This window comes from Ailuropoda melanoleuca, chromosome 10, assembly GCF_002007445.2.
Source record: "Ailuropoda melanoleuca isolate Jingjing chromosome 10, ASM200744v2, whole genome shotgun sequence".
Lineage (NCBI taxonomy): Eukaryota > Metazoa > Chordata > Mammalia > Carnivora > Ursidae > Ailuropoda > Ailuropoda melanoleuca.
In genome coordinates, this window is record NC_048227.1 from 67,633,958 (window position 1) to 67,706,046 (window position 72,089).

Sequence of the window (72,089 nt, forward strand, 5' to 3'; positions counted from 1 at the left end):
TTTGAACTGATGAAAATTAAAATATCAAACAAAAAATTGTGGAATGTAGCTACTCTAGTAATTAGAGGGAAATTTCTAGCATAAAACATCTATATTAGACAAAAGAAAGATCTTGAATCAAAGGCCTCAGCTAATAGTAAATGAAATACAAAGTAGAAGAAAGAAAATAATAAAGATTAGAGAGGCAATCAATGAATTAGAAAATAGAGAATCAGTAGAGAAAAGTCAATGGTATTACAAGCTAATTTGTGAGATCAATAAAATTGATAAAACTCCAGCTAGACTGGTCAAGGTAATGATAGAAGATATAAACTCCAGGAATGTGAGAATTGATATCACGATAGATTCTACAGATAGAACTTTATAACAATACAGTTGACCGTTTATATGAAATGTTTAAATTCCCTGAAAAACACAAACTACCAAAGTTCACTCAAGAAAAAATAGATAACCTCAGTACTACTAAATTTGTTTTAAAAATGAATTTGTAGTTTAAAACTTCCCACAAGAAAAATTCCTGGCCCAGTTGTCTTTACTGATGAATTATACATTTAAGGAAGGCATAATATAAATTCTACACAAATTGTTTTAGAAAATTGGAGGGGAAGGAATGGTTCCTAACTCATTCTATGAGGCTAATATTATTCTGAAACCAAAAGCATATAAAGATGTTAAAAGACAAAACTATAGACTAATATCCATCATGATCATAGATGGAATTACTCTTAGGAAAATTTTAGCCAACTGATCATACAACATATAAAAATGATAATACATCATGGCCAAGTGGTGTTTATCCCAGAGTGGAAGGTTTAAACCAACCTTAACATTTAAAAATTAATGAAGGCTATTCAACCTATCAACAGACCGTTTTAGTCAGCTTGTACTTCTATAACAAAATACCATAGATTGGGTGGCTTACACAGCAGAAATTTGTTTCTCACAGCTCTGGATGCTAGGAAGTTCAAGATCTAGGTGCTAGCCAATTCCGTTTCTTGTAAGGAAATTCCTCTTCCTGGCTTGAAGATGGTTGCCTTCTCTCTGTGTCCTTATGTGGCAAAAACAGAAAGGTCTGGTATCTCTTCCTCTTCTTAAAAGGGCACCAGTCCTATCAGATTAGGGCCCTACTCTTATGACCTCTTTTAACTTGTATCACCTCCTTACAGGCTCTAACTCCAACTACAGTCATGTTGGCGGAGGTAGGGCTTCAACATATAAATTTTAAGGGGACACAAACATTCAGTCCATAACACAGACTAAAAAGAAAAAAAAACTATATGGTCATCCTAATTGATGCAGAAAAGCAATTCACAAAATTCAACATCTGTTCCTGATAAAAAGATCTCAGCAAATTGAGAAAGGAAAGGTCCTCAAAGTGATAAAGGACATTCATGAACACTTAACTAACATCATACATAATGATGAAAGACTGCTTGCATTCCCCCAACAACTCAAGGAATTTTGCTTACCATTCATTTGTATTCAACATTCTAGTAGAGGTTCTAATCAGACAATAAGGCAAGAGACACAAGAGTTATCTGGATTGGAAAGGAAGAAGAAGAACTGTCTTTACTCATGAACAACATGATCATCATGTAAAAAAATCCTATAAAATCTACAAAAAATATACTGAGAGTAATAACTGAGCTTAGCAAGATTGTAGAATACAAAATTGATATAACGTATTTCTATATATCAGGAATGAACAATCAGAAATTGATATTAAATAATGCCATTGATAATAGCATCAAAAATATGAATAACTTAGGGATAAATCTAGCAAGATGAAGGAATTATAAAAGGGATGAAGAAACTTTTGAGAGAAATGGTTATGTTCATTATCTTTATTGTGATGGTGTTTTGAGTGCATGTTAAAACTTATCAAACTTCACTTTGATTAGTGAAATTTACAGTATGCTAATTGTACTTCAATACAGTGATTAAAAATATAGTTCAATAAAGCTCTGATATATGTACTTTTGTTTTTTGGGGGTAAAGTAAGTCGTTCTATCTGAATATTAAATATTAAATAGCAGTTATATATTTAATAATTTTTATACTGAAGGGCTAGAACATGATATATTATTTCATTTTACATCTATCCACTGAGTATTTTATTGTATGTGCTTCTCCTATTTGGAGAGATTATTTCACTTTTCAATTTTGGTTTGAAATAAACTAATAGATTACTTGAATAAATTATGATGCTTTTATATAATATCAACAATTCTTAAAAAGAATTAATTAGGACTATATAATTACAGGCCTGGAAGAATTTCGATACTGCAATGTTGCAAAAAAAATTTGAGGGTAGTAAAATAGAATCCCATTTTCTGTAAAAACAAACAAACCCTTATGTATAATAAATTAGTATATATATTTATGAGATCATGGAGAAGGGTGTGGAAAGATTCACACCAGCTGTCAGCATAAATTGCTGTTGATGGGAATAAAAAAGTCTTTTTTTTTCATCATTTCATTGGTTATAATGAGTGACTATTCTGTAAGAACAATAAATTACAAAACTAAAAGAAAAAAATTTGATAATTTTTCTGTCATGGTACCTATTGATTTTTAGGTAAATCTGCATGAATTATTACTTAAAAATACTTTAATTATGAATACCATAATTTAATTCAGTGCCTTAAAACATAAAATTTTTAATATTTATCATAGTAATATATTCTTCTTGCCATACCCATACATGTAAACTAAAGGCATGATTTTAGACAATCTTGAATTTCCTCCTAAGCTTATTTCTGAGAATTAAGTGAAATAATCCAAGTCCATACTAATCCATATTTAAGCAGTGACTGACACCTAATTAATATTTAATAAATGCTAGTTATTAGTACTAAATGATGCAACTGTTCTTTGTTTTACATCACTTAGAAAGCAAGTTGTGACAGATTATGTTTTCCAAAGATGGCTTAAATAATATCTTTTTTTAAAAAATATTCTATTTATTCATTTATTTTAGAAAGAGAACGTGAGTGGGGGAGGAGCAGAGGAGGAGGGAGAAGGAGGAGGGGAAAGAATCTCAAGCAGACACTGTGCTGTTGTGGGGCTTGATCTCACATCCTTGATATCATAACCTGAGCCAAAACCAAGGAAACCAAGAGTTGGATGTTCAACCAACTGAGCCACCCATGCTCCCCAAATAATATTTCTTAATTCAAATGCTCTTCTCTATTGCTACATCAAGAGGTACAGTCTATTTCTCTGTCCCCTTGAATCAGATTTGACCCTGTAACTGCTTGACCAACAGGTTAAAGTGCACCTGTTCTGGGCAGAACACTTAATTAATCTGGCAACTTTCATTTTTTGTCTTTTGGAATGCTTGCTCATGGGATACTTTCTTGGAAATTAGCTGCCATTCTGTGAGAAGCTGAAGCCACAGGGAAGACCACATGAAGACACTCCAATTGACAGCTGCAGCTGAGCTCCCAGTTGACATCCACCCATCATGGCTGTCTAACTGGGCCGAACCTTCAGTTGCCTCTAGACCCAGCTACAAACTGAGGGCAATTTCATAAGATACTCCAAGTGAGAATCACTCACTTGAGCCCAGGTAACCTGTAGAAGTATGAAAGATAATGATAAATTATTGTTTTAAACCATTTAACATGAATTATAGTAAAATTTTCTTATCAAATATTATACTTTAATAAATATACCTTTGCATTTCTAATATAGTACACTATTTTAAAATTCTTAAAATTATGACTGTGAAGCCTGTGATGTATTTATTTCAAAATTAATTTATAGAGATCTTTAAAGGTGCTGTCTCATGGACCAGGTTTGAAACGATTTAACTTGTCCTAGACTGGTGTTATTTTAAATTAGCATAATGTCTTTAGTAGAACAGTTAACATTTTCCTTTTATACATGCTCATTTCTTAGTTCACAAATATGTACAACTTTTATCTTTTCCTTTTCTTTCTTTCTTTCTTTCTTTCTTTCTTTCTTTCTTTCTTTCTTTCTTTCTTTCTTTCTTTTAGAGAGAGAGAAAGAGAGAGAGGAAAGTGTATGGGCAGAAAGAGAGGGAGACAGAGAATCTTAAGCAGGTTCCACACCCAGCATGGAGCCCTACTTGAGGCTCAATCTCACAACCCTGAGATCATGACCTAATATGAAATCAAGAGTCAGATTTAACCAACTGAACCACCCAGATGCCCCTAACATTTATCTTATTATTTTTTTAATCTTATATATTTATTTGAGAGAAAACCGAGGGAGTATGAAGGGGGGAGGGGCAGAGGGAGAGGGAGAGGGACACTCTGACTGCTCCCTGCTTAGCATGGAGCCAGACATGGCACCCAAATCCCAGGACCTTAAGATCATGACCTGAGCCTAAGTATGGTGCTTAACCAACTGAACCACTCAGGTAACCTAACTTTTATCATTTTTAATACAACTTTTGGATCCACTAGGAATTATATTACCTTCAAATACATTCTGAAAGTCACCAACTACTAGAATGGTTAATAAAAGTAATTTGAGACTGAGTGGGTTTAAGTCATTCTTCAGTTTCTCTTTAATGTAGTTGGTTTGTGCATTTATAATTCTTACTCCATCCCAGATCAGGGGACAGATTTCATTTTATAAATGTCTGCATGTCATAGATCTTGTAGCTCAAAGAAGGCTGAAGAAGGTAGCATGGTATGTGGAGCCGGTCCCTGGACTAGCACTCAGAAAAACCGGCTTCTACTCCAGTTGTGTGACTAGGTTTAGTCATTTCACCTCATTTTCTTCCTTCGTATTCAGATATTAATTCTTCTTTAAGGTTCTTTCCACTCAAATTGGGGGGCAAAGCAAGGCATTTTGATTCCCAGACATGTCCTATTTGCCTACAATGGTCCCTTCTGGCTCTAGTTTTTGAGAGGAGGCCAACTTCTGTTTTCTGGAGTGAACTGATCTTCAGCTTGGCTCCCAAAGTGAGCCAGGCACTGTCAGATGCTAATCCTATGTGACTGCAACTTTAAGAGGCTGGTTGTAACATTAGAAATGCACAGATTTAGGAAGACAGGTACTGATTAATTCTAATAGTTTTATTTATATACATACACAACAACTCATAAAATATAATCCAGGATTCTTCCAATATTATAATTTTCTTGATTAATATAGATATGAACAGAAGAATTGACACGAGATAATAATAGGATGTCTAAAAATAGAGATGTTTGCACATTCAAATCCTTTGTTTTTTAATTGTTGTATGCATAGCCTTCAGTTTTAGCCGACCATGAAAAACAAGGTGATAATTTCACCCATCCATTCATAGAGCTGTGACAAATACTTCAGGACAATGCTGCCACCCACACTGCATTGTGCTTAGGAGTAAAGAGAGGTAAGATGGATATAGAAATTGAACTTTAAGAAACAGCTTCACACAAATCATTTTAATTCAGCTTGCTCTTATTCAATCTTTTTACAAGAAACAATAATGTTGAAAAGGAGTTCTTACCCACACCTTAAAAAAAAAAAGAGAGACATTAATAGATAAATCTGTAAAGAAAAAAAAAAGAAATGAAACTTGGAAAAATTCACTTTTTTGAATAATCCAAAAAAAAGCCAATGCATCAAGTAATATGTATCAAAAGTCTTTAAAATGTTCATATCTTTTTATCCTGTTTGTTGCTTCTGCTTTATAAGAGATTTCCCTTTTTGCATTAGTGGTGAAAAATAGAAACCAATGCCCAATAGTAGAATGATATATAAACTATAGTACATTTGTTCTGTTTAACATAAATTCCTTAAAAATGATATTTACAAAGACTGTGAAATAACATGGAACAATGTTCTTCAATTCATATTATGTGAGTAAATGAAAACTTAGTACTCAATAACTTGACTGACATTCCAAAAAATACTGGAGTACCTATATATTTTTAAATCTTTATAGAATATCCATGAGCTAGAAAGTAAGGAAAATAAGACCAGAAACCCAGGAAAGTAAGCAAAGAATTGAAGCTGGGGTGTTTATATAACCAGGTGAACTTGGATTTTAATCTGCATTTTGGAGTGGTGATCTTGGACTGGCTCTAGGACCAGGATAAAAAGCTCAAGGACCTATCCATGATGTGGGTTTAAATAGAAAAGCATCTCCTGTTAATCAGGAACAAAGAAGGGTTGCCTCTATGTGGGGGTCCAGTAAGGACATTTTAGACAGCACAAACTGAAAAAGTTTGAGTCCACCAGGGCTTAACTAAAGGAAATCTGAAATATTTTATTTTAGGCAGAAAACAAATAGAAGATTTAAGATGCAAGAAAAAAAATAAAGGCACAGAGAAAGTGGTGAATATGAGAGTCAATCTAATAAGCCTCTAAAACCACATTTGATTGTACCGTGGAGTAAAAATTAAAAGAAGATAGAAATAAACTGCTTGATAATAATAGCATATAAATTAGGAGGGGATTAAATGGAACTGAAGTGCTCTAAGACCCTGTATTGTTCAGACGGAAAGAAAAGATTGATTAAATATTTCTAAGTTAACTATGCACATTAAAATTTCTAATCATCAGAAGAGACATAGAATGTATATGTAATTTTCAAATTCGTAGTATGATAAAACATTCTGTAATCTAACATAAGACAAAAAAAAAAAGAAAACAGGAAAGACAGGATCAATTTTAAAATTTGGGGGTAGAAAGAAATTCAAGTATCAGTAGATAAATGCTCCCATGAAAAAAATCAAAGATTATTAAGGCTGCATTATAAACGAGACAAAGTAAAATTGAGATACAAGCTGCTTACAAGAGACACACTATAAGCAAAATAATAATATAAAAAGGTCAAAAGTAAAAGAAGAGAAACACATTTTGGGCAAAACCTAATCAAAAGAAACCTGGTATAGCTTTATTATTTCTATTAGACAAAATAATTTTAAGTCAAAAAGCATAAAAATAAATAAAAAGTGTCAATCATTTTCAGAGATTTTAGTATATCTGTTTCAGTAACTGACAAATATTGAAAAAAAAGTAAGATATAGAAGAGTTGAATAATGGATATACAATAAAGTGATCAAGGTGTTTCACAGCTAAATCATCAATGTTCTTTTTTTAAAAACACACATGAAACAATTAAAAAATTGACTACATCCTGGGCCCTAAAGTAAGTGTCAAAAACTTGCTAACAATTGGCATTTTGCAGACCATATTATTTGACCACAATAAAATTAATCTAGAAAATTCTAATAAAAAGATTATCCGACAAGTAAAAATATCCTGTAGATAGGAAACTAAGAAACTTCTTTTTAAATAAGTCATATACCAAAGAAGAAATCATAAAGAAAATTAGAGAATATGTAAAACTGAATGATAACAAAAGCACTGTCTATAAAAACTTATGGGAAGTAGCTAACGCATTATTAGAGGAAAAGACATAGCCTTTGGGGGTTTTATTAGAAAGGCTGTAAGCTGCTGAGTTATGCCTTTCTATCAAGATGAAGTTAGGGAAGGAAAAACTACGTAAACCCCAAGAAAGAAGGAAATGTATAATGAGAATAATAGTAGAAATGAGTGAAGCACCAAACAAACATTACTTAGAAAGGATCAACAGACAAAAATTGGATCTTTGTTAGACTAATAAAATTGATAAGCTTATGGCAAGTATGATCAGAAAAAAATGAAGAAAAAGGCAAATAAATAATATTAGAAATAAAAAGGGGGACATAGCATCAGTGCTGCAGGAATTAAAATGTAAGAGGACATTATGAACAGTTTTATTCTAATATATCAAAAATTAAAACAGATGAATACATTTCTAGAAAAATGTCACCTATCAAACTGACTCAAGAGGATATAGAAAACCTGGATACTCATGTCCAGTACAGCTGGGGCTGGTAAACTATGGTACATGGGCTAAGTCTAGCCTGAGGTCAGTTTTGTATAGTCTGCAAGCTGAGAATTGTTTTTACATTAAAAAAAAAAAGGGGGGGTGCCTGGGTGGCATAGTGGTTAAAGCGTCTGCCTTCGGCTCAGGGCGTGATCCCGGCGGCGTTATGGGATCCAGCCCCACATCAGGCTCCCCGCTGTGAGCCTGCTTCTTCCTCTCCCGCTCCCCCTGCTTGTGCTTCCTCTCTCGCTGGCTGTCTCTATCTCTGTCAAATAAATAAATAATATCTTTAAAAAAAAAAAAAGGAAAGGAAAAGAAAAGAAAAAATAAAGAAGAATATGTGACAGAAGAGGACATGTACAAGGATAGCCATAGCAGCATTGTTCATAATAGCAGAAAACAGAAGCCTGACTCAATTCCATCAACAGTAGAATGGATAATAAAGACTGTGGATTACTTGTATGATAGAATACTATACAACAGTGAGAATAAATTAGAGTAACATGTACCAACATGGGTGAATCTCAAAAAGAAAGGTTGAGGGAAAATAAGCCACAAATGAATACATGAAATAGGAGTTCATTAAACAGAGTTCAAAATTGAGGCCAAATTGAGCTATATTTACTGATACATTACCATATGGCCAAACTATCAAGAATAGTAAGGAACAAGGAAGACCATAGTTGAGGAGAATAGTGGAGGGCTGTAATTGAAGACAATTACCTAGGGACTTCTAAAAAAATGGTAAGAGTGCAAGATTGTTTGCATGGTGTATTGCCACTTTGATTTTAAAAACACACACAGAGAAGGCTAGAAAGAATTATACCAAAATGTTACCAGTTGTATTTGAAGGGTGACTTTCCATCTGATTTCTGTCAATTTGAATGTGAAGTGAAGGAAGCAAGAGCAGACTCAGTGACTTTATTTCTTGTTTTTGTCAACTAACTTAATTTTGATCACAAACATTTCCTCATGCTTTATCATTTTTGTTAATAATACTGATTTTTTTTCTGCCTCCTTTTTTGGGTACATTTTAACTTAAAAAAACAGAGTTTGTTGGAGGCGCCTGGGTGCCTCAGTTGGTGAAACTCTGCCTGGGCTCAGGTCATGATCCCAGGGTTGAGCCCCGTGTCCTTCTCCCTGCTCAGCGGGGAGTCTGCTTTATCCCTTTCTCTCTCTCCTTCTGCCTCTCCCCCTGCTCATGCTCTGTCTCTCTCAAATAAATAAATAAAATCTTTTAAAAGAAAAGTATGTTGTACTTATAATGATAAACTTTAAAAATGAACTATAATTTTTCCCCCTTTTTAAAAAGGCAAAATAAGCTATCAAAAAGACTTTTGGGACGTCCTGATCCGTTATTAGAAGCTAGAAAAAAATAACTTTCTCTGTTGCAAGCATGACTTCAATATCATCCTTCAAATCGCACAGCCTAGCAAGGAGATCTGACCTGCTGCGTGCCAGGGTCAGAGGGCAGTGTAGCGCGTGGACATGGGGCCCAGCGCTGGGGCAGCTGTCGTCACCTGCACCAGTGGGGAAGTCTTGGCTGTGATGTGCATTTTAATACCTATGTTGCTAGGGCTCCCTATCAACCTTGGCTTCTGCCAGTAGTGCTTTGGTGATAGGGAGCTACTGTCTGGGAGTCCAGGAAGCCTAGAAGAACTGCTGTGTCTTCAGTACTCAGAAACAGTACTCAGGACAGGACGAGCATGGAATGGTTCCTGCTATCCTGTCTCGTGGGAATCTGCAAATCTCATGAGTTCTGAAAACAAAATATAGTATGATGAACTGGAAGAGGAGAGGGCCCTGCACACATGCCTGTAGTGGCTTCCTTCTTGTCCTGTCTAAAGAGAAGAATGGATGTGGAAAATGATGTGGATTTTTCACTGTCTACCTTTACAATGTTAATTTTATTCTACATTCTTATTTCTCTTGTAATAATGGATTTGTTTTTCATCGGTAGTAAACTTGGTTCACAAGATAGAGGAAAAATTTTGGAATTTCCTATTTTATAGGGAAAAAAATGAAGATGCTGGGTTGATGAATTTAAGTTTAGTGAATTTAAGTTTAAAGTTTTAGGCATAGATTTAAATTTTCCAATAAAAAAATAACGCAAAATGTTTTTTATTATCTTTTATGGCATATTTAGTAAACCTGACTATTTGCTTTGCTTTATCTAGTTTGTCTCCCCTGAAAATTGGGTAAAATTTTTAGTTGAGCCAGCTGGTTGTTTGGTAAGCTTGCTAAAGACTTGACTAGCAGTTACATTTTCCTGACTTATTTGTTTGTGTGTAAGACACCAAAGAGACAAGGCCTGCTACTTTTCCTCTGTAGAGAGGACAGATGTACTAGAAAGACAGTTTCTCAAATAAACTACTTCCATAATAAGATTTCTCAAACACATAAACAAAATACAAACCCTGAGCCATCATTTTTGTTGGGATGTATAAATTTGAAGCTGGGATGGAAATAAAGCTTCCTGCTTCCCAAACCAGGTTTGGAAAAAGATTATTCTTTTAAGCTAATGGGCTAGTGGTGACCTTTGTTCCCTGAGTCTGTACCACTTAAAAGGATAGAACAAAAGTTTTTTCCACGCTCTAAGCCTTCTACAGTTGTAAGGTCAGGGATTAGAAATGAAAAATTATGATGACTATGTTAGAGACTATAACTGATATCTGAATACCCTCTAATTCCTCCCCTTCCTTTCTGCCATGTGGCCTTGGCTAGGTCATCCTGGGGCCTTTGTGCAGAATTGGGACAACAGGTAATTGTCCTAGGTCACAGACAGAAGTGACCTCTATTTGCTTGATTTAAAATGGATAGAGCAGAAAATTTCTTCAGGATTAAAAAAAGACTGGATCCAAGAAAGAAAGGAGAAAGAACAAATCAACAAGGACTAGTTTTGAGGGGAATTATTTTGGGGAATTTGGGCTTAGGGGTGAAGAGAAGTGCTCTTCATGCTATGTGACTCATCGGGAGAAGGATGGAGTGAGTGATCATTTGAAGTTTTGCCGGATATTAGAAGTGTAATGACTCTTAAGCATCTTTGAAAGATTACAGTAAGGGTTTTACTTTTCATTTACTTTTGGAGGTCAGATAGGGGAATCTTTTGAATGGGACACTGTATAGAGACTATCATTAAAGGAAGGGGGATGTAAATACCCCAGTTTTATTGCAGCTGTAATCCCTATGTCTGCCCTGAATGTGTTGGCGTATCCACCTTCAAGGGAGTTGATAAATGCACCTGTTTGCTTTGCTAATCCCTAAATTTAAGGGAACTGAGGTGGGAGTAGGAGGGTAAGAAGGATGGAAGGTAGGAGAGAGAAATAGCCTTTTGTTTTTGATCTCTCTGCACCGTTAGCCATGTCTTTATCATGTCCTTGATTCCTGAGCATAGCAAAGGGCAAGAAGCTATTATGTTTTCCTCTAATTAACACACGACTGATGAGATATTTCTAATGTCAGAGAAATAGATTCAGCTGAGAAGAGCAACAGCATTTTAAGTGGCAGGAAGTGACTAGCACGAGGGAATGAGAAGCCGACTGAGACTCTTGCCTTCTGTCTTTACCTCCATTTGACGCTGAGGTTGGTTGGGAAAGATGAAAAAGGAGTGATTGGGATGTTGGGATGTTGAAGTCAAGTATTCTTATTTCACATCCCTTCCCCTAGGACCATTCTCCTCCTCTCCGCTTATCCCTGGGTCTATCCCTTCATTTCTTTGCTCGCATTTTCTGCCAGTATTTTTATTCTTTGACTTCCTTATCCCTGCACGCACATACTTTCTCTTTTCTCCTTCTTCATCACTCTCTCTTGTTACCATTCCCCTGTTCCTTGAAGCCCACCCACACCACTGTTTTTTGCCATCTGATATTCATCAAAATTGATATTTATCAAGACCTGGTATGGGCTATTTGAAAATGGAGACAACGGAGAGTCTGATTCCATCACTACTCCTTCACTTTATACTTTTGGCACAGCTAAAAATCCACACTCGTTACTCCTTACTGAGTTAAGAGTTAACCCATTCTGAGGGACAGGAATGGATGCTCTGAGTGCCTGCCTGTTGATTGCTCATTCTGAGGAATGTTATGACAGGCGATTTCTCATGATTTGCCCAACAGCTGACTGGACAAAGGACTGATCTAACGGCACCATCCATGCGCAAGTCAGTGACCCTGAGTGAGCCTGGAAAGAGAACTCCGTCCAGCAAGAATGCTCTTTCTGGATGGTGTCTGACTAACCCATGCAATCTCTCTCTCTCTCTGTAGAGAGTCTGAATGGAGTTTACCAGTGTAGGTGGAACTAGTTTAGAATGCATGTATACCTAGAAAACAGAAAGCAAGAGCCATGAGGCAGTACAGGCTAACAGGAAAAGACAAAGTCATAGATCAGAGGGAAAAATGCTGCCGAGACAGAGACAGAGAAGCTGGTAGAGGTTATAACTAGAGGTGCTAGAGGAGGGAGCAGGGGCTCTGGCTTTTGAGGGGGTCAGCTGCTTCTCTCTCCAGGAGGCCTAGCACTATAGCTGTTGAGAGTGAAGCAACCAGAATATGCATCATTTTCCCCTGCAATTTGAAAGAACTTAATGCACATATTACTTAATTTAATCTTAACAATTTCAAAAAGTTATTCCCATTTTATTGGTGAGACAAACTCAGAAAAATTATGTGGCTTGATTATGATCCTGTGAAAACCCCCAAATACCTCCTTCTAATGAAATGCTTGCTTCTAATGAAATGCTTCCTTCTACTGAATAGTAGTAACATGGAGTTTTTGAAGCCTACGTTCAAGTAGAAAAACACGAGATTTTTTTCTATTGCAATTCTTTTTCTGTCCACATTCTAATGTAACTCTAATGCTTTATTTTCTCCTTTCTCCCATCTGCCACTCCCTCTCTTTTTGTCTAATTAACTTGTATCACATATAGGCTATTTCAAACATGTACTATTTGATGTCCATATTTTAAAGACTTGCTTTAATAAAACCAACTTAGAGTGTTTTATTTTGACACAATTTATAGAACAAAATAATCTGGAAATGCTCAATCAGGACCACACCTGGTTTGAGTTAATTAACAGTGTAGCAGGGATTATGTATAATTTGTGACCTGGAAAATTTAATTCTGCAATTAGGAACCAAGAGCATGATATAGTCTGTGGGGTCCATTTTGGTTTAATATATTCATTTATAATGCTTGAGGTTTTCTTTCTTTTAAACTCAGGACATTAAAAAACAAATTATTTGAGAACTCAGTACAATATGTATAGCAAAGAACGCCTTATTTAATTAGTATTCCTCAAGATAAGGCAGATTTTTTTCTATCAATCAATCTACTGATCTATCTATCCATCTATTCATCTCCCTCCCTCCATTCCCCTCCACCTTCCTTATCCTAAGAGTAAAGGCCAATTCTAAGTACTAGGCAGGCCCTCTGTTTCCCTTTGGTCTTCACCTGCTTTTCGCCGTTGACATAGAATTTCAGTTTTCTGATGGGCCCTTTTCCTTCCTGATTGGCTTAGTAAGATGACTTGCTACTATGCCTCAAATATTGTCTGCTGTCACTGCTGCTACTTTCTGTTCTGAGCTCCTGTGGTCTGTGTTGCAAGCCCTGTCCTGGGCTTCGTCTCCCTCAGGCTTGTTTTGTGCTGAGCTATGTAATCTAAGTATGCACGTTCTCTTCAGCCTCTTGAGCCCAGAAAGCAACTCTGAGGCCTCCTGGATTTCTTTGCCAGCCATTTTAGCTCAGACTCTTCTGTGGTGTTTTACTGTGACCTGTGTCCAGGGATTCACATGTACTCTCCTCTTACCATAAAGGGAGGAGTCATTATCTTGTGCCTGGCATTTGGGTGCGGAGGAAATGCCTCCAGGCAGAATGCCTCTGGACAGACAGTTCTTCAGGAAACATGGGCATCCTGGTCCATAGTAATTTTCTACTCTCTCCCCCTTTCCACATGTGGCTCTGAGGATTTAAACCATGCTGAGGCTCATGGCCAGGGCTGTGTACAGCTGGAGAAAAGCTTCACACAAATCCTGTCCCTGTTTATACTGTGTAATGATCTCACCGATGAGATAGAATTATAGAAGAGCTATTTTTTTAAAAGATTTTATTTAATTATTTCAGAGAGAGAGAGAGAGAGAGAATGAGCACAAGCAAGGGGAGAAGCAGGCAGAGGGAGGAGCAGGCTCCCTGTTCAGCAAGGAGCCCGATGCGGAACTCGATTCCAGGACCCTGACATCATGATCGGAGCCGAAGGCAGATGCTTAACTGACTGAGTCCCTATAGAACAGCTATTATAGAGAATAATGAAAATAAACAGATTTGGTCCCAAACTGGGCTATGACATTTGACTCTTTCTTGAATTTTCCCCAAAACTAGATTTGAAAAGGTATCCTTCCATTCTAGAAGGTTCTAAGTTATCATTCCTCAAGGATTTCTGAGAGAAGAAAAGCCGTTTGGGGCTGTCTCTTCTGACTAAGGCCTGGTTTTGGTGCAGTGGGGGTAGTTTCTGTTTCAGTTTCTAAGGGCTTTGGAGACATTAGATCTGGTTTAAACTTCACCTGGGGCAGTGTTTGTAATCTCTCCAGCAGGGCCAGCATCATGGGCATGCAGCCCACGTAGTTACATGGGCCCTTCTACATACTTACAAGGCCCTCGCTCTTGGTTTAACACGCTGCTATTGCCATCTTGAAATTTCCAATTATTTTTGAACAAGGGGCTCACATTTTCATTTTGCCCTGGGCTCCACAAATTATGTAGCTGGATCTCCTCCCTAGACCATTTGCCTCAGAATTACCTGGTATACGCATATAAATCAGATTCCTACTGTTGAGGCCCACTAGGGCTAAGACCTCTGAATCAGCATTTTTAAAAATGTCCAATTAATTCTTTCACAAAGTTTGCAAAGCCGGAGAACCACTGGGAGAGAGTCAAGATATCAGGTTCTTGGGCAGCTTTGCTTGTTGAAAGATTTAAAACAGAATTCTTGGCTTTTATTTCAATGGGGGGAAAAAAGAAGCATTCATAATTAAAAATGTTTTATATAAAATATATTAGGTGATTTTGTCTTATTGCCAAGTTAATTATTTGGAAATATGCCCAAATTGTGGATTTAAGAATTCTTACGTTCTTCGTTCATTCTAGCATTATTTATTTACGTTTATTTTTATTCATCTCCCATTAAGTCAGGGCAATGCATCCCCTATCTGTTAACTAATTAGACCCTCTAAAGGGAGTAATATTGCCCTGATAATAGTTTCAAACAATTTCCTCCAATCCCCTCAACACCCTGACAAATCAGAAAAGATAGAGTCCTCATCCATGCCTGGTAGGTTTTTGAGAAGCGCTAGTTGACATTCTTGCAGGCCTATATATTTAGTTTTTATTCCAAACTAATTTCAAGACAGGAAACAGCTTCAGCCTCCCAGACAACTTTACCAACACATGATAACCTGGCTCTGGAAGGCCAGGCTCTGGATTGAGGGTGACAGGACTTGTCTTCTTGTGGATCTTTTTGGGACTGCAAACATGCAGATAATTAGTGTTTGTTGTGCTACAATTGTAGCATTAAATATTTAATTTAGGCTAACTCACCATAGAGCCGTTAGAAAGAAACAGCTTTTCATTACAGTGCCCAGAACACAATTTCAGCCAGTGCTCTGGTGACGAAAGTCTACCTGACACCAGAAAGCCCCTGACTCATCTGATTGCAGTGCTGTTTGAGGTCTAGGCTTGCAAATTCACTCTTTCTGGCCAAAGCAAGCTCAAACTATGACTGTGAAGTATTTTGCTAATCCATACTCTTAGACACTTGCTGAGTCAATAGACTGTTTTCACTGACTCCCTGTGTATTTTAAAAGTAATATTTATTACATTTTTTCCTTCTTATGAAAATAAGAGAATTTCATGGCAGAAAACTTAGAGGAAATAAAACCTATATATTTTTGGACAAATTCTTTGATGCCTTTTGAAATTTCATTTTACTGAATCCATTTTACTTAATATTTAGAACTATTTATAGTATATAGCTTTCATATTTGATTCAAACATATGAATAAGAAGTTTTGGTAGTTAATTACCAAGACTATTAATTTAGACATTTTACCATTATTGATGTCCTCTCATGGTACGAGTTTAGACTTCAAATTAAAATCTTTTAGGATAGAGTTCATGCTTTTTAAGAATAAATTCTTTTAAACCTGAACTTTTTACTATCTTTTGATAAGTAAATTCTTTAAAGAGGAATGAGAAAATAAGTCATAGCCCCATAAATCAGACCCCAAAGACAAACGTTATGAATGACTTTTTGGGAGCCTTGCATGTTTCTGTTGTTTCCTTCCTGATTCACTGCCTCCAAGCTCAGGGTGGTGGGCAGCCTCTCAGCCCTGCTGCTCATAACCAGCCTCATCGTTAATGCAAGCCTCATTCGAACCTCTCCCAGAATGGCATTCAGGCAGCTGCTCTGTCAGGACATAGGCCAGAGAAACAAATTGAACTGTACTAATTGTCTTGATTGCTAAAGTGCATCAAACAACTGGACACGAGCCTAAAAGGTACAAACAAAACAAACTTCACAAATATCTGAGATGCACTTTTTGTTTTTGATGTTATTGCCCAGTTAAATAGCGAAAATGGTTTATGTATGTGGTTGTTTATAATTTGTTTGGGCTCTTTCTCTATAAGATCTGTCTGATTATTAAAGAATAAATACAAGGTTCTATTAAACAGATTTTATGCAGTTTGTAATTATTTGGTTAAAAAAAGGTAAACACTAGCACGATCTGGGAGAGAGATTTGTGTACTCAGGTACACTGTGGTATTATTGACAGTAGCCAAGAGGTGGAAGTAACCCAAATGTCCATCAGGGGATGGAAGATAAAGGAAATGTGATATAGGCATTAAATTGAGTATTATTGTGTCTTAAAAAAGAAGGAAGTCATGTCACATGATATACAATGGGTGAACATTAAGGACATTGTACTAAGTGAAATAAGCCAGTCACAAAAAGACAGATGATGTATGATTCCTATTTAGATATCTAGTCAAACTCATAGAAAGGGACTACAGTGGTGGTTGCTGGGGGCTGGGGTGGGGGACGGGTACATGAAAGAGGTGTTCCATGGGTAGAGTTTCCCTCTGCAAGAAGAAAAAGTTCTAGAGATCTGTTGCACAACTGTGTGAATACACTTAACACTGCTGAACTGTACACTCTAAAATGATCAAAATGGTAAATTTTTAATGTTGGTTTTTTTTTTTACCACAAATAATTTAAAAATTTTAAAAAGTAAAAACTATATGACGGCTGATTAGCTTAATTACCTACAGCAGGCAATAAAGTTTAACTCTGGTCTTAAATAATTTTAATCCAAAACTTAAACAGTAACTGTCTTTCTCTGAGCCATTTGGCTTTCCCTCCATTGTATGTCTTGATACTACATGACTTAGTCTGGTCACCTATTTCCAATGTTTCAAGGCACTGCTACTAGGGTGAATGTTTAAATGGTGTACCTTTACGACAGCTTTATAAACCTGAAGGATAGCCCATTTGCTATAGACTTCACAATTAGGGTTATATAACCCGCCAAAAGCACAACTAACTACTTAATTTTCTTAAGTGTAAAGGTTGAGAAGAGAAAACACACAACGAAAACTCCCCATTCTCCTTTCATTTCTGCTTTCATTTTTTTCTAATCATTGTTTCAACATTTACAAAAGTATCTTACATTTATGAATAATAAAAACTAGGGAAATGAAAGGGAATTTTAGTTGAAATTAACTCTTTTGCTTAAACTGTGCATTAGTATTTAATAGGTAAAATTCACCAACGGATTGGCCATTTTACGACTACAAATTCATTTTCTATTCCCAGGCACTGCACTATAATTAGGGGGCTGTTTGTGTAGGCTTTCTGTTCACCAACCTAGTACAATTCTAATAAACACTAGAAAGAGGCATTGGGTTAAATGTTTAAAGATCTTTGCCAATGACTAATCCTTGACTGTTGTCAGATGAAAATGGTTTGAATTCAAGTTGATATAGTCCAATTACAGAAGTGCTTTGGAGGGGTAACACCAAATTCAATCTATCTAACAGCAAGCTTACTTGGCACAGCTGTATTATTTTGTACCAGTATGACTGTGATTGACTGATCTTTTGTCTTTCTCGGCAGCCGTTTGTCTTTTATAGGAATGAAACAGATTTTTTAAAAATGTATTGAACCAATTTATTACTTTGAGAAATGTCCAGCTCAATCTTTGTAGGCGATATTAATTTACAGTTCATTGCATTTACATCCCCAATGAATTATTGGGAGACTTCCACCAAAAGTTTTTGCTCAGATTTAGATCATTACTTTTGGCTTAGGAATATGACTCCATAGAAATTCAACTATTAACCCCATATGAAATACAAGTGTTTTTTTTTCCCTTAAAATCTCACTCATGTAGCATATTTCAATGACCTCAGTTATATATCATTGATCTGCAATCCAAGATAAGCTACTGCAGTGTCTAAATCACTGTGTCATTTATTTTATTTTATTCTTCCCTTTCAGACCATCAAAATGCAATTAAAGTAGAATTAAAACAAAACGACAGGATAAGAGAAAAAAATTACAAGTGGAAGTGTATTATAATACAGCTCTTTGTTAAGGATTTAGGTATACTGCAATTACACTCTAGTCCCTTCCTGCAAAAACTGAATTTACAGTTTTCCTATTACCATAGACTTAGGCCCGTCTCCCACCACCCACTAGTATTAGAAAGGAATTCCACTGTTCTGGAAAAGAATGGAATTTACAGCAAATGTAAATATAAGGTAAATACATCAGGACAATATATTTTTTGTTTGTTTTTTTGCTCCAATAGTGTTGCAATTTGCCTAATAGAAAGCACATTGCTGATTGTGTAGAGTATCTTCATAGTGCTGGTGCCATTTACTGGAGGGAATAAGGCCTCAGATGAAATTTAGAAACAAGAGCTAGGGAGTGAAAATATTCAGAAGAATAGTTTTTAACTCTTTCCTTTTGGCAAATGTTTTTATCTGTGAAATTATTGGTTGTGTTTTTGTTTTTGTTTTGTTGTGTTGTTTTTTTTTTTTTTCCAGTAAGCTATTTATAATAAGCAGGCAAGCACATCCATAGTATGTTAACATTCTTCCCTGGGCCACATCCCATGGCTTCCCCAATGCTCCCAGCAAGTGCTTTTCTTACCTCCTGAGTCACAGAGAGTCTATCTGGAGGCAACTTCCTCAACTTCTAATTTCTTTCTTCACCCACTCCTACTAAGATAGTTCTGTCTGGACCAGGACATAACTTACTCCCTCCATTTTAGAGGAATTGCTTTTAAAAAATTTTCCAGAAATTTAATCTCCATTTGTTCCCTCGGTCCCATTCCTCTTTGTGTCCTTAAGTATCTTGTACCACAGTTTCTCCCTTCTCTCCTCAGCCTGCAAAGACACTGAAGTCTGGGTATCAAAAGAAACAAAGGAAAAACATTCACCCCATTCTCGCCCCCAAATCCCCCATTGCCTCTATAGCGCCCTCTATCTACTAGCTTATTTTTCTAATTCATTTATAGCTGAAAATTTCCCAAGCAGATAACACTTATCTCCATTTCTCTGTTTTGCACCTGAATTTGTTGCAGTTCACTCCCATCATTTCACTGAAATTTCTCTTTCCAAGTCGTCAGGGTCCTCACCATTAAATATGAGACATTTCTTTTTCTTACTGCATTGCTCCTTAATGTTAAGCATTATTATCCACTCTGTCTATGAAACATTCTCATCTTGTTTTCCATTACACTAAGCTTTCATCGTTTTCAGGATACCTTTTTGGCATCCTTCTTTGTTTATCTTTCCCCTAAACACTTGTGTTCCCTAGTAGTCTATGCACAAACCTCTTTGCTTCTTAATCTACACACGTTCTATGAAAAGCCTTCTCTACTTTGCTGGCTTCAGCTGTGACCTGCATGCTGATGAATCTCAAACCTGCATCACATCCTAGAATTCTCTTCTGGAGTTTGTCCTTGACTTTGTCATAGGTACCTCAAAACTAACTTGGTCAAAAGTGGAGTCTCCACTGAATCTGGTTCCCTCCTGCGTGTTCTATTAATGGACCAGCGGATATCTAGTTACCCAAGACAAACTGGGACACAGTTTAGGTTTCTCCTTTCATGTCATGGCTAAGTAGTGGCAGAGTCTTGCCAATTATATGCTTTTAGTATCTTCTAAATTCATCTCCTTCTCTGCTCACTGGTTGAAGTTTGACCATTATTCTCCCTACGCAGAGACAGTCACCCTACTACTCTTTCTGAATCCAGTCCTGATGCCATAAAATTCATTCTTTATCTTAAAAGATAGTCACTTTTCTAACATGCAAATCAGATCATGTCATTCTCACTTTAACATCTTTAATAGTTCTTTAATGTCTTTAGAAAAAAAAAATCCTGACTTATTAGCACAGTAAAGAAGTTCCCTTTTTGGCTCCAAATGACTCTCCAAGTTCACCTCTTAACACACTCTGCCATTTATTTCTTGCAGCCTCACTCAAATCATGTTAAACCTCCTGTTTGTGGAAGGGCCAAGTGTTCTCCTGCCTCTGTATCTTGGTGACTCCCTCTGCTGCTGTTTAGTACATCCTTCCTCTTCCTTTTACCCCCATGTGTCTTTCAAAACCCAGACTGGACATTGGCTCCTCAGAGAAATTTTCCAGCAGTTTTGTTGCCTCTCTTGTGAGCTCATTTTAAATCCTGTGCTTAGCTCATAGCACTTTTTCATTTATATTGAAATTATTTTCCTCTTCAAACTCCTGGAGGTCAGGGACCTTTATCTCTGATATCTCAGTGGCTGGAAACAAGTAAGTGATAGAGTTGGTGCTCAATAAATGGAAAAAGAATGAATGAAGATGGAAAGAAAATTAGCTGTTTTGTTAGAGCCAAATAAAGAACTCAGATCCTGTTCTAGCTTATATTGAGATTTGAGAGAGCCACTCAATTTTATTATATAGGAGATAGAATCTATTGTGATGATGATTTCCAGTTTTCCTTCTGAAAGGTTTTGACAATAGAATCTCCTAAGAATAGAATTTTAGAACCAGAATGTGCTTTAAAAATTTAGGCTGGGTCTACTAGCCACACATATTTCAGATTTTATAATGCCCAAGAAATATACAAGTATATAAACATTATTAAAAAACAAGATACAAGATCCTCTGATAATTACTCTTGAAACCATTTTTGCTTATTAAAGCATTTTCAGGGATATAAGGTATGTAAAAGTGAGCAAAATAATCTTTGTAACTATATAGTTTCAAAATCCAAAGGAAGGAAGTTCCCTCTTTTTATTTTCAGTTTTCTGAAATTCCTTAGCAAGTTTCCATTGACATTTTAATATTGTCTCTACCTTGTCAAATGGTAATGGTTAAAAAGGAAACCAACTCAGTTACTGAGTAGCCTCACCCTCACTCTTTCACCTCAGCTGCACTCCCAAGATTTGCCTTCTTTAAGCCAGTTTGGGGAGACATCTTTTCTTTATTTTGATGTAAGACTCTGTTGGAAAGTTGCCGAATTACCACTGCCTGTGTCCCAATGTTCAATGAGGCTTTTAGGGCAACCAGCTTTTAGGCCATGGGAGACAGGGTTAGAAAAAATTTCATGTGGTCTGTAGTACTTGTTATATGGGTTATCACTCAAAATGTAAACCTCTCCACATCCCAATAAACTCTTGAACAGAGGACTCACATCTTACTTGGGAGTTGGGTTATACAGGTTGTGTTTAAGGCAAAATCAGAATTACTCTTGAAAATCCTTTAAATTATCCACTCAGGATAGTGTATGTGGTTTTGAGGATACAGTTCTATACAGCAATTCTTTGAGGTCCACTGAGGTAGACTAAAGGAAGGAACAAAGGGCAAAGATAAAGGCCGGTGTATCTGACTTGTCTCCTTCAAGGTAGTCATTATATGCCTGGTGGTAAACAGGTGGAGGTTTCTGAAGTGCTCCAGTTTATGACCAATCCACTGTTTCAATATTAAGCCTTTACAATCTCAATACACATACAGTTTGATTTGTGGTGGTAAGGATTAAAGGAGATAATACACATGCGTGTACTTAGTTCAGGCTCTGGCATATAGTAAATGCTCAAAAAAAATATTTGTTAGATTCAAGACTAAATCTTGCTTGGTCAGATTAATGTATACACTGTTCTTTGGAAACAGGCCACCTGTTTCCTGTTTTTCCCAGTTGCTTTTCCTCTCCGAACAGCTGTCACTTTCATGGGCGTTGGTCTTATGACCCCTACATGGAGTCCCAGCTTCCTCAAGGGTTAAGATCTGAAGTCAGCCTGAGATAAGCATGTGTGTGCCTAACCCCCATTGGACTATTAGCCCCACCACCCTCTGTACGTTTCTCTTCCAGCTCAGCTCAACACTTCCCATTACCCTCACTCTTGTTCCATGATTTAAAGTCCTCTTTCTTGAATAGCAAACTCTTCAATATTTGTAGCTTTTTCTCTCTTTTCTCCTGTTCCTTTCCTTGCTTGGCTCCCAGCTGGCACTCTGAGTCACGACTTTTACTATATTGTCTTGTGTTTTTTAAATTGGAGTCTACCTAATACAATGTTATATTAGTTTCAGGTGTACAACATATTGATTGAACAATTCTGTACATTACTGTACATTACTCACAGAGAATTTCCGAACTTTGATGCAGTATTTTGTTTTTGTTTGTTTGCTTCATGTTCCATATTCTTCAAGGCCGGAAGTTGGGTCATTATCCTCTTTGCTTCTCAATTTTGCTTCCAGACCATTACTCCTTATCAAAACCTTACTCTTTTGAAGCTAAACTTTTCCCTCTCATCTAACGCTCTCAGGTTAACACTTATTGAACACTTCCATTGAGCCAGGGAGTGTGCTAATTATTTGCCTAGATTATTTCACTGAAAATCCACAATAATCCCATTTGGGTAGAAACTATTATTAGCATACCATTGGAGGTTTATAGAGGCCAAGAAACTTGTTCTCATCTGCATAATGCACATGTAAGAGTGCCTAACTCATTGGGTTACTGTGAGATAGCAGTATTTGTAAGGTGCATAGTAAATACGTCCAAGTGTTTTCTGTTATTTTGTTGCCCAAGGGGGCTCTGTGAGAAAGTGGGGGACCTGGGATTCAGACCCTGGCAGTCTGACTCCACAACACACATCCATAATCATTATGCTTGGCCAGGTGACCTTCTACTGACCTTTCCCATTCTGTGATGATATCCTAGGGTCACAGCCTTTGAAGCTAGTTCTACTCCAGTTCCCCTAGGGTTTTTCATAGTTCAAGGGCTGGCTCATTCTCCACCCCTGCTCCCTTTCCCTTTGTCTCCTCTGCTGCAGCTCCTAGCAGGGAGTCAGATCCAGAGCACATTTAGAGGCTGGTCTTTAACAAGAAGAAGGACATGTCCTCTATAGCAATAGGGAGGAAAAAAAGGAACTGATGCAGGGATGGTTTTGTGGCTCTGACAATGGGAAGCTGAAGGAGTTTCCATCCTGTTATCTGTATTTTCTTAATAATGAAAGGAGGTCATCAGTGAGAGTGAGTGTGGAAATTTGCACTGGTGACACTTTGCTCTGTTAGACTGGCCAAACCCACCCTAGAAAAACATGTAGGTTGGGCTTGTCACAGGGACACTCCTAGTTTTCACTATCAATATGCGTCACTAGCAGGTGACCACAGTAGCTTAGTGGCTAGATGACAAAAGTCAAGTCTGCAAATAATTATGACCCAAATACTGAGGATTTCAGAAGACTAGAGACCAGATCTCTAGCATCTCATTCTTCACATTACTTCAGCCATCCACTGCCACAACACATCCTGCGTCTCACTTCCTCTGAAATCACTACTAGTATATTTCACTATCTCACCACACCCTGGGGCCCCTTTGGTACATTCTCATTGGGACACCTACTCCATAAATGCCACCACAGTTTTATCATTCATCAGGGATCCTTCACTTCTTTTTTTGCCCATTTTAGTTTTCATGGTTCAAATCATAACCATGTCCTCGTAGAGGCTCTCAACCCCTTAGTTACCTCTCTGCCCCTCAGACCCACCTGGTAGAACTTCGGCACTGGTTGAGTAAAGCTATCTTCCCTCTTTGTGCCTACATCTGAACAATTGTGGATGGCTGGAAAAAAATCAATAGCCAGGCTGCTTGATTTTTATAATAAAGGAATTCATCATCATATCTAAGTGCCTACGGCACTTGGCACTGCACGACTGTATAGTATTTCCCTAGTAAATTGAGCCACTGTCGAGGTAATTATTTTATACTCTCCCCCCTTACTTCACATCTTGCACAGCTTTTCTTTACCCTCACTCTCACAGAGGACCTCATTTCTTACTTCATTAAGAAAATAGAGATAACAAGATGGGAACTCCTCTGACTTCCCATTGTCAGACTCGTAAAACCTCCCTGGCATTAGTTTCTTCCTTTCCTCCCTTCTTATTAATACAGAGAAAATGTCCCTTTTATTGTTAAAGACCAGTTGGATCCGATTCCCTCCCCCTCCTGCTCTTTTCTGCATGTCTAACTCCCTCTCAGCAATGTTTCATGATGGAACCCTCCCACAGCTGCACATACCCTTCCAATTTCTAGAAAGCTTTGATCTGAAGTGGACTGCTATCTGCAATCCTTATCTCTGCTTCCTCATCCCATATTCACTGTATCCCCACCCATCAGGCTGCTCCCACTCACCATCTACACCACTTCTCCACTGAAACTGCTTTTTCTAAGGTTGCCAATGAGTTCCATGCTGTCAATCCAATGAATGCTATTCATTCTTCAGTTGACTCATTCACGTGATGGCTCTGCTTTTTTCATTCAGATTGAATCTTTTTAGAGAGACCTGCTCTGATGACTCCCTTCCCTCATAATAGTGCCATCACATCACTCTGCTTTATTGTCTTCATAGCATGTATTATCTGAATTTATCATGTTCATTTATTTGTTCATCTGTTGACTGTGCATCTCACGTCCTCACCTAGAACAGTGCCTGGTACATCACAGATGCTCAATGAGGATTTGTTGAGTGATAGACACAATGCTGTATTTAGAATTTTCTCTTGCCTCCAACAACTAACCTTTTGTTAACTGGATGAAGTTTGTCTGCCCACTCTCTCTTTTATTGGTCTAGCTGTCTAGTCCCTTAAAGGAGCGTTCTGGTGGGCCTTCTCATTCTTGGACAGGTCTGAATCCATGTAGGACCAGTTTTATTTTGGGTCTGGACTTCCCATCTTTCTCCTCCTCCTTTTCTTCCCACACATCCATACCATTCCATTGCATTTCTAGTCTCTCATTTTTCTTTTTCAATATGATCCTCAGTTTTAAAGCCTCCTTCCTAAACTCTAATTACAGGTTGCCCTGTTGGTGGTGATTGGTGGGCATCTCTGAGCCAGTTTGGGAAGGCTGCAGTCCTACACTTGTTCTATATGTCTGGAAAACTTCCCTGTTTGGGGCCAGCTAGATAAGTTTCAGAACTTGTCTCTAGTCTTCCGAAATCCTAAGTGTCTGGGTCAAAGTTATTTGCAAACTTGACTTTTTTCATGTAGTTACTAAGCGATTGTGGTTACCAGGTGAAGCATACTGAGAGTGAAAACTAATAGGAATGTCCAACCTATATGTTTTCAAGGGTGGGTTTGGCCAGTGTGACAGGGCAAAGCATCACCAGTGCAAAAAAAGAATATGCAATTAAAAAAATTCACCAACTTCCGGCCAGACAATGTTATTCTCCATTCTCTTATTGTTAAACAAACATCTAAACAAAACAAAGCTCACAAAGGTATTATTGAGAAACATTTTGAAATCTAATTTTATTATATGTTTTCTTCAAGTGGTCATAAATTCCGTTGAATCAAGACTTAATGATAATAAAAATATAGCCATATACACACAGGAATAATCATCTCCTTGAAACCTGGACTCAGCCTGGACGTATGCTAGAAACCTAAAGCCTAGAAGGGGCAATCAATGCCATTGGCTATTCAATTTCAGCCCCTACTTTGACCATACCCAATAAAGGAGCCATATCCAGGGTGATATTTTAATTTACCACCCAAACTGGAGTAGTATTAATGATTATGCTGGGATAACATGAAACCAGGGCCATCCTTAGAAAATGGGAACATGTGATCATTCCAACCATAAGCTCCTATGAGGACTGTGGACGGGTCCAGTCCCTGTAAGCCAAATGCTGCTCTTGGTCCACATGCTTAAGTTTGTACGGACACTGTTAGTCACGAATTTGGGACTTACTTGTTATAAGTGCATTTAAATAATCTCATAAATTTGTGATAACATTGATCATATCCTTTCTGTGTTTTCTACCCTACCTCTCGCAAAATAAAGTAGGCCCTTGACACATGTCTTTGAGAAAGAAGGAACTGCGAGAGATGCTTCTATGAACTAATTTCCCTTTCCCCAGCCCAACCACTGTTCAATTCAACACATAGTCTGCTATGGCAAGTAAAATCGAGTCCTTTCCAGAGAGCATCTTACTTGCAATGCACTTGGAATTTCGAGCAGAAGCAAAATGTGTGAGATATATATATATATATATAGAGAGAGAGAGAGAGAGAGAGAGAGAGAGAGAACACATGAAAAAATACATTTCTTAGAGAAAGGTTATTATATACACACCAAAAGCAAACCAATCACTAATTTGTTAATGCTTATATTCCAATAAAATTTTTAAAAGGCAGGGACACTAGAAGGCTCTCCCTTCTTTATGGTAACTCATGTGAGCTGATGCTGGTTATTCTCCTTTACTTGAGGCCCTGAGGCTGGCCCTGAGAAAGGGAACCAGCACTGGTCTCTGTATTGGCTTTAAGTTGTGAGCAGTAAACCGTGAGAAAAAAGCTATGAATACTGATACTATGACACATGTTTGGAATTAAAGAAACTCTTTTCCTTGGCGGCTCACAGAATTTATCTAATTTCACATGTGCCTTCTACATGTATGAAGTCCAGACTCCATAGGTTGGCTTGCCTTTGAGAGTGCTAAATTCCCACCTCCCTTTTAGTGTCATCCTTGTGCTGAGCTGAGAGCGAGCCTCAAACAGCAAACTCATGACCTCCCACTGGAGAGCTCTGTTAAAAGGTGTCTTCCTTCCATTGAATTGAAATCTGTCATCTCAAGTGACCAACTGTTCTTATTTGCCCAGCAGTGTCTTGGTTTGAACTGAAAATTCTGTGTCCTGGGGACCCTTCAGTCCTGGGCAAACCAGGACAGTTGGTTGCTCCATCTTTAGTTGCCATCTGTTGGCCCTCTGCTCCATCTTGGGCTATGCAAAGAAATGCTATTATTTCCTTCAGATGATATCCATTTTGACACATTTTAGGTACATTTCTCTAGCTCCAAAAATCTTAGCTGGCATAGCTCTAAGTACTGTATTTTCTACGTGATCTCCTTAGAATGTGTTGTCCTCTCTTGGGAGAAGAGCTTTCCACTTCTATCCACATGTCTCCATAGAGGAGAGGAATTTACTTCACTCTCCATGCGGGGCTAAGGGGTGGAATAGGGGACGGTGGATAGGAACAGTTTTGTTGTTTTTCTACCCACTCTTTCTTTTATTCCACTCAGAGGAAGAGTAGTAACTAACCTGATTGTTGAGAACCATAACTTTTGGGCCAAGGTTCTCACATGGCCAGGATTCCTGTACCTCACAGGTGATAAAGAGGGTCTATCTTTTTCACTGCCAGCCTTAGCCTCACGAATTACATAAAAGACCCAATTTTCCTCCTTCCCTGTTCTTGCTTCCAGGCAGTGAGCAAGCCTTGTCTTCTAAAGGCAGCTAAAAATTCCTTGATTTTGCTTTAATTTCCAATTTCCCTGCTGAATTTCAGGGTGAGTAGGCTGGGTCAGCCATGCCCTGTAAAATATGGCTGCTTTTAATTTAGAGTGGATGAGAGGGAGGTGGCCCATCACTTCCTCCCATTTGTCTAGAGAGCCCAACACTTGTTATAACAATTAATTTGTCTAACTCTTTGGTTTCTCCTTTGGCTTAATTCCTCACAACTTGTCTTCATCCTTTGCAATAGTGATGAAAAAGAGGAGCAAATCCTCAAACTTAAAGCTCCATTATGCTAGAATTGTAAGGCATGGTGCCCAGAAATGAGTGTAATAATGCACATGTGATTTTTTTTTTGGTTATAGATGTAGCACTTCTTTAATCCAGGCTATAATCACAACAGTTATTTTACTGACTTCATTCTAGATTCCTAGTTTTCTTAGTGATGACTGAAATCCCTGACAAGGAATGCATTTGTCCCCACACTTCTGCACTGGTTGTTTGTACCAAAGTCCAAAGGTTTGGCAACCTCTGTACCTGACATTCACTTTGAACTCACTGTTGTGTTTCGACCCCCCCCCCCCAGTACACCAGAGCAACTGCTGCCATTAAGGTTACTGATGGTTTTCTAGTGGACAATGATCTTTATCCCTGGCCTTCTGTCTGATCATTTGCCCTGGGTGACCTCCTTCAAGGGGCTTTATCTACCACCTAGTTGTTCATGATTCTCAAATCTATACCCACAGCCCAGACCTCTCTCCCAAACTCCATATTCATGTAACCCAACTACTATAAATTAGCTCTATCTGGATGTCCTATCTGCACTTCAAATTCAACGTCCAGGAATCAATTCATTATCTTGGTATTGGATTCTGATTATACTCTAGCATTCCCAATTTCAGAGACTGGCACCACTATTCACATAATCTCCCAAACCAGAAACCTGAGTACTATTCTTAATTTTACTATCTCTCTCTCACCTTCAATTCATACTGTTAATCCTACTTCCCAAATACTGTTTTACCTCCCTCTCTTGCTCTTTGGTCTCATAGTCACTAGCTTACTGTGCCCTTTCTCATTGGTATTGCTTCAATAGCTTCCAAACTGCCCTCTCTGCCTCCAGTCCTACCCGACCTCATTCTGCACAGTTGCCAGAGTAACCTTTCTAAAAGGTAAATCATATCATGTCATGTGCCTGCTTTTAAAATCCTTGAATGAGCTTCCATATTCTTCAGAATAAAGATCACACTTTCGGTTTAACACAGAATGTCCTTCATGGCTTGTCTCCTGACCATGCATTTGCCTCATTTCTTGCTACGCTCCCCACCTCTGGCCCTCATTCCTGCTCAGCAACATGCAAGCTCCTGAGTACACTATGTTGCTCCATGCTGCAGTGCTGTTTCCACACACTACTCCCTCTGCCTGGGATGCCATTCCTCCCCTTCCCCCATCAAGCCCCAGCCCACTTGTCCTTCAGGATCATATCAGGGGTCACACTCTCTAGAAGTCTCTCCAGCCCCTGTTTTCCTCCATTATCAGCCAGTTTCATTTCTGAAGCTCCTATTGCAATCTAACTAAAACTCATGCCTGAATGAACGGTCATTTCAATATTCCCCTGAAATGGCGCAAAAGAAGATCTCTGGGTGGAGTATACAATCTTCTATAGAAAGCCCCTCTATCTTCACCATTATCTGCACCATTAACAAAAACGAATGATCAATGTCCCAAAGCTGTATACTATAGAATGCAGTGGATATAATATATCCTGGAATATTTTCAAAGGAGGAGTTGCCAATTTCCTGTCACAATCAAATAGAGTTCTTAGAAGTTTGCTCAAGAAACATCTGGTTTGGCAAAACTGAGCAACAGAGCTTCCCAGTGAAACTGCCAAGGTCCTAAGTAACCACATGAATGATTTGTTAGTTGGAATTATTGAATATAAACTAATTGAACCAGGGAACAGCTGCCAAAAATAATGATTTTTACCTTCAGAATTACTGGTCATAACCTATTCTTTCTAACAATCATTAGACAGCTGAACGAATTAATTGTCTATTGCTGCTATTAGTTCATCACAATAAAACTATGTCCTCAGCATAGAGGAGGGATATTTTTCTCTCTGTGGTGGAGAATGTGCTTCAAATCATCCTAAAGAGGTTTTATTTTATTCAAGTATAAGTTTGAAAGAAATTCGGATTATGATTTGATCATATGGGAAGCTTTCTATAGACCCCAAGTCTCATGGTGGTGCTAAAAAGAAGATTTTATATAAGAATTACCAGCTTGGGGACCTACAGCTTAACCTGAAATTGCTTCTGGTCTGCAGAATTAAAGGTCAAAGACAGTCAACAATCTTTCATTTCACTAAAATGACTGCTCATGTGGCCCATACTGCATTGCACTTTTGTCTTGACAAACGTCTTCACAAGATGATTAGAGATTAACAACAGGTTCTGCAGTGAGAGAGGGGATGTTGCAGATTCTCGGCTCTGCTCATGCTCCTTTAGCCTAAGAGTTAGTCACAGGACGACTGGGGGGCTCAGTCCATTAAGCATCTGACTCTTGATTCTGGCTCAGGTCATGATCTCAGGGTTGTGAGACTGAACCCTGCACTGGGCTCCGGGCTCAGAGCAGAGTCTGCTTAAGATTCTCTCTTTCCTGGGGCGCCTGGGTAGCGCGGTCATTAAGCGTCTGCCTTCCGCTCAGGGCGTGATCCCGGCCTTCCGGGAGGCAGTCCCACATTGGGCTCCTCTGCTGTGAGCCTGCTTCTTCCTCTCCCACTCCCCCTGCTTGTGTTCCCTCTCTTGATGGCTGTCTGTCTGTCACATAAATAAAATCTTAAAAAAAAAAAAAAAAGATTCTCTCTTTCCTTCTCTCTCTGCTCTTCCCCCTGCATTCTCTCTCTCAAATAAATAAAATCTTAAAGACAATTTGCATAGATATATCTAGGAACACATTGGAGGAATATTCACAAAAAATTTTTGTTTATTTTGAAGAATTAAAAGGAGGGGAAATGTTTAAAACAATCTGACCACAGTTTTAAAATCCATCCTAAGGAGTATGGTAAGCAGGTTATGGGCAAACTGTGCTATAGACCTCCAAGGATGAGTATACAAACGGCATTTCCTTAGTCTTCTCAGGTGCAATATCAGTTTCTCTTTTTCACTATTTTTAACGAGGAGTTTTCTACTTGAGTTGGAACAGCTGATCCTAGAAGGATGGCACAGGGGAGCCAGCTCCCCTCTGCCACACTGATCCTGGCAGAGCATGGTACGTTGTAGATAATGAGGCTGCACAGAGCAGTCTTCAACTGTACAGCGATTGTTTATCTGTATTCTCCACTGTACAGTTGTGCTCATTATTTGTAGATGAGCATGTGTCCGGAGAAGTGCAGAGCTTCTGTCTCCCCCCACAGAAGCCCCCATGCAGAAATGTGTGCCATTTCCACAGAGCAAAGGGCACTGAGATTGGTTTGGGGAGGTGAAGTAATGTGTTTTCCCTTGTTGGTAATGGTAATGTGGTAAGTGGACATGTAGAAGGCCCTGATGTCACTGCATACATGTGTGTAAGCACATGTGTCTGCCTGTGTTTGTACCTTGTGGGTGCATTCACGGTATGAAGAGGATGAATGTGATTTGGTCTCTAGGATCAAAGGGCTTGAGTGGTGTGGGTGAATCTTGCCTACCATGATCCCATTTAATAGGGATAGGAAAAGGGAGGCTTTTTCATTTCTGATGGCTTTTCGATTACATCATGGGCTCATTTGAGCCTCTTTGTGTCTCTAGAAGTTAGTCAGCACAGGTAGCAGAGCTGGCTGAGGGTTAAGTCTTGATAATCCTGAGTGAGCAAGGAGTGGGGTGTGTGTGAGCACGTGTGTGCACCTGTGTGTGTGTGTGTATGTATGTTTCAAGATTCTACTGCGGGAATCCCTTGCTAACAAGCCTTAAATAGGAAACCTACTAGGGATTCTAGTCCAGTATCCTTTTTAGACACGCATGAGGAGAAAAAGTTGGGAAACACACATTCAGCTGGCAGAAAGTTCCTTTCCTTTGCCCATTCAGACATGGTTGAACAGCCATCTCTACAGGACAGTACTTCCGGCACTCGAGGCTGCAGCTTTGAAGCTTTGCCTCATTTCAGCTATTCAGAGAGGAGCTGATTTTTATAAGAACAGAAAATGTATTCTTGAGGCCAAGCTTTCCTTTTTCTTTTTAAGGTTTCTTGAAAAGACTTGAGAAGGTGAAACAGTTACTATGTGGCCATACAGTGAAAGTCATAACACTGTTTAGAGTAAATAAGGGAGTCTTTATGAAAACACCATGATGCATACACAGCAGTTTCTGCATGAATCAAACTGCATGCTTCCAAAACGTAATTGATATTCTTAGGTGGGGTGGTGGCTTGGTCCCGTCAGAATACGGAATGGACTGGTGTCAACCTGAAAGGGGTAATGATTAAATCAAAAGAAATGACACAAGCAGAGGAGTACCAATAATCCATATTAAAATACCAACACAAAGTTGGGTTTGAGAATTATTTATAACCTTGAAATTCAAAAGGAATTGCTAGGGTGCACATATAAGCACATACAGCTGATTTATCTCAGCATCTATCAGAAACTTTGCTTTTTCACTGGTTTAGGAAAACAGTAATTCTTAGGTGGAATTGTGTATCTCTGTTAGGAAGATTATGATAATTTGCCTGGTCTTGGAAATAGAATGAATAAAAAAGAGCACGATTCATAAATAGAGGCCCTCTTTCTCCCCTTTTACTTTTCCTTAGCATATATTTTTAAAAAGTAACTATTTCAGAAAATAAAATGGATACAATTTATTGCAAGAGAATCTTTCTTTTTGAGTTTACAGTTCCTGTGGGAAGAAATGCAAAATTCTTTTAGCTATTGGAAAGCATTGGAGTGTGATGGCAGAGCTTAAATAATATTCAGCATTCAGTCAGGGAGGGGGTTCACAATGTCCCTTGTGTGCCATGGTAAGAACAAATATACAAATACTTACGTGACATTGGGCTGTCTTCCTCTAAATGTTTTTGTTCTGTCAGTGTGTGAAAGGAAAAAAAAAAAAACCCTGTTACTCATAAAAATCACATTTCTCCATTTCATTTCAAGTACAAGTTTTGTTCCAGAGACATATTCAAAGTGGAGAATAGGACAAAATATGTTTTATGTTCCCATTCATCTTTAAAATAGCCTCCCGACACTGTTAACTTGCGACCGGACAATCACTTGGCACATAACCCATGCAGACACCAACCCTTGACAGAATTAGAGGAAATCCTACTCCAGGGATGAAGTGTTCTTGAACAATTCATTGGAAGCATTAGGTACAAATGCGCTCTTTTTCTACACCTCATGCACGCCACCCTTCTTGCTTGCCTATTTTCATGTGTTATAAATGGTTTTGTTTGTGTCATGTTTCCTGTTTTATTTCCATAAGTATCCCTTCCCTGTGACTGAGATCAGTTGAACAGATAGGGCAGCATTCCTCACATGTGTAATTCAGGTCTCCTCAGAGAATTTTTCTTGTGTTTTTAGAGGGTGTTTACATGGCATTAACAGTAACCTACATCATTCTTCAAATGTCATAAACTCTAGAAAAAAAGGCTTTATTTAGCTCACTTGTCTCTTCTTGCTGAACAAAATAAATCCTTTGAGCATGGATTATTGATAAGAAGAACAGCACTGATTCCAGCCCAATGCTGGGCCTTACCTTATGCTCAAGGAGGACTGAGTGAATGACCTGCTACTTGGGGAGACTGTTAGGTGCCATTGTGACCCTTAAGGGAGCAGATAGAAACACCCTTCTCAACACACACACACACACACACACACACACAACTTTACATGCTTAATATAAACATGTAAAGAACTGAGTGTGCAATCTTGAACATGTCCTGATAAGCAGAAAGCCCTTAACTTCTCCTTCCCAACTTTCTGCCTAAGAAAACATATACACACGTTCTCACACCCTGTCCCTGTAGCTTTGTGTTCAGGACATTCTGGGGCTCAGTCTCCTAAACTCACCCTCTTGGTCTTATCTGGACTCATTCTTTTAGACTTCAACTTCTAAAGATCCCATTTTACTGTCTGGCCTTAGCCTTGATGCTTCAGACCTTCCCCTGCTTTCCAGAATGGCCACATGTGATACTGCGATTTATAATAAATATACATTTGGTCTTTATCCCTGTTTCTGGCACAGAGCTCCTAAAACCTTTGGAGTTTCCTGAGTGAAGATAGCTTGACAGATAGTATCAGAATTGAGTTGAATTGTAAGACACCCAGCTGGTGTCCAAGAATTGCTTGATGGTGGTGGGAAAAAACCCAGACTCATTGGAATTGGTCAGAATTGCACCATATCTAGGATGCCTGCTCCTCCTTGCTCATATGTCCTGCCTCCATGGGAAACCTGCATGTTTGCCTGGCATCAGAATTTACTTTTTGGTGTTCCTCATCCAGCAGCTGGCTAACCGCCCACTCCTATAATCAGCCACAGCCCTAAGGGACTGTGCCTAGGGTCAGAGCTAAGGGAAGGGGTGTCGGTAGAGAAAATAAAATGTTTTTTCTCTTTTCTCCTTTGTTCCACTCATGGCCATGGGTATCTGTGAGCATGTCATGGATATCTGAAGGGAAAGAGATTTAGAGAAAGGAGCTTTCTTGCCCCCTTACCTAGGACCCATTGTAAGTCTTCTTTCCTTCCACTGTATAAAATGCAACACTCCACACGATATCCTGCATTTATATTTTATTATCGCCCACTCAAATGTAGGCTCTGCGTGTCAGTGACAATTTGAGAAAGATTGAACAAAGTTGCTGCTCCCCATTCGCCTTTGATGGCCTTCGCTCATGCTCGGCTTTCTCAACAACAAGGACATGGCCACGAAATTATCATCCTCAAGGGAAGCAAACATCAGGAGAGGAACTTGGGGAAGCCCATCCACTCACAGCAACCATGTTCTTGAGCGCTGTCCTTTTGCCATGTCTCCCGGTGGTATACATGTCGCCCGTCATGCTCCCCGGAGAAGTACAGAACGCTGGAGGTCAGGGCCAGGCAAACCAGCACAGGCAGTGCTCAGAGTCCTTAGAGAGTGGGGCTCAAAGATTCACAACATTTTAAAGTTGCAAAGAGTTAGTGATTGAGATTTTACTGCCACAAAGATTATCAAATGAAAGTGTCTTGCTGCAGTGTTATAATAGGCAGAAATCTTTTGAATGTATTGGGCAGACTTCAACTAAATGATGAGAGTGGGGTCACCGCTCTGAGAGAAATCTTAGCTTGAAATTGGAGAATTGTTAAATTATTATACAGTTCAGATAGGTATTAATCCATTCATTTTTGCAGTACGAAAAACCAAAAAAAAAAAAAAAAAAAAAGCCCAGTAATGCCTTCCTAAAGACTCCCACTAGTAACAATTTTAACGAAGGTGAAAATGTACTTAATTGTGTGATCTAAGGTTTCAGATTAATTGTGCTGAGGGAAGACCTTTCCGAGGAGTAATTGTTTGTTTGAAGCTTTTAGATAATTCAGAATGTATTTTATTATAATTTCAAAGGGGTTGTCTTTTTTTTTAACCTTACCCATGGCACAGAAGACATTAACATTCCCATGCAGCCTTAGTAACGCTTGGTTTTTCGTGTGAGAGGCATACTTATACATAATGCAGGTTTGTTCTCTCATCTCTATTAGTAGGGATTGCTTAGCATATTGAAACTGCAGGAGAATTATGAATTGATGTAACTCGGACAGAGGATAGACCCTGGCCAAGTAGGCTGACTTAGCGTGGCAGCATAATCTCCACTTTCGTGTTTGACCTTTAAATCACTGCTAATCACTATGTGCACACCCCTGCTGGTCCATTAACAAGAAAACAAACAGAAATAGTTGAAAACACTGATGCTTGATTGATTCACTATGAATTTCTTCAGCACTTGCTATATGCCTGGGCTGTCCTAGGCCCCAGGGACCAAGTAGTAAAATTAAACAGATGAGTTTCTGCACTCGTGAACCTGTAAAACAACACAACCAGAGGAATCAAAGCCAGGATCAAACTAAACCATAGGTTTTGCTCTAAGTATTTTTGTACTTGGCTTTTTTTTTTTTTTCTTTAAATGAGCTCTTGGCTGCATACCCAAATGTTGGCTCCGACCATTTGTCATTTGCGCAGAACACCATGTTTAATGTTTTTTATACTCCCCTCCGCACATTTGGGGTCTGTCCATACCTCGTGTCCTCCAATTTTGCTCTTCCCTTTGACTTGCTTTCCCCATTGCTTCAAGCGGGGACTTAATGCTGGTGACCTTGGCCCTAAGAAACCTGCCCGTTTCTACGTCTTCATGCCCTGGTGGTCTTAGAGGCCAAGGAATCTTCTGGAGCTGCCTGCATGGTGATGGTGTCTGTGATCACAGAGACTGCTTGGAAGTGATGTGGATTGTTTCTACTTCTATGATCTCAGGTAAGGAATGATGTGGAAACTTTTTTGGGGGGATTGTAGTTGAAACCTCATCATGACAGATTTTCAAATATAATGAGACAATGATAATAAATTGGGAGAACAGCATCTGAGAATCCTTGACTTTCCCTCCTGACAGTTCCGATTCTTAGAAGTGAAAAGGGGACCTGCTGCTCTGAACTAAGTTCTGATGAAGGAATATGAGGTGCTGAGGTGGAAGTGACTGTGTTATGATATATGTAGTAGCCAGAGGACGAGAGAACCCTGGCTTCCAGGGACAGGTGCATTTGCCAAAAAACATCATCCCCAAATCCGAGACTCTGGAAGAGTCCAAGAGGCACAAGAAGCTATCAAAAAAAGAAAAAAAAAATCTGACAGTCCTGTGAAAAATGATTTTATGAGGGATAAAATTTAGTTATCCAAAGAAATCGGGAGGTCTTGGGTGAGTGCATATTTCAAAAGGATGTGCTCCCAGCATCAGAGCATCAAACCCATTCCTGTAGTCTGAAGTGAGTGTAAATACCTCATAGTTGCCTTCCCTACTCATCTTGTTCTGTTTCTGTTTCCCTTGTTTGCTTTTTCATGTTTCCTCCTTGGTCATCGTCTTTTGGTTTCTTTCTGCCTGTGAATTCGCCTTTGTGTTTAAATCAATCTCTCTCTCATTCCTGTAATTTCTTTTTGCAGTCTCTCCTTGGATTTCAACCTACACTCACACAGGTTCTCCTGCCCCTCCCAGTCCTGGTGTGCTCCTGGTCCTGTACTTTCAGCTCCCTGCTTCCCATCCCCCAGTTACCATGGCCAGAGAGGCCTTCATCAAAAGACTGTACCCCCAATGGGGGTGGGGGCTAAAAAGTCCACGAACTTTCTATAGTGTTGCTTCCTTCCCTTCAACCCCCATCATTCCCAGCCCATTTTTTTTTACATTAGTAGCAGAATGCTTCCTTGAAAATTGGAAGATAAATTCAAGAGCGAATTCATTCACTTAACAAAGTACAGAGGGATCAGAGTCCCTTTAAGTAGCGTATTTTCAAGTGTTTGTTTACAGATCATTAAATACTTAACTTAGTAAGAAACTAAAAGCCGAAATGTTCCAAACCACTGCTGATTAAATACAATCTGGAATTAAGATAAGGCAAATCTAAAATTAAAATAACAACAAATTCCAAGGGTTCACATTATCAGATAAGAAGCTAAAATACTTGACTCTCCGGTTCAGCAGAGGACACATGGCCAGCCCAGATCTTGCTTTTTCTGCTTACTGAGATCTGATATCAGGTTCTGTATCCTTCTGATACCTGTGCTGCTTGTATTACTGGGGATCTCCCCAGGGGAGGAAACGACTGCTGCATTCTCAGCCTGGCCCCCTATCCCCTTCCATCTCTACCTTGGTCTCCCTTGGCCAGAACACAAAAGACTGAAGAAAGGGATCATTGCCTAAAATGAATATTCCTATAGTGAGTAAAAAAATGTAAGAATCAAATCACCAGGTCTAAAACTCATTATGATAAAAATGCTAAAGGTAATAGAAGAGGACATTCAAATCCATATTTCTTCTTCTTTTTTTTTTTAAAGATTTTATTTATTCATTCAACAGAGAGAGAGAGACAGCCAGCGAGAGAGGGAACTCAAGCAGGGGGAGTGGGAGAGGAAGAAGCAGGCTCCCAGAGGAGGAGCCTGACGTGGGGCTCAATCTCAGAATGCCGGGATCACGCCCTGAGCCGAAGGCAGACGCTTAACGACTAAGCCACCCAGGTGCCCCTCAAATCCATATTTCTAACTAAATAATCAGGATGGGATAAAGGCTTGATGGTGCAGGGATGGGGGGTATACGGCTAAATGACTGAAAGAACATACCTACTAAACTTTGATTACAACTTTGTGTTTTTTACGAGAATGATATTCAAACTAAGAAGAATAGAACAAATATAGTTAAAAAGGAACAGACACTCAAGATAGAGAAGCAATAGTGAGACAACACTTAGCTCCCTTAAAGGTGCTCAAGTCTTTGGGCAAAGTGTATTCTAGCAGCACTGAAGTGCTTACGGGTGTGATTATGAAACTACTCTTGGTAATTTTGGAGGATTTATGAAGAGAAGTATTCAAAGTTTGGGGTGGGTATATAGTATTATTAATAAGGAGAGAAAGTGGGTTTCAGACACTAAAGACTAATTTAAAGGTGAATTTGAAATTAAGATTTAGAAGGGGAAGTGATGACTCCTAGCAACAGTGTGGATTTAGGAAATAATCCATTTTTTTTTTGTGAGTATTTCATCTCTTTTTATGAAAGTTACTGGACAATATGACATAATTCACTTTGTTGATTCATGCATTCAATAAATGAATCCATTATTAAGTGCTTACCTAGCTCTGAGGCCAGGTATAGGAGGTCAGAGGTAATCAGACCCCAATTCTGACTTTTAAGAACTCACCGTCTATCCAGGAACATAAGGAACCTAGAAGGAGGAAGAGATCTGGGCAAGCACAATGAGTGTGTTCTTTGGGTTGTGTTGAATTTGAGGTCTTCAAGTTGGGACATCTAGTTGTCCTCTGGAGATGTCTGGAGGTCCAGAGAGCTCTTGTCTGGAAAGGTAGAAAGGTGGTAAGTAATGCTGTGGTCTGGAGGGAGAAGAAATGAAAGTGAATTGTGGAGGACACTTGAAAAAAGGTAGGCAGTGGCAGGGAGGGACCAGGTAAAAAGACCAAGACAGAACCGGCAGGAAGGTAAAAGGACCATCATGAAATGGGGGGTATGTGGAAGCCAAGAGAGGTCACAAAAGAGCCTAAAGAGAAATGTCCCAAAAGAAAAAAATTGCAAGACTAGAAAAATGAGACAAGCAGAGTCCACCACTTTTGGAATTTGATCATTGATGATCTTAGCAAGGCTACTTTAGTGGAGTGGTGGGGACAGAAGCCAATTGCAGCAATCTAAAGAGTAATGAGATGTGAGAAAATGGAGACAGGCGATGGAGATTTTTATGGGCTTGGCTATAAGGGTTAGAATGGGACATAGGGTAGAGGGAGGAACTTTTTTGTGATGATAAAGTAAATACAGCTTGCATTTATTGAATATTTAGGCATTGTGCTTAGTGCTTTACCTATATTATCTCATTTAATCTTCATTACCATCTACAGAGGTGGGTATTATCATTCCCAGTTTATAGATTAAAATACTGAGGCTTAGGGATGGTAAGTCATGTGACCTCAGTACACAGGAAGGGACACAGCAGGGATCAAAACTCAAATTTCCCTGGCTGCAAAGCCCTGTTTTTACTCAATATGCTGAATAGTTCTCAGACATTGGTGTGCATGTGAATCACTTGGAGGGCTGGTTAAAACAGATTGCTTGGTCCTAGCCCCCAAATTTCTGATTCAGTAGGTCTCTGGAGTGGGGCCTGAGGATGTGCACGTCTAACTGGTTCCCAGGTGGTGCTAATGTTGCTGGTCCAAGGACCACACATAAAAACCACTGGAACTTAGAAAAGCAGATTCTCAGGCCCCAGAGACCTCTGATGTAACAAGACTTCCAGGAGCTTCTGATGCCTGCTAAAATTTGAAAGCCACTGTGCCAGGTTAAGGAAGAGGTGGAAAACAAAGAGAGAGGAACAATGATGCATTAGAAGACTTAGAAGAGACTGGAAGTGCTGGGATTCGTCATGGCACAGGCAGAAGGAGCAGCCCTTGGCAGAAGGAGTAGATGTAGCTTGGAGGTGGGAGGAGGGGGCCAGCATGTGTTCAGAGGTAGCCGAGTGTATGTGATGGGAGTGGAGAGTGGAAAATCAAGGGCAGAGTTTCAGTATTTCGAGCCTTTAGCAAGTGACTTTCAGTGTTTCGAGCCTTTAGCAAGACATCTGACATTACCTTTTTTGATGCTTTTGTACAAAGGTGAAGAGATGGTGGCTCGCTGAGAGTGTCTTCAGTGGTTTTGAAGCTGGCTATCTCCTAGAGGAAGATTTTTAGGGATGTGCCACAGGGTTCAGTCGAACTTACAATAAACCAGCAGCAAAGCATGGAAAGCACACTCATCAAATCTGAGGATGACATGAAGCTGAGAGCAACAACTAATTACTTGGATGACAGAGTCAAGATTCAAAAAAGATACTGACAGGCTGGACTGGTGGGCCAAAAGAAATGAGATGAAATTTAATAGGTATAAATATATCTTCTCGCACTTAAATTTAAAAGTATCAACCTCACCAGTAGAGGGGAAATTTCCAGAACCTGAGTCCAGTAGTTCAGGCAGCTCAGCATTATACTGGTTCCAGAACAAAATTGTTGCCTTGTTTTCTTACGCCAAATTCTTTCCTTGTATCTCGCCTCTGGTAACATGTCCTTTCCTCTCATTTCCTGCTGCTGGGTACACCCCAATACCGCAGAAATTGAATAACTGTAGAGATGTTTAATGAAGTTTCATTTTGAAGAAGTGAGAGCTTTAGTCACGATTTATGTATAATTGCTCACAAAAATAAGATTCTGCACTCACACTGCACTATAAAATGTATGAAGTACCTTCATGTACTTTTTTTTCCCCACTTAAAATGTGATCATAATCCTGGAGATAGGTATTGCCATCTTCATTTCACAGCTGAGGAAATTGAAGCTCAAGATGGTGAAATGACTTGCCTAAAGCCACACAGCTTCTAATTGGTAGGAAGGAGATCAAAACTCAGGCCTTCTGATGCCAGCTACTCCCTCACAGATGCACCTGTTAATCAACTTGTAATGAAAACTCGAGTTGTCTCTCAAGTATTAGCTTTTCCTAAATATATATTTTGGGAAAGCGTCAAGTAGATAATGACACCAATACCTGAAACAAAAAGGATGGCAAGGCCTCGGGAAGGCGATTTTAAGTATGATTAATCAGGGTCGTTTTCATTATTAAAGGCATCAGCAACTACTTTGCCACTTCAGCTAAATAACTTAAACAGGTAACTGTCCTAAGGAAACACAAGAAGTGCAGCTTAATCTGGTGCTGAGACATCATTCCCATTTCTGTCATCCCTGTCTTAGCTCTCATCAGTTCATGCTTGGATTTCTGTGCCAAGCACTGGCTGCTACATCTGGTCCCATTCTCTTTTTAGCTGTAGTTTATCCAGCACCGCACTGCAGGGGAGAACCTTTCTGAAACACTGCTTTTACTATTGCTACAAATAGTAGAACCAAAGGTCTTTGTTGGCTTCCACTTGTCTGAAACATCAAGTTGAAACTATTTCCAGGGTGCTCAGTGCTCTTCCTAATCTGACCATATCCTACCTGGCAAACCTATTCCTCATTCAGCCCAGTCTCCTCCCTCTGTTGCATCCATGCTAGTTGCTCCTCATGCTCTCTGAACTGGCCAGATCTGATTCACTTCTTCACACACTTCTAGTGTCCATGGGTCATGCCCTGTGCACAGCCCTGCATACTTGAGAGAATAATATTATGGTGCCTGATTTAGCTAAAGAAAGCATTTGCTATGTAAAACAAATATCCATGGGGGAAAGAGAAGTTCTCAAGCATGAGCTGAAAATAATTTCCTTGGAAAGAGCACAGATTGGGAAATTAAAACCCACTCTAATAAAGAAATCTGACAAAGAAAGGATATTGTTTGAAATTTATGAAAATGGTGATTTTATAGAGATCATGAAGTCTCTTACTTTTAGATTTGCAAGGGATACAAAAAAGTCCATTATTTTAAATGAGAAATATAGTGGGGTAAAAAGAACCTGGGACTTGGTGTTAAAATCTCATTTCTAACATTTATCAATTTGTTAACTTGGGTCAATTGTTTGCCTTCCCAAAGCCTCATTTTCCTTATCTCTAGAGTAGAAATAATAATTCTCATGTATATATATACGGTAGTTGAGAGGATTAATAAATGAAGTGGATTATATAAGTGTGGCCAAAATTTACTACTCAGTGTGGTGCTTAATAAAGGGAGCTATTATAATACACAAGACATGTTAGTTTTGGATGAGGTTATAGTGTTTTTCTGGGAACCTAGATCCTGAGCACCCTAAGTTTTCTTTAAGAAATACCTATACAAAATTAAAAAACCCAAAGAGTATACGCAAAAGGCTACTGCCCTCAAACTCAATGTGCAAGCCTTCCTAGGGGAGTCCTAAGTCCTTCCTCTCAGGCGCTGAGAAGGATAAAGAAAGAGGCACTTTCCTCAATATGGGCAAAAACCTCCTAGAGACATAGTGCATTTTAGGTCCAGTGTATCCCTTCCTGGACCAGTGTGCTGTGTAAGAGCAGGGCAGTGTATGTCTCCTTGCTTCCTGGAGAGAGTTTCTAACTTCCTCAAATCACACTGATACTAACTTTCTCCCACAGACTCAAATGATCTGGAATGGAAGAGAAAAAAATGAGAGAAAACAAAAGGAGAGACAAAGGGAAAGAAGGAGATGCGTGAAAAGGGAGAGACAAGATTAGAAGAGAGAAGGGGGTGGGCTGTGGGGGGAAAAAAGCAGAAGGAAAAACCAGCATTTTCTTCTGCTGACTCCATTTTCTTTCTCTCTTTCATACTTTCTCTCTTTCTCCCTCCCTCCCTCCCGCCTGCTTGCTTTCTTTTCTTTTTCTTTCTTTCTTTTTCTTTCTTTCTTTCTTTCTTTCTTTCTTTCTTTCTTTCTTTCTTTCTTTTTTCTTTTCTTTCAGATTTTGTTCATTAATTTAAGAGACAGTGTGAGAGAGAGAGAGAGCAGGAGCAGGGAGGGAAGAGGTAGAGGGAGAGGGAGAAGCAGACTCCCTGCTGAGCAGGGAGCCTGATGTGGGACTCCATCCCAGGACCCTGGGATCATGACCTGAGCCGAAGGTGGACACATAACTGACTGAGCCACCCAGGTGCCTTTCTGCTTGCTCCATTTTCTGCAGGCCACATGCCAGCCCCAAGTATTGTTCCCTGCAGTAAGCCTACACTTCAGAACATAATTCTAGGTATGTGTAGGCACCCTTTCAGCCCTTTGACCCCGTCCACAGCCCCTGGAAGGCACCATACCCCCTTCCTGGCCCTTCCTCACTCACTATCTTGTCCCATCCACTTCCTGGGCAAGCTGCCTTAGCACCTCGCCTAGTGCCTCGGAGAGGAACCTCAGCTCCCAGAGACAGCAGGTTAATCTGGTGCACATCAGCCAGAGGAGGAGGGTGCTGGGTGGGGTGCCCTATGCACTTGGAGATACGGATACAATTGGACTTGATGAACTTTCTTCAGGAGAACGAGGAGATGTCCAGTTGATGCTTAATTTCAGGCAATTTGCTGAATGAAGTCTCCCCTTGAACCACTGGAGGGAGTGTGGCCCTGCTGACACCTTGATTTCAGATTTCTGACCTCCAGAATTGTGAAAGAATACACTTCTGTGGTTTTAGGCCGCCAAACTTGTGTTCACTTGTGACAGCAGCCACAGGCAGCTAGTGCAGTGCCCAACCCACCTCTCTAGAGAGCCACATCCCAGAGCAACCCTGATCAAAAGCTCTCTTTCTCATACCTGAGGGTGAACACTCTTCACGTATTTGAAGACTGACATAGAATGACAGAATTTGGAAGTAAGAAGGAGATCTCGGAGATAGTCCAACTGCTTTACACATGAGGAAACTAAGGTCCTCTGCTTGAGTCTGACAAATAAAGTCCTGGCCAAGCAAAGGTGAGAACCAGGTCTCTGTAGCCCCATTTCAGTGCTCTTTCTTGGCCCCCGTGCTGCCTCCTTGTAAGGGTCCAGGCCGTGTCTCCCATCTTTTGGTTCCATATATTCCTCTATCAATTATGTATTGATCACAGATGGTGGACACTCTTCTAGGTACTACAGACATGACAAAAGAATATCTCTTCCTTATAATATATTTTAGCATGTGTGTGAGTGTGTGTGTGTGTGTGTGTGTGTGAGGGAATGGCAGGAGTGGGACAAAACACAGAACAGAACCCATAGCACAATGCTTAAAATGTTATGAAGAAGCATGTAAGCCTGAAGCATAGTTGTCTACAGAGTAGGTGCTCAGATCATTGTTCATTAATATTTATTGATTTAAGTTCTCTCCTTCTACCCCCAAATCCTGAGGAAACTCCAAGGTCCTTTGTAACTCTAGGAAGCTATATTCTCCAGCTCCAGGCTCCTAGCAACATTTTCTTCATGCATGACTGTGGTTTCTCAAGAATGATCTCCTTCAAAGCAATATTTATATTACATCTTAAAAATGTAGTACTGGCATTTGGAAGTCCAAAGACAGATGTAGTCTCCTTGGACCCACCCATTAGATCAACAATGATCAAATTCTCAATGTGGAAATCATGCCACACACATGCTAAATAAAATAATGATCTTAAAAAGATTGCACATTAATTAGCAACATTCTGAATCATATTTATATGTTCCTAGGCATTGCACTTGACTTTAAGATTGCCTTTTTTAGTGGTTAAATATTCTCACATATTATGGTTTATATTTTAGTCACTCAAACTTCAGTTATGCTTCACGTATCTGCTAACTGAATATATAATATTCCAGCTTTTGTAACACCACTTCTAACAAAATTATCTGTTAACCTACTTTTACTTGTAATTAGCACACTTCACATTTTTTTTTTAATACAAGAGTTACATTAATATATCTAATAGAATGTCATTTTAATCCACTAAAAGGCCATTAAAATTACTTGGACAGGGAGTTGATTGTATTTCTTATGTGTACAAATCACGGGATGCCAGAAATGCTAGAGAAACCAGGCTGGGAATATATGACTTTAAATGCTTAAATGAAAATTGAATATCAAGTTAATTTCTGATTACCTGGATGGCTGCCAGCTTTTGGGCAATATTACATTTAAACATTTAATAGAATTTTAAAATGTCCTACTAAAACACCTTCTATTGTAGACTGAAAGCATCCTGAGGACAAGGACTAGATCATTAATATTTATCTGTGTGACTTCAAAACATTGCTTAACCTCTGTGTCTTAGTTTCCTAACCTGTAAAATTGGAATAATAATAGTATGTACTTCCAAGACATTCAGTAAAGACAAAATGACATAAACATGTAGAGGAGATGGAGACAGAGCATTGGTACTTGGCGTGGGCTCTTTATTGGCCTGCCTGCTGCTTTGCCCAATGACCCAGACACAGGAGGCACTTAATAAATGTTTGTAAATGCCTATGGACAGAGGGAAGCATTTACTGAGACCACACCCCCAAGAAGATGCCTTACACACACATGTACAAATATGTTTCTTTATCTTAGGGGAGCAGATGTATTTTTTTCCTGGTCCACTGCCTGGTAGTTAGACCCTCGGTAGATAGGGGACAGAATCAGGAAAATTTCACAAATTAACCTTGAAATCTCTTAACCACTTTCAGGGCAGAAGTGTCAAGGAAGTGAAGTTTACTGCTTACTCTTCCATCTGCTGATTTAGGGTCCCTCTACATCCTTCTGTGCCCCCGTAGGGGTCACTGCCAGAATGTTAGTGGGCTAGGATGAAAATAAAAACTGCTAGCAGTTATTGAGTATACCTAATGTGCCAGGCACTATATTAAGTGTTTTACCTGCTCTATCACATTTAACCTTCACGGCAAACAAAAGAGGGAAGTATTATTACTTTCACCACTCTATAGAAGAGGAAACAGAGTTTAGAGTATGTGCGACTAGCCCAAGATTATATAATTAAACATTAGCAACGGATGGTCTTCAGCTCACTCACTCAGAGCCACCGCAGTTCACGTTCTTATTTGCTGAGTATCTTGCACATGAATGGTTGTCCATGATCTCACTCTAGAGAAAGCTGGGATCTCTCCCAAATTTTCTCCCCAGGTTTAAAGAGTCAGGAGCTGGTTGTGGGTGATTAGGTACCCAGGGTTAGCTGCGAATACATTTATGATTACTGTCTCCATTTCACTCAATGTGGCTAACTACTTTTGCGCACAAGAGAGAAAATGAGATGGACAAGTACCCGAGGGAGTTTTGGATCAAATACCTTAATTTTTTGGTGTGTGATTAAAAGCATTCTTATCACTGTTTAGAAGACAGAGTGAGTACCTCAAGTTCAGGAAAATATAATAAAGCTAGTGTGTGGAAAGTGGCCTTAAATCTCTTTTAGAGCAGCATTTCTGCTGCCTTGTTCTCTCCCTATCTGGGGGGACTGGCTATTTGGAGGAAAAGAAGAGATAGGAACCAGGTGGATTTATGCATGGGGCTGAAACAGGGCCAGTGGCAATACCATCACAGAAGTAAAGTTGTAGAAACAGAATCCTAAGGCTGGTCAAGAAAGAACAGCTTGTGGCAGATGAGCACTCCTAATGAGAAAGACTAGAAAAGCTGGATAAAACATAAAAATCATCAGTATGGTCTAGGAAGTGGAAACAGTACTAATTGACGTTAGGTTCCTTTAACTCAAAATGCATTTTATAATCTCTAGGGATAAAAGAAAGTATATCTAAGAAGCTAACAGAGGACAACAAATGGAATTATAAAACAAATACTGGATCTATCCAAAGAAAAGCAAAAAAAAAATAAAAGAAAGGGAGGAAAAACAGATGAAATAAATAAAAAACAAATGGGTATATGATAGCTATAAATTTTAGTATTTCAGTAACTATAATAAATGAAAATGATCTAAATTCTCCAATTAAAGGACAAAAATTTTAAAAAGACAAAATTGTCAGGTGTATTAGAAAAAAACCCCAACAAAGACCATTATTTACAAGAGACATAACTTAGATCTAGGGATGTACAAAGCCTAAAAGTAAAAGAAGGCAAAAAAGACAAGTGTATTAATTTGCTATTGTTGCTGTAGCAAATGACCAAAAACATGGCTTAAAACAGCAAAAGTTTTGAGGCAAGAAGTCTGAAACAGATCTTATGGGGCTAAAATCAAAGCATCAGCAGGGCTGTGTTCCTTTTGGAGGCTCTGGGGAGAATACGTTTCTTGCCTTTTGCAGTTTCTAGAGGCCCCCTGCATTCCTTGCCTGTGGCACATTCCAGCAATCACATCACTCCAACCTCTGCTTCTATTGTCACATTTCCTTCTTTGACACTAATTGACATGTATGAAACACTGCACTCAACAATGTAACCACACATACTATTTTCAAGTGTATATGGAGCATTTACCAAAACTGATCATATCAGGTGTCGTAAAATAAATCTCAGCACACTTGAATGAATTGAAATCATTGACAGTATGGTGTATGGTCACATTGTAATTAAGCTTGAAATAAAAAGATAATTAAAAAATCCCCAAATATTTGAAAATAACTCATGGGTCAAGAAGGATGTAACAAGGGCAATTAGAAATATTTTGAATTCAAAAAAATATTTTGAGCAGAAAAGATGGCATCTTAAAACTTGTGGGCTGTAACTAAACCTGTGCTAAGAGCTGACTTTATAGCGATATGTGCTTTATTATAAAAGAAATTCTGAAAGTCAATTATCTAAGAATCCATCACAAAAGTTAGAAGAAAAAAGGAAAATTAAACCCAAAGAAAGTAGAAAGATTAAAATAATATAGGTAAAGCTAGACATTAATGAAATAATATAGAGCAAATCACTAAAATCAGGATTTGGTTCTTTGAAAAAGATTAATAAAATTAATAGACCCAAGTAAGATTGAACAAGGAAAAAAAAAGTACAAATTCCTAGAAGTAGACATGAAAGAGAAGACACAACTACATTTCCTACAGATATTTAAAATATAGTTAGAAGATATTAAAACAATAATATATTATCACTATATTTGATATATATATGAAATGGACAAACCCATTGAAATCCACAGTTTCCAAAAAATTACACAAAAAGATACAAAAATATAAATAGTTCTACATCTATTTGTAAATAAACGTGTTCCCAAAGAAAAATCTCCAGATCCTGAGTCTTCATCTACGAAGGTGTTGAAACATTTAAAGAAGAAATAACATGAGTCTTAAGAATCTCTTTCAGAAAATAGAATGAGAGGGAACACCTTCCAAATTGTCTTATGAAGCTAACATAACTTTGATAGCCCAATGGAACAAAGATATTACCAATAGAGACCAATCTCTCTCAAGAATACAGATGCAAAAAAATTCTATGGAAAATACTAGCAACTTGAATCAGTAATGTAAATAAAAAGATAATATATTAGGATAAATAGGGTTTACTCCAGGAAGGCAAGGTGGTTTCACACCAAAATAACCAATGTAATAAACCACATTATAGAATAATGAAAAAAATCATACAATTATTTCAATAGATGCAGAAAAAGTATTTGATTAAATTTAACAACCATTTATGATTACAAATAAAACTCTAAGGAATCTAGGACTAGAGGGGAACTGCTTTAATCTGATAAATGACATCTGCAAAACATGTGGTGCATTTCCTAGTCCATGTTGAAATATTGAAAATTCTCTTAGGACTGAACTGATGCAAAAATTATGTTATTGTCTCTTCCATTTAACATTATACTGACATTTTTAGCCAGAGCAATAAAGCAAGAAAAAGGATTAATATTAGAAAGGATGAAATAGAACTGTCTTTATCTTCAGATGACACAGAAGCCCACAAATTATAGAAATATGAAAGAATCTATAATCAAACAACTTAGATGAGGGGCACCTGGGTGGCTCAGTTGGTTAAGCATCTGACTTTGGTTCACGTCATGATCCCCGGGTCCTGGGATCGAGCCCTGCGTCAGGAAAGAGTCTGCTTCTCCCTCTCCCTCTGCCACTCCCCTTGCTTGTGCCCTTTCTCTCTCTCTCCCACTCTCAAATAAATAAATAAAAATTTTTTAAAAAACCCAACTTAGATGAAAAAGTAAATTTAACTAGGTCTCTAGATAAAAAGTGAATATACAAATTCAATTATATTTCTCTATATAAGCAACAAAAATTTTGAACTAAAATAATAAAATATATGGTGTATCTACATCACCAGAAAACATCAGAAGCCTAGAATTTAATGAAAGATGCACAAAGACTTTATGCAGAAATACACAAAAACACTGAGAGAAATGAAAGCAGACTTAAACAAATGAAAACTTATTCCATGTTTGTGGATTAGAAGAGTCAATATTGTAAAGATGTTGGTTCTCTACAATTGATTGATAGATTCAATGAAAACCCAATCAAAATCTCAGGAAAATATTTTTTCTAAAAATTAAAAAGTCGAATCTTAATTATGTATGTAAATGCAGAGGTCCAAAAATAGTCAAGGTAGTACTGAAGAAGAAAAAAGCTGGGAGACTTACACTAGCAAATTTTAATATTTACTATGAAGTTACAGTAATTAAGGCAATATTGTATTGTCTGGAGGATAAACAAATAGATCAAATAGTAGAAAGTCCAGAAATAGACCTATCAATACATGGTTATCTGGTATATGACAATGTTGACATAGTAGGGAAGAGAGAAAAGAATCTTTAATAAATGGAATGGTTCAGATGGATATCCATTTGGAAAAAAAGTGACTGACTCTTACATAATGTCACACACAAAGATAAAATCCAGATGGATTGTATATCTAAGTGTGAAAGGTAAAATAGTAAAGCTAACAGGAGATAACAAAGGAGAATATATTTATGACTTTGGAGTGGGCAGAGAGTTCTTAAAAAGGACACAAAAAGCACTAGCCATAAAGGGAAAGACTGGAACTCATTAAAATAAACAGCTCCTCAGAAAAACACACAGTTAAGAAAGTGAAAGGCCAGTCACTGTGAGAGCATATATTTGGAATAGATACATTTAACAAATATCTCATGTTCTCTGTATAAAAACAACTCATAAATTAATAAGAAAATGGTGGACAACCTAATTTGAAAATGTGCATAGACTTAGCATGCATTTGAAAACAGAGGATATCCAAATGGCCAGTCAACAATTGGCAAATAAATTGTAGAATATTAGTAAAATGTAATAGAACATAAAAAATGAGAATACAGGAATTACTGATATATATACACACACACACATATATATACATATATAATACTGATGTATTTCATAAGCAGACAAAATAAAGTGTGAACTTTATGAGTCCATTTATATAAAGTTCAAAACCAGGTAAAAATTATCGATGGTAACTGATGTCAGAGCAGTAGAGAACTTCCTTTGGGGAGGCACACTGGTGGGGAGGGAGCACAGGGTAGGATTCTGAGGTGCTGGTAATATTCTACTTCTTGATCTGGGTGATAGTTACGCAGATGTTTTGCTTTGTGAAAACTGAGCTGGACGCTTCTAATTTGTTTCTTTTTTCTATGCACATGTTACAGTATAGCAAAAAGAAAACTTAAAAAAAAGATAAAACGAAGTGAAAAACACCTAAATGCAAAGTTGAATTTAGACTAAATCCTGATATTTTGGGACAAAATAGGTAAATTGAAAGTTTAGTATTAGATGACATTAAACTAGATATTAGATGACATTAAAATGTTTATTCATTTTTTGAGGTGACTAGACATCAGACTAGATATTAGATGATGTTAAAATGTTTATTCATTCTTTGAGGTGTGATGGTGTTGGGGTCTTTAAGGAGAACATTTTAATTTCTATTAGAGGTAAGCTGAAGTGGTTATGAATAAAGGGCCATGATGTTCACAATGTACTTTCAAATGGTTCAGTAAAACAAATATATATGCATATATAAATATATACTTAGGTATATCAGTACATACACCAATAAAGCAAATATGGTAAAATGTTAACAAAAATATTAACAACTGTTCCACTTAGGCAGTGATGATACTTATGATCAATGTACCAATCTTTCAACTATTTTTTTATGTTTAAAATATTTATCATAATAAATTTTGGGGAAAAGTCTTATAAAGCATCAGTTAGTGTTCAGCTACATGTGGTTTGTGGGCTTGGAGTCCTGTGCAATGGCTATACCTGGCCAGACTGATGTGGAATGTTGATTTCTATGTCCTCCCAATCTTTCCAGCTCATTTTGCACTCCCAGGAGTGAGGAGGCAAGGCCCAGGCCAGCTGCTGCCTTGCTCGGCCACTCATGCTACCAGATGTCAGGCGCCCCTTTCCTGTTTCATACTCAGCAACATCTCTGTTTTCTTGTCCTTCTCTCCTTGGGCACTTCCTTCCTTCCCTCAACCCCTGCTCATGGCACCACACGGTCCAACTTCATTGTTTTGGAACCAGGAAAAGAGAAAAAAGGAAATAAAATAAATACATCACCCCAATACACTGGAGGAGACTAACTGAGCAGAATTCAGACAATTCCTCTGTAGGGAGCACCACAGCAAGGGCTGGGCTCTCCACCACTTGCGAAACACTCTGCATGTAAATATTTTCAAACTGCCTTGTTAAAGAGAAGAGGAAACCCAGGCAGAGTCATACATCGCCCAGATGTATTAGATCAGGAGAATGAGAGCAGGAAAGGTCAGATACTTCTTCTGTAAAGGAGAGAATATCCCTATTACTTATAAAGGGCAGAACGAAGATTATTCGGACAGGGAGACAGATACTAGCAGTCTGTCTCTGGAAAATTAATGGAGCACTGCAAGGTGCAAGAGGACAAAACCCTGGCACGTGCAAATGTGGGATGGAAAAAGGAGGAAAGGCTTCAGAACTGCTCTTCTGTAATATGCTGGCCAGGGGTCATCCCTGCAAGTACATGATTGTTTCCTAGTCCTAATGCCCCTTCTGTACACTATTAAGAAACAGCAATAAAGAAAATTTGTCCAACAAAAACATTTTGATTCTGCCCCTCACTCAGCTTTAACAATTTCAAGATGGACTCTGGGGCCAGAATGTCTGGATTTGTAATTCAGGCTCCACTGCTTACTCGTTAATAATGTGACCTTGGGCAAGTCACTGACCGCTGTGTGTCTCCATTTTCTTATTTATAAAACAAGATTATTATTAGGATGTACTTCACCCGTTGCTTTTAGTGTCAAATTAGTTAATATGTGTTAAATGCTTAGAATGCTGCCTGGAACAGACTAAGTGCCATCCCTTGTAGACTATGATGATGGTGATGGTATTGATGAGGAGAAGAAGCAGGAGGAAGAGCAGATGGAGGAAGAGGACGACTTCATAGGCATTATCTTCCCTTCAATCATCTTTTCTTACCTATTTCTATTTTTGAAACCATCATTTCATCCTCTAACTCCAAATCTGAGAGTCACTGTTGACTTCTTATTTCCCCTAAGATTTCCAAAACTCAATCAGTTGACACATTCCATTGATTTGACCTTCTTATGTTTATCATATTTCTTACCTCATTTCATCACGGCCTTCACTCTGAGTTTGCTTCTAACCTGAGAAATTGCCAATGACTTCTTGGTCTTATTGTTCTTCCAGTTCCCTCTACTCTGTTATGTCTCTACGATGCCACTGACTTGGGTAATGTCAGAACCTGTTCAAAACCTTTCAGTGGCTGCCCGCTGTCTGGCAACAAAGTCTTTAATCTAGAATTTGGGATCTTGGGAAATTCTGACCTGCATTTTTAGACTTATTTTTATTTAGTTTATAGATATGCACCAAAAACTCCATTCAAACTAGATTCTAACAGGTACCTGAAACATTTTCAGTTTCAGATTGTGCTACTTTTAGCTCTATGGTCCTGGGCAATGAACCAGGGTTTCAGTTTCCTCTTTTGTAAAATGCAGACAATAATAGACTCTGCAGTGTGGCTGTGAAGATTAGAGGCGTTCACACATGTAGAGAAGTTAGCACGGTGCCTACCATGAAGTGAGTTCTCCATAAATGCCAGTCTGACGATGATGACGAGTGCTATTGTTTATGTGGTCCTCTTACAGACACTTTCCTCACCTCTGTTTCCTTTTGATGAAACACTAGCTATCCTCCAAGTCTTGTCTTTTCTCAAATCTGCCCATTTTATAAAGTGTTTTTTCATTCCATCCAACCAGATATCTTCTTTCCCTTCTCTGAACTCTCATGTGCTCCCCTTTCTTTTGGAACAAAATCCTTTTCCTGCAGCCACCCTATCTTAACAGCCACAACACAAATCCCCAAACAGACAATGAACCCCTTGAAGGTAAAGACCACTGCTTTACTTAGGTTTGTGTCCCTTCCAGGATCCCCCATGATCACATGCAGGATCCTCAAATGCCCCTTTAATGGACAATTTAAGTGTAATTAATAAATTAATTAGTAAGTTTAATTGATAAGCCCAGTTTGCAGGATTACCTGTCATCACTCCCAGAAATCCTGCATTTTGATTTGATAGCCATAGAATTGAGTGTTAACTACTTTCTAAAGCCCCTACCTCCCACCAAGGGACTACTTCATAGGAAAGTCCATCCTCAGGACAGCCATAAAATTGTGGTATCCAAAACTCTTTGGAAAAAGTTTCATATTTTATATTTCCCTGTTAAGGAATACAGATCAAAGTAATCAAGATGAGATATCAGAACTTTGCAGATACTCCTTTATGCATATTGGGGGTGGTGGAAGGATTGCATTTTAATTTTTTTTTTAGTGTTTAAGCTTCAAAGCTCTCAGTCTGATCCTATTTTTTCTCTTTCCCCAAAAGGAACTTTGCTCAAGCTTACCTTTTTCTTCTGCACTCCGTGTTTCTTCTGCACTCCGTGTTTCACGTGGGTGTGGGGTGGTAGTGGAAACGTTTTCACAACCTCAGGAACTTCGCTGGTGTAATCTGAAACTGGCCCTCATTCACAGAGGGCAGGAAGGGACTGAAGAAAGAGGCAGCCACTCTAGATTGGTAGGTGGCAGGTTTAATAAGCCCCGGAGCTTCTCTACCGGGCTTGTCCTGAGCGCTGGCAACTGGACAAGTTGGAGTAGATCTCTGCGCCTACTCGTCAGAATCTTACACATTTACGAGAGGCCTTCACTGGGTTGGTTAGGAACACCGCCCCGGGGTCCGCAGGGAACATTCTGTCTGATTGTAACAGCCTGTCATGGGGGGGGAGGGGTGGAGTGTTGGAGGAGGTCATCGCGAGAACGTGGCCGCTTGTTGACTGGAGAGCTGGATCCGGGCACTCCGAGGCTGCTCTCGCCCTCCTCTCTCCCCTTGCGCGTTCTGTCCGCCATTGCCATGGCGGGAGGCCTGTTCATGGACAGAGCGTGGACCGAGCGCCGTGTTGCTGAGGCCATCTGTGCAGTATATAAACGTGGAGATTTTGGCGGGCAGGTGAGGAGATCTACTGGAGTTGCGGCTGCGCAGGACATGCCTCATTCGGAAGCTCCCTGGCTGATTAAACCCGCCACCCACCAATCTGGAGTAGCTCCTCTTCCTTCCGTCTCTCCCTTACCCTCTCTGTAGGTGGGTCAGTTTGAGAATCAAAAGAGAACTGTAAGGAATAAAGAGGGAGTCCTTTATTCCCTTCTCATGGGGGAGACTAAGTTACATTCCCTTATCTGCGCTCTGAGAAGTTTAAGCTGCACGCAGCTGCTGATTCCAGGCTTCAGATGAAAAGCAACAGCCTTCCTCAGGCCAGCGCATAGACTGTTTATCTCAGTGGGCTGTCAAACCCGGACCCTGGGTTCCCTGTAGAACCCCTAAGCAAACCAGACCAGTTAGGCAAGGTTTTGAAAAGCCAAAAAGGTAAGATAATGGAGGACATAATTTGTTTTCAGATTTTTTAAATGATATTCTTCTATAGATTGTGTAGTTAAGAATCCATGCCCCATAAAGTGGGTAAGTGAGGACAAATCTGGCTTAGCCTAAGGAAATTATTACAGATTCATGGACTGGTGATTAGAAAGCTCTTCATGTTCCGACCAATAGATTGCTTATGTACTATCTACTGCAAAAAGGCCGGGTCACAGCACCTTTACCTGGAGCTGCTCTACACTCATGATTGAAAATTGCTGACTTACACAGGTAATAGAATCTCTTTTAAAGATATCTTTCTAATGTATTTACTTTCCAGACAGCCAAATACCAGGCTGCTAACAGATGAGTTGTTTGTACTTTAAAAGTTTACTGTTCCAGTTTAGGACATTCTTGATGGCATTTTATATTCTCTTTGCTGTGCAGTCAGCTGATTCATGCTGTATTCTGAAGGTTATGAGTCTCCATGTGATGTTAAGAACTATACGTCTGAACCATTAAAGAAGTGTATAAAATGCAGTGTTGCTCAGTGGAAGTATATGAACCAGAAGTATTTCATTTTATGCCATGGCTCTAGCTATATTTGTAGCCTTTGAGCACTGATAGTTCTACTTTCTTTTACTTTTGGAGTTATAGCTGTCTTCCATGTTGAAACACATAGAGCAAGGTTGCTACCAGAAGAACTCTTTATATTGATTATATGTGTTTTTAGTTCGACTTACAAATGCCACGGGTTCCTGAGTTACTGCTATTTGTTAGATTTTGTGCTAGATGCCAAGAGGGCTACCAGGATGATTCAGGTAGAGTCCCTGCTCTTCAGGGGCTTCGAAGTACACCCATAACTGAAATGCATGGTGGAATGTGTTAGAGATTATTTGAAAAGTATAAAGCCCTAGAAAGATTCAAAAAAGGGAGAGAACATATTTGTTTGGGAGATCTGAAAAAACTGCATAAAAAAATCTTTTGAGATGTGCAACTGAAAGATAAACAGATGGAACTTGTTTGGGGTAAAGGAAATCCAGGAAAGGGAAAATCATGGATTAGGCCATACAATCTGGGAAAGTATGGAGTGCCTTTAAAGACCAGTGGGTAGTCACGGGGCCTTGTATAGGAGTAGAGGGGTCTGTGCCTACCTAAGATTCTTGCTCTCTTCTCCAGTACATTGTTCTTAGAGAATGACTAGCCAACCAAGAGCAATATTTCCCAGATTATTTTAGAATAGAGGCAGATGTCATGGATTATTTCCAGGCCTCACCTGCCAGTTAGATCTTGATTTTGAAGGTGACCTTGAGTGCTTCATGCAGCAGTTAGTATTAGCCTCTGTCACCTTGGATTCTGAATGAGTAGAGGAGAGCACTCCTTATCTGCCCTTTCCTACCCCAAGTGGGAACGCTCAAGTGTACTTAGGGGAGCAAGAAAAACAATTCTTCAATGTGTTTAGGTTTTTTTGGGTTTTCTTAAGGAAGCTGGAGTTTACTTTAATCTAATATGGTAGTTAAACGGGAAAGGTTGTCCTGGCCTATGTTTTTGAGACAGCGTGAGATAGTAGAAACAGCTCTAGGCTAAAAACATGGATTTCATTTATTCATTTATTCACTTATTCATTAATTCATTTCATATTTACTGAGACTTTTATAGCCTGTCAAATCTTGAACTAAATGCTCGGGATGCTGTGATTAATAATGCATAGTTCATGGCCTTACGAAGCTTACAGTGGAGTGCAAGAGAATTAAAAAAAAAAAAAACCCACTGAGCTGTAATGATCCACTAGAAGGCCTTAGACCAGCAGTATCAGCATCACTCAGGGCTTGTTAGAAATGCAGAATCCCAGGCCCTACCCCAAATCAATGGATTCATAATCTGCATTTCAAGAAGATTCTCAGGTGATTTGCATGCACTTTAAAATTTGAGAAGCACTGGTAAAATGGGTGCTTGATAGACATGCATGGGGCAGTGGGAACCCAAAGGAAGCACAATCAGTCCAATCTTTTATTGAGACGTTTTAGAAACTTCCTAGACCAAATGATGGCCAAACTGACTTTTGAGCAGCACGTTTTAGTCATAACAATTGTGTGAATTTGGGTAAGTTATGTACTGTCATCTTTGGCTTCCTTCTCTGCAAAAATATGGATAATATTTCAAGGTTGTTTTGAGGCTCAAATGAACAATATGTAGAAGTGCTCTGAGTATACGAAAGCTGTACAAAAAAATGGAAAACTTACTTTTTCGGCTATATTTGGAATATAGGGAAACCTTGTGTTCTTTGGTATAGTAATATACTGTAGATAGTATTTAGTAAGAAAAAAATTATCCTGCATGGATACGTTTTGAGTATATGCAGAACTGAAAGATAATTTTTTCCTCCTACTTATTGTGGAAGAGTATATAAGATCTGAAACATAGATCAAGTATGTTGGTCAAATAGGATGTCTCCTGGGGTTGAAAAGTGCATTCCCTTGGGGCTTGTGGGATCTGGACTTTAACCGTTTGTGCCCTTGCATAGAGTTTACCCAAGACATAGAGATAGTGGGGGGAGATTTTCTTTTGACTAGGACAAACATTAATTCCTTGGCACAAACAGAAAAATTGAACTAAGTGAGTTTATTCAGAATTAATAGGACTGCAGAAGGTTAATGAAAAATAAAGAAACTGTAACTAATTAGTGATGTTAGTGATCTAGTAATACAGTCTTCACACGGAATTTCCTCATTATCAACAAGTATTTTTAGCGTTTACAGGTTTCAGGCGAGGCTCTAGTCGTGTATTATGGTCCAGTCACACAAAATGACCTGTTCATTTATCCTTCTATCATTTTGCACATATTTTTTTCTTTGCCTGGGATATTCTTCCTTTTCTGGTCCACCTGGGCTACCATTTGATGATTTTCCCGAAAACTCTATTTAGGCATCATACCTGATAGTATGAAGCTTTTATTGACCAGCGTAAGCCAGTTGAGACTCACCTTCCTCTACAGTCCCATGAAAAGTATACTGAGTCACACTGTGATCATTACTCCATATGTCTTACTCACTTCCTGTCCCTAGCATCTGGCACAGTGCCGCACATAGTGGGTCCTAAATGAATGTCAAATGAATGTGAGAAAGGCTAGCAATTTTAAGAATGAATACATAGACAAAAGTTATATGAATACTGATAGAAGCTTGGTTACTTGATGTCACTTAGAAAGGGAATTCTGTCACATAATAGTCTAAGAACATGCAAAAAGAGGTGGTTATTCACAGACTTTAGATATTTTATCTAAAACATGCTTAGATATTAATATATATGTAACATTACAAAGACTTTAACCCAGAAATTCTACTTTTAGAAGTTTATCCTAAGGAGATTAAGAATGTACACAAAGGGGGTGCCTGAGTGGCTCAGTCAGTTGAGCAGTGGACTCTTGATTTTGGTTCAGTTCATAATCCTGGGGTTGTGAGATTGAGCACCGTGTGGGGCTCCGAACTCAGTGGGGAGTCTTTTTTTTTTTTTTTAAAGATTTTATTTATTTATGTGACAGAGAGACAGCCAGCAAGAGAGGGAACACAGCATGGGGAGTGGGAGAGAAAGAAGCAGGCTCCTAGCGGAGGAGCCCGACGTGGGATTCATTCCCGAATCCCGGAATGCCGAGATCACGCCCTGAGCCGAAGGCAGACGCTTAAGGACTGCGCTACCCAGGCACCGAACTCAGTGGGGAGTCTGCTTGAGATTCTTTCCCTTTTCTCTTCCCCTGCTCTTTCTCTCTCTTTAAAATAAATAAATCTTTAAAAGAATGTGCACAAAGATCTAGCTACAAAGATGCTCATTTTATTCACCTTATATTAACAAAAAACTGTAGATGAGCTAAATGACCAACAACTATGAATTAGTTAAATAAATTATGGTACAAAATTAAAAGTGAAAGTATAAAATACATTTATTAATTTAGAAAGATATTCATATTATTTCAGATGTAAAAAACAGGTTATGAGATAGTGTATTTACTAACTTGGCATTTTATTAAAAGGAAAAAATTTGCAAGCTTAGACAGGGAAGTTTGGGAAGAAATATTCATTAAAATGTTAATAGACATTTTCTCTGATTGGTAAAATTATGGGTCACTTTGATTTTTGTTCTCTTTGCCTATAATTATTCAATATTCACACACTGACATATATTAATTGGATAATCAATGTTTAAATTATAAAAGGAATCGTAAACATTTTTGGAATAAATCATCCCCCTGAAGGCTTCTTGAGAACCTCACATCTTTTAATGTTCCCTACATTCTATTTTTTTTTTTAAAGATTTTATTTATTTATTTGACAGAGATAGAGACAGCCAGCGAGAGAGGGAACACAAGCAGGGGAGTGGGAGAGGAAGAAGCAGGCTCATAGCGAAGGAGCCTGATGTAGGGCTCGATCCCATAACGCCGGGATCACGCCCTGAGCCGAAGGCAGACGCTTAACCGCTGTGCCACCCAGGCGCCCCCCTACATTCTATTCTTAAACGAGTTTTTCTCATCCTTCAGTGGGTTGCCCAGATTATTTTAGGCTGGGGAATGGAGAGGATAGAATTAAGAACCAGGAAGAAGAGTAGTCTAATTCACTCTTTCCATGTTGCCCAAGTTGATCTCCTGAGTTTGACCTACCAGAAGTCAGTTTTTGGGCTGGTTGGGTTGTCCACTTAGGTCACTGATGGCAGGACTTGGAGTGGAGAGTGAGATGTGAACCAGGTACTAAAGATTTTGACAAGTGAGGGGGTGTGCAGTGCAGTTCTTTGATCTGATCAGGAGGAAAGGAAGAGGATTGAACGGTAGAAACTCATGTTCTTCAGAAGAACATGGCTTTTTTTCCTATTTTCCAGGAAAGTGAGGGAGCGTGGTTTGGCAGTAGCAATGAGTAATAAGACAGACACCACACATGTCTACAGATCCTGAGGTACATGAGGTGTGAGGGAATTAACAGGTACCCTTTCAGGGTCCCAGGGGATATGGAATCCCAGGAAAGTCAGGTTTCATTTAAGGCAGGGATGCTGTTGGTATCAGACCCAGTAATCTTACACTTCAAGCTCGAGGGCCGTGGGTGTCCCAGAGGTTGCTGAAGGAGGATAAGACATGGTTCCTGGCACTAGGAAGCCACACTTGGCATACACAAAAACACCTGGAAAACATTCTGATACTGAGCTATAGCAATTGGCTGTTAGCCTTGGTCTTTAAAACCAGCCCAGCTGGATCTAAGGTTTTGAACTCAGTCATCCTTTGAACTCAATCTCTGCCTCTAAGTCCTTCTCTTTTGGCTGGTATCTGACCCAGCAAGCTCAAGTTCCATGTCATGAGGAAGGAGTTACACTGTGACTCTCAATGCAGCAGGGATTCAGGGAAGGCAGATCAGAGTGTCAGGCAAGATATAGAATGGGGATGATGCGTGAGACTGACTTAGCCAGTTCTTAAGAAATGAATAAGGTTTAATTTCTAGACACTGGAAACAACACGAGCAAAGATGCAACAGTGGGAATGAGCGTGATGTGAATATTGTAATATTTTTGCATGATAAAGTTGTTTCTATTTTTCTTAGACCATATTTTAAAATTAAGTTTATTGAGGAATAATTTACATTCAATAAAATTCACCCTTTATAGTGTACAGTTTAGAGTTTTGTCAGTGTAAGCAGTCATGTACCCAATATCACAATCAAGATACAGAACAGCATTGTCCAATAGAAACATAATATAAACTATATATGTAACTTTATATTTTTAGTAGCCACATTAAAAAAGTAAGAAGAAATAGGTGGAATTTATTTTAATAATATATTTTATTTAACTATATATAAAAATATATCACATTTCAATATGTAATCATTATAGAAATTATTGACATAATTTACATTATTTTTTCATACAAGGTGTTTGAAATCTCATTTGTCTTTTATACCTACAGCACATCTCAATTCAGACAAGTCACACTTCAAATGCGGATAGCCTTGTGTCTAGTGGCTACTGTATTCAACAGCGTAGACATAGATTATTCCCCTCATACCAGAAAGTTCCCTTGTGCCCCTTTGTACTCGGTCTGTTTTCCCCCAGTTCTGGTCCCTGACAATATGAATCTGTTTCCTGTCCCTACAGCATTAGTTAGGGTTCTCCAGAGAAGCAGAACCAAAGGGATATATCTCCACCTGCCTATCTCTCTCTATCTCTATCTAGAGAAATTTATTTTAAGGAATTGGCTCACAGGATTTTGGGGTTGACAGGTCTAAAGCCTGCAGGGCAAACCTAAGACTGGAGACCTAGAGTTGATGTTGCAGCTCAGATCCGAAGGCAGTGTGAAGGCAGAATTCCTTAACTTTCCTGGGACCTCAGGAGAGGTCTTCTTTTAAGGCCTTCAACTGATTGGATAAGGCCCACCCACAATTGGAGGATAATCTGCTTTAATCAAAGTCTACTCATTTAAATGTTAATCACATCCAAAAAATACCTCACACCACAAGGTTCAGCAATTCCACCTCTGAGTTTATATCCAAAATAACTGAAAGCAGGATCTCGAGGAGATATTTGTATACTTAATAGCATCGTTCAGTAGCATCACTATTTACAATATCCAAAAAGGTGGAAGCAACACTAGTGTCCATCAACAGATGAAAGGATAAACAAAATATGGTATTTACATACAATGGAATATTATTCAGTCTTAAAAAGGAAATTCTGACAGAAGCTACAACATGGATAAACCTTGAAGATATGCTAAATGAAAAAAGCCAGTCACAAAAAGGCAATACTATATGAGTTAACTTATACGAAGTACCTAGAAGAGTCAAATTCATAAAGACAGAAAGTAGAAGTATGGTTGCCAGGGGCTAGGGATAGATTGGAAAGGGGAGTTGTTATTTACTGGGTATAGAGTTTCAGATTTTCAAGATGAAAAGAGTTCTGGAGATTGGTTGCACAACAATGTGAATGTACTTGACACTACTGAACTGTACACTTAATGTTTAGAATGGCAAACTTCATGTTACATGTGTTTTACTACAGTAAAAGAAATATACCTTCACAGCAGTATCTAGAGTGATGTTGGTACTAAAAACTGGGTGCTGTGGCCTAGCCAAGCTGACATGTAAAATTAACTATCACACTATAGTTTTTCCTTTTCTAGAATACCAGTTAAATTGAATCATACAATATATAGTCTTCTACGGGTGCTTCTTTTACTTTGCATACTGCTTTTGAGATTTATCCATATTGTTGGATATGTCAGGAGTTTCTTCCTTTTTACTACTGAGTAGTATTTGATTGAATGGATATACTGTAATATTCTTAACCATGTACCAGTTGATGGACATTTGGGTTGTTTTCAGGTTTTTGCTATTATTATTAAGGCTGCTATCAACATTCACTTATAGGACTTTGTTTCTGGTTCTTTTTGAGCAAATATTTAAATCAATGCATCATATAGAATGCTTGTAGCTGCAAATTACAGAAAGTTGCCTCAAATCAACTTAAAATACAGAAATTTATTATATCATTTGTAAAAGTCTACAAGAGGAGTGGCTCTTAGGGTGGTTAATTTAGCTGATCAACAACATCATTGAAGACACAGGCTCTTCCTCTCTTTCCTCTGTTTTAGTGTGTTGGTTTGTCTTTGAGCTGCCCTCACTCTTGGTCACAGGATAGCTGTGACAGCTTCAGACGTTATACCCAGATAGAACAATGTCCAGAGATAAAAGATGGAGCTGTATTTTCCTCATATTTTTTTCTGAAGGTCAAGGAATCTTACCCAGAAGTCCCCCAGTGGACTGTCTCACATTTCATTGGTTCGGGTTGCATCAAATGTCCAGCATTGCATCAAATGATTAAAGCCACTAGTGGCAAAGACAGTGGGACCCCTTTAGTTGGCTTAGAGCATTCAGAACACAATCCTTTGGGATGAGGCTTGTATAATTTCCCCCAAAGCACATAACTGTGCAGAGGAGCATAGACACCTGAACAAAGTCAGAACCTGCCAGCAGGAAGAGTAACTCAATGTTGGATAGACAGGGTCCACATCATTAAGTCTGTTCCATGCTACTTAGACACTAGTTCTACTATTCCTAACTAATGTACACTTCCTGAAATTCTGTCCCATCTATTCAATTTTTACTAAAAGGTTAACAACAACAAAAGAAGCTCCAACCCCATCCTTTAGAATAGTTAACTGAAAATTGTACTTGTTCCTCCTTCAAGACCCCATTTTCAATGATTTCAGTCATTTCTTCAACAATGATCTGCTGAACTCTTATTCCGTGGAAGGCTTTGCAAGGCAAATAAGGAAGGATAGAGTTAAGATTCCTACCCTTACCACTTTACAATATATTTTAGAAGACAAATTAAAACTGATAAGTTAAATAACTGCAGACGATATAAACAGTGGCTCTGCATAACTGTGCAGAGCTGGCACGGGCAGGACGATGATTAATGGTTAAATGACAGTAAGTACCATGGCAGTTCAGAGGAGGACAGGATACCTGCAGGCTGGAACGGGCTGAGAAAGCTTGCCAGTAGAGGAGGGATTATAGATGGGTCTTGACAGATAGGATTTACAGAGGCAGACAGGAGTGAGGGCGGGGCCTCCAGCTGGAGCATCAGGAACTATTTGGGCAGAGTGGTTTAACAGTATGGTATTTGCTTATATCCAAGATGTAGAGCAGACTCTCCAAATAGATTATTTTCATTTGTTCAGTAGATAAATCTTTTTTTTTTAAAGATTTTTTAATTTCTTTATTCGACAGAGATAGAGACAGCCAGCGAGAGAGGGAACACAAGCAGGGAGTGGGAGAGGAAGAAGCAGGCTCACAGAGGAAGAGCCTGATTGTGGGGCCCGATCCCACAACGCCGGGATCACGCCCTGAGCCGAAGGCAGACGCTTAACCGCTGTGCCACCCAGGCGCCCCAGTAGATAAATCTTTTTTGTGTGCCTATTATGTTCACGTCTGTTCTCGGCAGAAAGGATATTGCAAGAAACCAAACAGATGCAAATTCCTGTCCTCAGAGAGGCTGTATTCAAGTAAAGGAGTATAGACAACCATATAATAAGAAAAATAGATCTTACATCAAATGTAGTAGAGAAAAATCAGGGAAAAGGAGGGGCAGGATGATAGGCGAGGATATTATGATTTCAGGGATGTGTCTAGACCTGGAGATTGAACCGGCCCCTTTGACATATGTGCCCAGGGATACAGGGCAAGGTGAGATTGCCCTCAAAGGTTTCTGGGCAGATGGTGGTGGCAAGGCTGTGAGTGTGGCAGAGGAGGAAGGGTGGAGGTCTTGTCAAGATCATGCAGGGACGAAGTCCCCTTCTTTATTCCTGCCAGTGGTGAGGGGGACTGGGGAAGGCTCAGACTTACCCAGAGCTCATGGGACTCCTGGCCTCTTCTTTACTTCTGCCATTGGAGAAGGGCAGTTGGGAGGGATAGCCTTATTCTTTACCAATAGTAGGAGTTAAAGTTGGAAAAATAGGCTGAAGCCACGTTGTGGAGGGCCTTAAAAACCAGGGTAAGGATCAGGTGGAGTCTTGGTGAGCTAGGGGATGGCTGAATTCTTGTTTGCTTGAATACCTGTTTGTCAGCATGATGAAAGCAAAGTACAGAATGGGCCCTCTCAAGTACCCCTTAAGTCAAGTCTCTCCTAAAGTTTTTGAAGTTCCTGATATGTTACAAAAGAGAAGAAAATCCAAAATAGGTTGGCAAAAATTGTGGTTTATTTAAATTGTTTAAATTTAATAAATGAGTGTTTTATCAGACAATAACACCATACTATGTAACTGTGCTTCCTGTAAGATATTACACGATTTATTAAAGAATAGTTTAGTTCAAAATGCCCTGGTAGGTTTGGTCACGGGACTGTTATTTAAAGTTCTGTGACAAGTACCTTCTTTCAATCCTGTCCGTTTATCTCTGCATCTGTGTGTGCAACCTCATTTGGGTTTAATAACCCTCTACTTTGGGCTGAACTTCAACTTCAGCTGATTTCCCATTTCTCCCTGTTGGGTCTTTTATCATTCTCTGTCCTCTGCTGTCAGTGTCCTTTTGACTTTTATTTGCTTAATGACTTTTGACCAACCCTGTTACTGATGTGACCCTCATGTTTTGTCTGTATCCTGGTTTCCTGATTTTGGCTCCTTGCCTGGATCCCTCAACCTGCTGCCATTCACAGTTTGGCATGACAGATGGCCATAGGCTAATGGCAAGGGCACTCCATCAGAGCCTTGGCACGGCAGTCATTAAGATGTGAGACAGGCAGCAGAGGAGAAAATATGAATAGGTAGCTTGATGCTTTTCATGGTTTCTATATAGTGCCAAGTTTTGGCTGGACTGCTTGTTGTCCACCTACATGAATCACTATAAATGAGACCTTGGGTAGATGGAATCTCCCTTTAGGTCATATTGCAAATTAGTTTAATTCAGTGCATGCTTGTTGTAGGTCAGTCCTGCACAAAGCTGTGCTGGATACTGGGGGGATACAAAGGTGACATAACACTGCTACTGCCCTTAAGGAGCTTACAGTCCGGGAAGGGAGATGCCCAGGTAACTAGCAAAGGATAATATAAACTAAGATGGGAAAGTCCTGTGGCAGACATCCAAACCAAGCTGCCCGAATTACATAGACAAAGCTATTAGCTTGACAAGGTGAAGGATTCACTGATGGATTTGGGTTGTAGTTCTAGTTGTGATCTATGTGCCTCTGGGTCTTGAGAACCACACATACAACATCAGTTTCTGCTAATTCTTTTGATCACTGTATCAGATTTATTATTTCAGGAGTAAAAGGAGTGTTTAGATACAATCAGTACAATAAGGAATTTATTCTATAGATAGGATTCAAAAGTGGGTCATATTTCTAGAAGAGGAAGTGACAATGATAAAAGGGTGAAGAAGAAATGGCTCATTATGGTAAAACCATGGCATATAATCCATTTTAATGTTTAAGATCAAACAATATGTAGAATATTTTGGTCATAGGTCCAGTGTGTCAACTTCAGTAGTCACTTAACCATTTTTAGGCGCAACTTACCTAGAAACAAAAATGTGTGTCCTCTACTAATTATATGTGGTCACAATTGATTAGGAAAAACTCTTTAAGAGGAGCCTGGGTAGCTCTATTCATTGAGCGTCGGATTCTTGATTTTGGCTCAGGTCATGATCTCAGTGTCGTGATATGGAGGCCCTGATCCGGCTCTGCACTGGGTGTAGAGCCTCCTTAGGATTCTGTCTCCCTCTCTCTTTGCCCCTCCCCCTGCTTGCTCTCATGCTTTCTCTCTTGAAAAGAAAAAAATAGGAAAAACTCTTAAAATGCTTGCAAGTTACAGTAAAAGAGTTTTCTCCTTGGAGAAACACATCATTTCAATTCCTTTAAATGCTCTGATATTCCTAACATTTTTTTTAAAAATGACTGTATTAATATAAAGAACTACTTTCTTTTTGAAAAAAACAAACAAGAAATCATGACAATTTTAATCCCACAGGAAAATATATAGAAAGTGGTTTTTTGTAAAATATAGGTTTTTAAACACTAACTGGCTTCTATATTTCCTACCAATATTTTCTCAGAGAAACGTCATATGTATGTGAATTTTTGCAGATAGGCTTGTGCATTTATATAGAAAAAACATCCTGCTTATCATCCTGCTTTACATTCTGATCCTCCATATATACAAATTAAGGTGTGCAGGTAATAGAACTTTACTTTTCTAAAACTATAGTTTCTTTTCCAAACTTCTATTTTTTTGAGATGGTGTAAATTTAATTTTATTAATCTGAAGGTTCTTCTCATATCCCCAGAGTCATGACTAAGGTTCACCACTCTGTCAAAATATTGGAAAATTTGTCTATCTGTCCATCCATATAGATAGCAGAAAAGATATCCTTTATTCCTATCCCTTAATTACCCTAAGGAAAAAACCCAACTTACAGCTTAAATGATCCCAGTGCATTAAACAATTTATTGTTTTATTGCAGTTCATTCTTTTATGTATCTCATTAAGTATTCATCCAAATGGTCTGTACATATGTGATATCTTCATGAAACAAAATGGAACTATGGTAAATACAATCTTAGTTTCCGTTTATTTTTAGATATACCTGATGGAGACATTTAAAATCCTTTTTGGAAGTAGGTATGGATATAAATAAATAAAAATTGCTGTATGATTGATGAATTTGTAAACTTAATTATTTATAATCTTATTTTCTCCAGAATGGATTTCGGGAAGCTGACAGAAATGAATGCAGTAATATATCATGATAAAATAAATAGATAAGAATAAATCATATGATAAGTTTATGGAAAATTGCTAGAACTGGATTGCAAATTTAATTCTCAGTTTTTGAGAGGCCAGAGCAAAGAGGAGATCACAGTTTATGGAAGGATTCATGAATTAGCACAATACTGTTCAAGAGTCGCCCTAATACTGGGGCCTTGGAGAGGAGTCTCTGGTAGGTCTTCATGCATGGGACCTTATGATGTCATGGGCAGTGTCCTCAATGCCATCCTTAAAACCAGTCTAATACTGTCAGGGGCAGTTCATGGATAGTCACTGCATAAGGCACCAAAGCAGTGTTGCTTAAGTCCTGACTTCTCTGCTGGCGTGACTTCAAGGGAACAGTATTTGAAATATCCAGAAGGATAGAAGTGAAGTTGGCCTTTAGCTCAACTGAACACTTTTGTCTGTGATTGAATGAAGGCGGGGGTTATACATCCAACAAAAACACACTTGGCATAGTTTTGGTGTTTAGATGTTCCTCTCCCTCATTAGTCGAAACCCAATTGTTGACACACTTAGTCTCAAGTGAAAAATATTCACTCTGTGACGTTAGAGTTCAGAGCAGAGCAGTTTTGTGGCCCAGAGCGAGCAGAATGAAGAGCAGACTCGTCACCTGTGTGATTTGTGATGTGGCTTTCAGACAGTGCTATTATCAGAGGGTGCCATCTGGTTGCTGCCTATTTTTGTTAGTTATTTTTGCAGCTAGGTGTGGAGCGCACTTGTTTCTGAGCTACTGAAAGGGGGTGTATACAGTAAACATGTAAATGTCACGTATTTTGAAAGGAACAAATTTAAAAATATTTGTTATTATTATTTGCTTCCTATACATTTTGGTGGTCCAAGACAAAGGCCTACGTGCTCTAGTACACTGTGGTCACATTCCAAAGTAAGCTCATTAGGGCTTTTGGAACGTCTCCTGCTTCAGATGCAATCTCTTGTATGCAGACACACTGGTACCTCAGGAATTTGAGAAACAAAGTCTTTGCTGGTATCATGATCCTGATGAATTGCAAACATTTATTTATTTGTCTGACTCTGCATTATTTTGCAAACTCCCTGTGAACAGGAACTATTTATTTGACTTAGATATATTTGTAAATATTTTTACTTTAAAATATTTTAAAGGTTTTTGTAAATAAAAGAATATTCAGAGAATAATTCTTTACCATATATCCACCAATCAGCATTAACAAAGGGTCATATTTTCTTATAGTCTTTTGTTGGCAAGGCAGAGCATTGAGGTATAATTTGTATATAATAAGGTGCATAGATCTTCAGTGTGTACTGTGGAAGATTTTGACAATTGTACGTACACATTTAACAACCACCCAAAGCAAGATATATGACAGTCTCAGGAGTCCAAAAAGTTCCCTAAAGCCACTCTTCCCTTCATTGCCTGTCGCAAAAGGGCAATCTTTCTGATTTTCTGATGTCTGTCAGCTCAGATTAATTTGCCTGTTTTTGGACATCATATAAATTAAATCACACAGTATACAATCCTTTGTGTCTGGCTTATTTCAGTCAGCATAATGTTTTCTAAATTCGCTTGTGTTGGTACGTATTACATTAATTTGTTCCCTTTCATTGATGAATAATATTTCATCGTATTTGTTCATTCTCTCTATTGATGTATAATATTCGCGTCATTTCCATTTAAGACTACCATGAGGATTCTTGTAAAAATCTTCTTGTGAACATGTGTTTTCTCTTATTTTCTTTCTTTTTTTCTCTCTTTCTTTCTTTCTTTTTTTTTTTTTTTTGGAGTGCGTAATGATTTAGGAGTGGGAATGCTGAGTCAGAGGGTAGGTATGTTTAACTTGACAAGAAAATGCCAAATTGCTTTCCAAAGTGGCTGTAGCATTTTACACTCCCACCAGCAATGTGCAGGAGTTCTGCCTGATTCACATCCTCCTCAACAGTAGGTGTTGTCAGTCTTTTCAATTTTAGTCATTCTAGTGGTTTTATTTTGCATTTTCCTGATGAGAAAAATGTTGAATACCTTTTCATGTGCTTAGTGGACATTTGTATATCTTTTCTCTTGAAGCGTCTGTTCAAGTCTTCTGCACCTTTCCGTTTTTTTCCTTTTGTTTGTTTGGTTGTCTTTTTATTCCTTTGTTGTAGGAGTTCTTTGTATTCTGGATACGGAATGTCAGATACGTATTGCAAATATGTTTTCCCCGTCTGTGGCTTCCTTTTTCATTTTTTGCCTTTCCTAATGTCTAAAGATATTGTCCAATGTTTTCTTTTAGAAACTTTTAAGTTTTAGCTTTTCTTGTAGGTCTAAAATTCATCTTGAATTAATTTTTGTGTGTGGTTTCCGAGAGGATGAGGCTCTTTTTTTTCTATCTCTTAGGATATCTAGTTACCACAGATCCATTTATTGAGAAGTTTTTCTTTCCCCATTAAGATGCTTTGGTGCCTTTGTTGAAAACCAATGGCCTGTGTAACTGTGGTCTCTTTTCAAATTCTCTATTCTTTTACACTGTACTTACCTGTCCTTATGCCAGTGGCACTCTGTCTTGATTCCTGTAGCTTTTTATCAAGTCTTGAGGTTTCCTAGTCTAAGTCCTCCAGCTTTGTTTTTCTTTTTCAAGATTGTTTTGGCAACTGAGGAACGTTTTATTTCCAAGTAAATTTTAGTATTGGCTTGTAAAATTCTCTAAAGTTCTCTAATCTAAGGAATTATGATTAGGATTGCATTGAATTAATACATTAATTTAGGAAGAATTGATCTCTTAATAATATTGGCTCTTCTAATCTACTCACTTATGTAAATCTTTAAAGTTTTTCACAGCAGTTTTTTTTTTTTTTTTTTTTTTTTTGGTCATTGTCAATGTAAAGCTTGTTTCTGATACTATTGTAGATGGAATTGGTATTTAAATATACCGCATAGCCGGGGCGCCTGGGTGGCTCAGTCGTTAAGCATCTGCCTTTGGCTCAGGTCGTGATCCCAGCTTTCTGGGATGGAGCCCCGCATCGGGCTTCCTGCTTGGCGGGAAACCTGCTTCTCCCTCTCCCACTCCCCCTGCTTGTGTTCCCTCTCTCGCTGTCAAATAAATAAATAAATAAAATCTTTAAAAAAAGTAAATAAATATACCTCATAGCCAGGAAGTAATAAAATTCAAATTGGGTGGCGAATTCTGAAAAAAGGAATTTAGTGTAGAATTACCTGAATAAGTGAATTGCAAGTAAATTCAGGAGTGATAGTTATTAGTCAGAAGTTCCAGGCTGTTTCTAAGGGCACATTGACATTGCCTTATTGTGGAGATTTAAAAGTCCTATAAATTACAAGTCATTGAGATAATGGTTTTATTTGATTCATTAAAATGGTAAGTCAATATGAAAATTTTGATCATTGCAGCAGATGCTCCCTCATATCACAGTAATTATAAGGAAGGCCTTTTCATTCCCACACAAAAAATTACCCAAATGTGGTTTTTGCATACAACTTGTAATCATAATTTTACCTTAAAATTTATAATTGATATAATTACTCAATTATTTTATGAGATGATATTTTCTCTAAGTTAATTTTGATTTGTTACAGAAACAGTAAGATCATCAAATGATAAATTGAAATTGTTTTACCAGTATGTAGTTCGTAAAACAGAAATCTCCTTGATGAGAAGGAAATACTGATAAGTTACTGAAAGCTCATTAATTTTACTTAATTTATATGTCTATCTGTCCACTTACTTATCTATCACAGTTAAAATTTACAATGAAATTAATATTAGTAAAATATACCAAGATTCAACCTTTAGATACAATTAATTTTATTTTGTAAAAATTAGTGAGTGGCAATGAAAAATTTGACAAGGGAAAAACTCATTCTACATACTTTTTTTCAAATTTTTATTTCAATTTTAGTTAGTTAACATAGAAGGCAATTTTGGTTTCAGGAGTAGAATTCAGCGATTCATCACTTACATACAACACCCAGTGCTCATCGCAAGTGCCTTCCTTAATACCCATTGTCCATTTAGCTCATCTCCCACCCACCTCCCTCCATCCTGAGTTTATTCTCTATCTTTAAGAGTCTCTTATGAGTAATATTCTTGTTGTGTATATATATAATATATGTGTTTATATATGTGTATATATACAGTAATATTCCTGTATGTATACACACACGTATATTACACATATATATGTATATATATATATATATACACACACACACACTACATCTTCTTTGTCCATTCATCAGTCAGTGGACATTTGGGCTCTCTTCACAATTTGGCTATTGTTGATAATGCTGTTAAAAACATCAGGATGCATGTACCCCTTTGAATCTGCATTTTTGTATTCTTTGGGTTCTTTGTTATCTAACCTAGTAGTGCAATTACTGGATCACAGGGAAGTTCTATTTTCAACTTATAAGAAGATTAATTAATCAGCATATAATGTATTATTTATTTCAGGGATACAGGTCTGTGATCCATCAGTCTTATATAATACCCAGTGCTCATTACAACATATACCCTCCCCAGTGTCCATCACCCAGTTACCCTATCCTCCCACACCCCTCCCCTCTAGCAACTCTCAGTTTGTTTCCTAAGATTAAGAGTCTCTTATGGTTCATCTCTGTCTCTGGTTTCATCTTGTTTCATATTTTCCTCTTTTTCCCTATGATCTTCTGCCTTGTTTCTTAAATTCTACATATCAGTGAGATCATATGATAATTGTCTTTCTCTGATTGACTTATTTCATTTAGCATAATACCCTTTGGTTCCATCCATGTCATTGCAAATGGCAAGATTTCATTTTTTGATGGCAGCTCTATTTTTAACTTTGTGAGAAACCTCCACGCTGTTTTCCAGAGTGGCTGCACCAGTTTGCATTTCCACCAACAGTGTTAAGAGGGCTCTTTCTCTGCATCCTCACCAACATCTGTCATTTCCTGACTTGTTAATTTTAGCCATTCTGACTGGTGTGAGGCGGTATCTCATTGTGGTTTTGATTTGTATTTCCCTGATGCTGAGTGATGTTGAGTACTTTTTCATGTGTCTGTTGGCCATTTGTATGTTTTCTTTGGAGAAATGTCTGTTCATGTCTTCTACCCATTTCTTGATTTCTCGCTCTTTGGGTGTTGAGATTGATAAATTCTTTAAGGATTTTGGATACTAGCCCTTTATCTGATATGTCATCTGAATATATCTTCTCCCATTCTGTTAGTTGTCTTTTGGTTTTGTTGACT

The 72,089-nt window shown here is 38.6% G+C and overlaps 2 long non-coding RNA genes and 1 pseudogene across 3 annotated transcripts; 1 reads left to right on the forward strand and 2 right to left on the reverse strand.

Moving 5' to 3' along the window:
- LOC109489509 overlaps positions 1-1,189 on the reverse strand; it is a 19,607-nt pseudogene extending 18,418 nt beyond the window's left edge.
- A 30,781-nt stretch (positions 1,190-31,970) lies between these two features.
- On the reverse strand, positions 31,971-53,720 carry LOC117795078. The gene is made up of 6 exons (XR_004628116.1): positions 53,594-53,720; positions 39,985-40,065; positions 38,556-38,706; positions 34,622-35,683; positions 32,679-32,714; positions 31,971-32,101 (listed from the first exon to the last, which is right to left on the reverse strand). It is a non-coding gene; the product is annotated as an uncharacterized LOC117795078 (long non-coding RNA).
- A 376-nt stretch (positions 53,721-54,096) lies between these two features.
- LOC117803978 lies at positions 54,097-58,179 on the forward strand. Of its 2 annotated transcripts, none has more exons than XR_004628118.1 (3): positions 54,097-54,192; positions 54,790-54,885; positions 58,136-58,170. It is a non-coding gene; the product is annotated as an uncharacterized LOC117803978 (long non-coding RNA). The 2 variants fall into 2 exon arrangements; XR_004628117.1 differs by lacking the exon at positions 54,097-54,192 and adding an exon at positions 54,282-54,606 and having other exon boundaries at positions 58,136-58,179.
- The last annotated feature ends 13,910 nt before the right edge of the window (positions 58,180-72,089 follow it).